At 36.3% G+C, this 72,089-nt stretch overlaps 3 protein-coding genes and 1 pseudogene across 3 annotated transcripts; 3 read left to right on the top strand and 1 right to left on the bottom strand.

Annotated features, from left to right (window-relative positions):
• Positions 1-4,494: 4,494 nt before the first annotated feature.
• On the bottom strand, positions 4,495-33,152 carry LOC113272302 (dnaJ protein homolog 1-like; the record flags this gene model as incomplete). Its single annotated transcript, XM_026522156.1, has 7 exons — positions 4,495-4,635; positions 27,877-27,924; positions 28,044-28,110; positions 32,181-32,213; positions 32,317-32,458; positions 32,558-32,726; positions 33,087-33,152. Coding segments are annotated over 7 exons (666 nt in total), but the record flags the coding sequence as incomplete, so codon positions are not given.
• A 1,938-nt stretch (positions 33,153-35,090) lies between these two features.
• Positions 35,091-35,777, top strand: LOC113272303. The gene has a single exon (XM_026522157.1). The coding sequence runs from the start codon at positions 35,091-35,093 to the stop codon at positions 35,775-35,777; it is 687 nt and encodes a 228-aa protein (XP_026377942.1).
• A 14,199-nt stretch (positions 35,778-49,976) lies between these two features.
• Positions 49,977-51,332, top strand: LOC113275097 (wall-associated receptor kinase 1-like). The gene is made up of 2 exons (XM_026524533.1): positions 49,977-51,043; positions 51,232-51,332. Exons 1-2 carry the CDS (start codon positions 50,112-50,114, stop codon positions 51,239-51,241), a joined length of 942 nt encoding a protein of 313 aa, XP_026380318.1. The 5' UTR covers positions 49,977-50,111; the 3' UTR covers positions 51,242-51,332.
• Positions 51,333-51,406: 74 nt separating this feature from the next.
• LOC113272304 lies at positions 51,407-52,832 on the top strand (annotated as a pseudogene).
• Positions 52,833-72,089: the final 19,257 nt, after the last annotated feature.

Here is a 72,089-nt window from a genome sequence, read left to right on the forward strand (position 1 = left end):
AGAAATTAGTATTGAAGTACAAAGACTCACCTTGTGGCGCGAGGTTTATCACAAAGCCCTGGAATTGTTCTCTTATAATGAACGTTATAGAGTTCCGCTATTTAGTTAGCTTGGTAATTTCAAAAGGACTTGAAATGCAGCATATGTATGTGGTTGTTACGTATATATAAAAGAATCAAGAGATAGAAGATATTTACAAAAGTACTTGATAGACTTTTGTTGCCCAAATAAAATGACTCTAAACCACAGAGTGCGTCTACAGTTAGACAGAACGCTCACTTATAGATTCAAGCAATCAGGCGGATGTGGTATACCCGTCTAAGTGGTTATTTGATTTGGAGGGCATAGACAAGTATAAGTTATTTTTTTTTCTTCTTGTGTATTCACAAGAAAGTTCCTGATTTGGAATTATAGCCATTTATGTCGATGGCACAGACATGATGGGTACTCTTGATGTAATAAGAAACCTTAAATGCTATTTGAAATCCGAATTTGAGATGAAAATCTGGGTAAAGCTCGACCAAATACTGAGCTTGTGGTATATTATTCCACCAGTTTGGATATGTCTAAAGTTGTCAGGAAATTTAACAAAGACATGCATGCTGATAGTACTCCCATGATTAGTCGAGGTTCAAATGTAAGTAAGTGACCATTTCGTCTAAAGGAAGATGACGAAGTTGTGTTGGGAGATGAAATTCCCATATCTAAGTACAATAGACGCATTGTTTTACTTAGTATAATAATGTACTCGATTAAATTTTACATCCTCAGATAACTTGTTAGCTAGATATAGCTCAGCGCCAACGCAACGTCATTGGAATGGTAAAGTGAAAGTAATCATGTACTTAAAAGTAACCTTTGACATGAGTTTGTTTTATCCCTACAAAGACATAAAAAGGAATGCTAAAGGAACTGCAATCCAAAAGTTGTTGATTATGAAGGAACAATAATCTCTTCTTCAACGAAAGTAATCAGGGGAGATATGGTAGACTATTTTCTAGGTCATTGCCGATATTCAGTTTTGAAAAGTACATGACTAAAGGAACTGTCTAGAACAACTCTGAAAGTAATCAGGGGGAGATGCCGACATCAGGGGGAGGATCTAAGGATATGATGTCGACATATTTTACTTCGAAATTGAAGCTGTGTTGTACTCTTTTTCCCTTCGATCGAGAATAGTTTTTCCCAAAGGGTTTTGTTACTTGACAAGGTTTTTAGCGGGACAACACTAAAAACATCAAGCATGTTGAACATTGAAGACATAAATATCGCCGTAGATATTACTGAAAATATACGAATCAAAGAAATGAAATATGATAGTCTGTTAAGAAATTTACTTCCAGAATCAACAACATGGTCTTATAAACATTCAAGTCACCAAAGCAAAGTGTGATAAACTCCTTTTGACTGCATTAGACTAATGAAAATTGTCTGACATCAGGGGGAGCATCTAATGGTTTGTTGAGCTATTTTCCTTCATCGAAGTTGCTTTTTCCCACAGGGTTTTGTTAATCGGCAAGGTTTTTATGGGACAACAACAAACACCGGGAAGAAATTTCCTAGCTAAGGCTATTGTCTTTTCCACGAGAATTTTCTGCCTTAGGAGTTGTGAAGAAACTAGTCAACTTCAACGGATCAAAGTGATCATCTGGAACGAATCACCTTTACTTGCATCTGTCACGTTGTACTCTTTTCCCTTCGTCAAGGCTTTGTCCCACTGGGTTTTCCTTGTCAAGCTTTTAATGAGGCAACATATTCGAGTCTAACTATGTTCTAAGTTTACTTAATATTGTACTCTTTTTCTTTAGTTCAGGTTTTGTCCCTCTGGGTTTTCCTGATGAAGTTTTAACGAGGCAATTAACTTAGACTCGTCGATCTTTGAAAATGGTATTACATGTGATGAACTACATGTAAAATACGAGACAACATGTGAAGTACTACATGTGAAGAGTTTTACCAAGGTTTTGTCCCACTGGGTTTTTCCTTGTTAAAGTTTTAATGGAGCAATTATTTTAGATACAATAGTCATCAAGAAGAGAACTACATTTGAAGACCTACATCTGAAGCACTATGTGTGAAGTACTGCATATGAAGTTCTATTGGACCGCATAAGGGGGAGTGTTGTAGGGCTTTAGCCCATGGATGTGCGTCCCAATAGTAGCTAGGGCCTTATTCCTATTGTATATAAAGGATGTAACACATACTAACTCTAATGAATGGAATCTTCTTCTCTTTGTGTCTCTTTATCTTTCCCATCCACTACAAAAATAAGTGTTTTATCTGTATCAAAAATAGTTCAACAAACTGAACATAATTCACATTCTACATAAATTGCAGTTTCGGCAGTGTCACTTTGTCGTAAATTCGAGTATAAAAACTCTATTAACATCCGCACACGCTACGGGCATGCTCACACAAAAAGAAATATAGTTTTTCAGGAAAAATCCAAGTGTTTCTCAACCTAAACACAACGACAACTAGATTCACACTCCACATGGTGTTACTTCTACTTCAAATTCAAATGAATTGGGATCGCACCCTAATATTTTAAGAAAAAGAACGCGGGTATTGCACCACCAGTTATTACCCACACCAATCCACAACCTATTACAGCCAACTTGACCCTATCTCGGTCAAATATCACAGCAACCACCACCACAAACTAATACACCCCCACATCCTTAACCCAAACCAACCAACCATCATCACCTAAACTAAACCAATCACCACCCAGAAAACATCTCTCCGGACAAAAGATAGGAAACAACCAAGACTTTGAAACAATGAAGAAGACAAATAAGAACCAACCAAAAGAAAAACTCAGTAGAAAGCACTATCTTAGTAGGAAACAAAAGATCTCCAGAACCCATGGAATGTGATCCCCCATCAAAACAACATTACTCTACTAATGAAGAGGATGTGGCGTCTGGCCTTAAAAAGTCGCAGGATAAATGTTGATACAATCCTAGAATTGTCTTGGAATGGGGAATGAGGCGACAGTTCTAATTGATGCGTGTCATAACCACAACAAATTAATCAAGATATTTCCCACTAATTAACTGGTAATATAGCGGTAGTAAGAGATCGTTCCCACATAGAGCTGTGTAATTGATAGGTTATTTATATTAGCAAAATCAAAACATAGAGGGATTGTTTAAAAGTGAAATAAAAAGAAACAAATAATAAAAAGATGATCAAGGAATCCTTCGCCATTACCAAGCGATAACTGGATTAGTATACTTATTTATCTTCGTTAGAACCATTCATCACCAACCGTAGGAAAGCAGCTGGCGCAGTGTTATTCCCAAAGTCCCTTATGTAACTGATACCGAAGCGCTCGCATATCAAATTCTATCCAACTGAACCAGCAACTAGTAGCGTACTCAAGGTTTAACCCAACCGAAAGCTTTAAGTATGTGAACTTAGGTTGATCCTAGCAGTTAGACTCTTAGCGCAAGGTCCACTTACTGGTGTTGTCTTCACACACGATTGCTCCACAGAATCCCTCTGCGAGGTCTCATGTTCTCTACCTTTGTAAGGATTATTCAACAATTACACGGATATCCTAACCCTTTACTAGCAATAGAATGATCAAAAGATTAATCCAATTGTACACTTGAACAATCTATAAATCAATCATAAACCCTAATTATAGTGAAAACAAACGATAAGATGATAAAACTCTGAATAGATTTGTATAATAATGTAGATTCACGCTAGAACATTGAATTCATCCTCAATCAACAAAAGTTTAGCTTCTCATGATTACATAATTACCCGATTTCCCCCTAAAGGGGTAAACCCTAAAATATTTTATGAAGAACAATAGTATAATATGAGATGTAGAGATATATTAGATTTAGATCAAGAAGTGTCTCTTATATAGATGTCCAAGTTGTAGAAGTCCCGTGCATCGAATCCCGGTCCAAGAAGTTTCCAAACTCGCCGCAATTCCAAATATAACTCACTGCCAAAGTCAGGTCCGTGCAAAGAGGTAGCTTAGGCAGAAAAATGGGCCTCGCCCATTAACAGTAAAGTCTAGCCCAAATATATTTTTGGCTTGTCAGTTTCATGGAACTGACAACCTATTTTCTTCTTCTTTTATCACGGCTGGGTTTTCTATACGGAACTTCTCCTGGATCTTTTTTCCTTGGTTTCTCTTCTTTCAATTACGTCTAGGACTTTCAGCCGAAACTCCTCCTGAATGTTTACTTCTTTTCCCAACTTCTCTGCCAAACTCAACTCCATATCGAGTCTTGTCCACAACCTGAGCAGCAACACCATCTTATTCAGCTGCTCGAATGTCTCTAAACTGTCCAGTCCAAACCAACTTAAGTTCAACACTCAGTCTTCTCAGCTTTTCATGTACAGACTCTTGTCTCGTACTCTTCTTTATATCCATGTCCAACACGAGCTCTGCCATTCCATCTCGAGTTCTTATATCAGCCACCTTCTCCTCATCTGTTAATTCGAGCTCTTCACAGCAACGAACCATCAATCAACCACATGTGACACCACCATGAACTGAGCATCTCTGCCATACTCTTTTCCATTTCTTTTTACAGCATCATCATCTTCCGGTAATGGCAGCAGTGGCAGCAACACCACTGTCGAGTTCTCTATCTCCACCATGACCTACAACACCAATACACCATCATCTCATCTGTTTAAGATTCATCCCATCACTGCCAAGATCAATCGCTACTGCCAACCATTCATGTCTTCACCATCAACCACAACACAAAACCCTTTTCACTGCCAGCATTAAGAAAGAGCAATCTCGAGCTCATTTAAATCATGGCAAAACCATCAAACCAATTCTCTGATCTTCTCAGGCTCGAGTCTCAACCTTACCAGCATTAATCTTCCATCGTTGTTGCCGTTAGATATCAACTCCATTCTCGGCCTCGTATCAATCACCATCAACATCTCAATTCACCTTCTTCCATCACCGAGAATCACCACAGGCTCCTGTTAGAGCATAGCTCGGTCAAACTCGCATGTATTGCTATCTCAAGCATGTTTGTCAATGTTAGTAATCAAAACTATAAGTCTTGATATCTAGCCTACATAGCTAAGTCTCGAACTAGGATAGAAAAGTGTAGTTGAGCTCAAGGACTTCATGGCCATTCATCATACAACAACGAAGATCTATACAAGGAACCGTGAAACTTCATCAACAAAAAGGTATGTGGAGACTTGAACTAATCTATCACTCAAAAGTCTATCTCTTCTATCTCCTACTTCTTATGAGACAAAAGTCGTATGCTATATAGACTAGATCATACACATTTGACATTTCGATCTGAGCATTCATTGCTTATCTTTTATCTCGAAATCGTGTGTTGGTAAAGCGTTTCGCTTTGATCAAATTTATCTACCAAGTGACGAAAGTCATGAAAAGTTTCAATCACTTTAAGAATTGCTCTGACGTGAATCAGTCTGTGAATAACGGCTACATAGCGTCCTCTGAGAATGTCTCAATGATTGAAATAAGAGTTTATATTACATAACCAAGTATTCCTTGAACCGAAGTTTTCAAACTTTGTTGACCAAGAGAAATCTGGAGGATTGTATAATTGGCTTGCCGAGTCCGCGAACTGTCGGAAGTTCTCAATCGAGAACTTCTGCTGAGATTTTCCAAAAACTCGTTCGGGAACTCAGTCCACAAACCCAGTCCTCGAACTGGAGGAAGTTTTCATCCTGAGAATTTCTGCTGAGTTTGGAAAACTCAACCGATTAACTTAAGTCCGCGAACTTGTTTGTGAACTTAAGAAGGTTATGATCTAAAGATGTTCTCTGAACATGAAACATTAAATTACTAAGGAATACTTTATGCAAACCGGGGCTATAATGTTCATGAGCCGATTCAATCGAATCAAATTATCTTTGTTTCAATTGTGTCTTGTATAGTTACATAAGATCTCATAGCAATTGAACAACTCTTTAACTAGTTCATTTGAGTCAATTGAACTAGTTATGGTGATGAAGAACAAGGTTAATATGAAATGCTCATATGGTTAACCTTTTGGGTTACTATGTTGAACCAACATACACGTACACGTTTGGCCATGGTTTTCACGAACCCAGTAAACGTCTACCCAAGTGTGTGCGACAAGCTAAGTTTTCTATCTAACGGTTGTGAAATATTAGCTTGAATCTAAATCAGGTTTTCATCTAACGATGAATATGGATTGCTTTGTAACTAAGGCAAAACCCTGATTTGAAGGCTATATAAAGGAGACATCTAGCATTGTGCAAAACTAATCCCCACACGTCTGTGTGCTACTAGTGCGCCCGCTAGAGTCGATCTCCATTAACCTTTGATTTTCTTCTCTAAAATCAGGTTAACGACTTAAAGACTTCATTGGGATTGTGAAGCCAGAACGATACTACTTTATCGTAGTTGTGTGCTCTGATCTTGCATCTTCTATCGTACGAGTATAATCTATTGATTGACTTGATATCGTGAGAGTTCTCCGATAGGCAAGATAAAGAAGTCACAAACATCTTCGTCTCACTGTTTGTGATTCCTCGACAATCCGCTTGTGTAGTCAGGAAGGATTGTAGAGAGGTGATTGATTAATCTAGTCTGTTCTTCGGGAATATAAGACCAGATTATCAATTGGTTCCTGTTACCTTGATTTTATATCTAAAGACGGAACAAAACCTAGGTTTTATCTGTGGGAGACAGATTTATCCTCTTATAGACTTTTCTGTGTGAGACAGATCTGTTTATTATCAAGTATGTGATTTTGGGTTACAACAACTCTTGGTTGTGGGTGAGATCAGCTAAGGGAATCAAGTGCGCAGTATGCTACTGGGATCAGAGGCGTAGGAGTACAACTGTACCTTGGATCGGTGAGAGACTGATTGGGGTTCAACTATAGTCCAATCCGAAGTCAGTTTTCGGTAAGCTAGTGTCTGTAGCGGCTTAATACAGTGTGTATTCAATCTGGACTAGGTCCCGGGGTTTTTCTGCATTTGCGGTTTCCTCGTTAACAAAATTTCTGGTATCTGTGTTATTTCTTTTCCGCATTATATTTTATATAATTGAAATAATACAGGTTGTGCGTTCGTGATCATCAATTGGAAATCCAACATTTGGTTATTGATTGATACTGATTGATCCTTGGACATTGGTCTTTGGTACCGTCCAAGTATTCCTTGTAATCGATAAAGACTCGCTATTGTTTTTAGATTGAGTAAAAATCAAATCAAGAGAGAGATATTAACTCCTTGAGATAATTTTATCTAGATTGAGTCTGACTGCCTAGTTGATTCTCTAGCAAAGTATTTCGGAGTTAGTCCATACAGATTGCTAATCGAAATATTGGGTGGTGTTGTTAGACCCCCGCTTTTTCAATTGGTGTCAGAGCAGGCAAACACGTTTAAGACCTCATCAGTCTGTGTTTGTAGCGATCTAACTCTATGGATAAGAGTACTATTGTAGGATCAGAATCTCGCAAAAATTATGTCTCAGCGAAATTATCAATGGTATTGCACAATAGCGTCGCAGAACAATTTCAGAAATGACGTCAGCAAGGATCATGAGAAAAATGTGATAGTCTTGCGAAAATTAGAGAGCTTGCGAAATTAACATTTGTAAGGTCGCGAGAATGTCGCAAACCACATCCGAAAATAAAGGACAGATTAGCTGTCATCCACTATGTATTTCCTTATAAATAGTCATTCGAGTTGTAAAGAGGGACAGAGATCTTTTTGAGTAAGAATCAAGTAAATAGGAGAGAGAAAGTCCAAAGCAGAGATTATTCTTGACTTCTTTATCTTTCTTGTAAGAACATTAAAAAATTAATCAATAAAATTAAGAGTGTAAACCTAAAAATGAGTTGATCAACAATGAAATCATATGAGGGGTGTAGTGTAGGATTTCCTGCAACTACATAATGGGGCTAGAAACATGGACGAGTTGAAGATTATTCTAGAAAAAGCTAAAGATTGATATTGAGATTTATGAAAATTTAAAGTAATTGATTAAGAATTTTTCATAATTTCTTGAAATACTGTTAGCATTGAAGAAATGGCTAGAAGAAGAAATACATCCGAACAACCGACTACTATTAGAAGAAGCAAAAGAATTGCTGGAAGAGAAAGAAGTGAAATGGGAGAATCTACTAGAATGAGAAATAATAGAGAAAATCTAATTCAATCGCCAATTCAACAAACACTAGTTCAAGAGATGAATACAGATTATGACAGAGTGAACGTACACACTTGGCGATCAAATTCAGCAGAAGAAATAGAAGAAGAGCAACAAAATAGAAATTACAGACAGGATGAGAGAAATCAAGAAGCAGATGAAGGAATAATTCATGGAGGTGAGGAAATTGGAGCGTTAAAAACATTGAGACGAAAAATACATGAAGAAAGAAGCGCTGAGGCAGAAGAACGTGCGAATTTAACAAGACAAAATCACAAATTAAGGATGGAGAATATAAGATTGCAGAATAGAAGATCGAGAATTGTTACAAAATCATATTCCAGATCGACTAGAAGAGAAATGAGGCAAAATTCACCCGCGATCAATGCTGGAAACAATATTCAAGAAGAAATGTCAAATCCTAATGAAGAATATCGCGAAAATAGAGAAAGAATTGATGATCGTTACATTTCACAAAATGAAACTTTTGATGATGGGAAAATTGGAGGAAATCAAGAGAACGGGAAAAATCAGAGACAAAAGAACCAAGATGGTGAAGGAAATCAAGAGGAAGGAAGAAGAATTTTACATGTGAGAGAAACTCAAAGAAATCAACAGACGATTGAAGAAGAAATTGAAAGACATAATGCTGAACAAGCACGTTTAATCTGCGAACGTGAAAGATTGAGAGCGGAAATGGAAGAACAAGAGTTTCAGGAGACAATTCGCCAAAACAATCATGACAATCGGGAAAGAAGGCGTATACAAAACCGTATTAACGATACTCTCAATGAAGAGTATGGTAGAATAAAGAGAATGGATGAAAGACAGCGAATTGAATTGATAAGAAATGAACAAAATTATGAAGGGGAAAATGAACGACGTCATTTGCGAATTCAAGATAGGGATGAGGAAGAGAACCGCAGAAGAAGGAGAGATGAGGATAATGAAGAAGAGATACAAAATTTCGCAAGAAAAGATAGACCTGAACGCAGAAGAAGAGAAGCAAAATTAAAGAGACCAATGGGTCAAGATTCAGGAGTAAATAAAAAAATCTTGAAAGAATTAGAAGAAATGAGGGGAGTGCTAAATAACAGAGGAGAAGTAGGTAGAAGACAATTGGATGAAGCAATAGAAGAAGCTGCAAAAACTCCATTTACAAGGGAAGTACAATTAGGAGGAATACCACCGAAATGCAATTTTCCTGCATTAACCAGCATTTTCGATGTAACAACTTGTGCAATTCAACACATTAAAGCTTATATGAGGTGCATGTTACAACGGGAAAATCATGATGCGGTATTGTGCAAATATTTCGCATCCAGCTTAATAGGAGAAGCGTTAAAATGGTTTGAAGGTTTTCCAAAGAATACAATAACTTCATTTAATCATTTGAAGACTACATTTTTGGGGGAATATATAAGTAACAATTCCTCACGACCTGGTATAGAAGATGTGTTTGGATTAAAGCAAAGGGTTGGCGAAAGTTTGAAACATTTGACTAAAAGATGGAGAACTATGTATAGCGAAATGGCTGGCCGTGTAGATGAGAGATATCTCATATTATCATTTATCAATGTTATGTTTGCAACAAACCTGTTGTATGTCCAAATTTTCAGAGTCAAGAATACGATTACAATGACTGAATTGCGAGAACTTCAAGAAGAATACATTGCTTTAGAGGAAAGACAAAATGAAATGGAATCATATCCAGTTGCGAACACTAGCTCACAAACAGAGAATGCAAGCTTATTACCCAAGCTGATAAACACAGTGGCGAATACTTCACAAGTACAACAAGAAAAGGTGACAGGTAATAATCAGCAGAAGTTGGTAGCTATGGGGAGTCGAGATCAAGAGGAGTATGAAAGAGAAATAAATTTCTATAGTCTTTGAGGAAATAACAAGATTCAAAGACTCGATCAACCGCAAGAAACTTATGGAGGTCAAAGACCAAACTTTAATAGAGGACAAGGAGGTCACAAGGTAGCATGGGAAGAAATCAAGATGCCACCTCTAAATGCAAGTGTGCAGAAGATATGGGAAGCTATAATCTTGATGGAGAATATACCAACACCATGGAATATGGGAACAGAACCACCTCCAAATCACAGAAGTCATGAATTTTGTTCATATCATCATTTTCATGGACATACCACAAATGATTGCAGAAATGTAAAGAGAATTATTTTGAGAATGATAGATCAAGGAAAACTAAACGACTTTCTAGTAGGGCATCCGCAACCTCCACCATTACCACCACCTCCAGAACATCACAAACTGAATACGATGAAAAAGAAAGAAACATTCTTCATAGAAGTTGGTGCAAAAGCAAAAAATCTATTCTGTCACTCTATCGTACATTCATATAAGACAATTGAAGATTTTCATGATAATATTTTGAGTAGAGTGTTCGCAAGAGATAGTAATGGAAGAGAAATTATGAATATTGCGAAAATCTCGCGATTAGAGGAATGGCAGAAACAGATCATTTCTTTTACCGCAGAAGAAATTCCCGAAGGAGAAGAGGTGCATGACAATCCATTGGTAATAAAATTAGAAATTAATCCAAAACCGAAAGAAGATGAGGATGATGAAGCTGAAGATTCATGGGCAATCAATAGAATTCTAGTCGATACTGGAAGCTCTGTGAACATCTTATTTTATCATACTTATAAAACCATGGGTGGAAGAGATGATGATCTTATACCATCAACATATAAGATATATGGTTTTAATGGTACTGCTAACAAGCCTAAAGGGGAGGTTACTATGCAAATTCCATTGAAGGGAATATCTTCTGAAATCTCATTCTGTGTGTTGATGTAGAATCACCCTACAATGTTAATTGGTCGACCTTGGCTACATGGGATTCTAGGTGTAGCTTCAACTTTCCATCAATGCATCAAATTCCCTCACCCCAATGGTGTAGGAATCATAAAGGGAGATTGGGTTGAAGGAAAGAAATGTTACGAAACTGAGATAGAATCTTGCGAAGGAAGAGCAAACAAGAAGGAAAACTGGCGACACAAAATCAAGGATGTACAAAGAAGTGAGAAGTTGATGGTGGATACAATCGAAAAGAAAGGAGAAGAGATGTTACAAAATCAATGCTAGCTCAGGATAAAAAGGATGAACATACCATTACCAAGGAAGCAGTAGCAGAAAATCATAAAGAAGCAGAGGAGGGCAAAAGTAATAAAAGCAAGAAATGTATGAATGATTAAGTTGTTGACGATAATTCGCAATAAGTAAAATTCTCAAAAATACATTTGATTGAACAACAAAATTGAGATTGCGAAATTCAGATACAATATATGAATTGCGAGACTCTCGCAGAGATAATGAATTTTACAAAAATAATCAAAAGAATGACAAAAGAGAAAGAGGCGAACCTTTATGGCGTACACCCTAGTTCGCGAATAAATTTCGCAAGAGGCAAATGTAAGACCTAAAGTACGTCATATAAGGGGGTACCTGTTACATGGCTCAGGGAAAGGCTACACCGCCACCGGAACCTGAGTCATGGAGATTTGGGGTCAATAAAGCCCATCCGGGAGAGGCACCTTGGATTCTCAACTTAAGCATATGACTTAGGTTGGGCGACTAAGGTAATAAGGACTCTCCAAGGAGTGCAGAATCTGATCAAGGCGCCGAGGTACACGGTTGAGTCAAGAGTGCCAGGGGCGTGAAGCGTACCTTGCCATTTTGACAATTCTTGGCTTATACTGCACGGCCCGAAGAAGGAAAACCCCACTTAGGGTGCAGTCTCGTAACCATAAAACCCTATAGGTAAAAGGGATAAGAGGCTGCGAAAACAACTGGTTGTTGTTAAGACTGGATGGGAGGAGCTAACCTTGTATGGTAGAAGTACGCCTCCTTGAAGGGGCAACCAGGGGGAGATAAGGGCGGCACCCTCCATTAGGGAGCTGATAAGTGTCTTAAGACGCAAATGTCATGAGGCTTTTATTCGCAAGGATATTAAGGCTTGTCATATTTGTGCAACAATCCTGAAGAGGCAATAATACAAAAGAAAAAGATAAGACGAGATCAATGGGTTTTCGCATGAAAGTGCGAAGACGTCCTGCGATTTCGCAAGACGGCAATGTCATGGGTTTATTTTCGCAAGAATATTTAGGCCTGTCATATTGTCGCAACATTCCTGAAGAGGCCATAATACAAAAGAAAAAGTTAAGGCAAGATCAATGGGTTTTGCATGAAAATGCAAGGACGTCCTGCGATTTTGTCGCAATGACAAGAGGTGGCATAATAAGACCTTTAATTAGGAAGGAAAATAAGACCACACAGGAATGAGATTTTGAAAAGAACAAAATTCACTTCGCAAAAGGTTGCGAAATTATACAATAAGAAAAGTTTATGAAATCTCTCATTTGGATTCAAATAACAGAGGCAAGTATGGGAATGTATGAAATTAGAAAATGTTATTTCCATATGAGAGATTTACTCAAAAATTCAAGAATTAATATTATATTGATTAATGTATTGCAAAGAAGAATTGTTTTCATTCGCAGGTCAAAATGAAAGAAACACAAATATACAGAAAGAAGAAATAAATGTACAAGTATTACAAAGAATCAAAGAAGAAGTAAAGATATTTCTTGGTTAATCCTCATTATCTTCACAGACTTGTTTCCTTCTTCATCTGCGTCAGAATCTTATCACCATCAGAACTTCCATCACTATCAGATTCTTCATCGTCAGCTTCATATCAGAGATAATCAAACTGGGAGTATTCTGTGGGATTTCTTCTAAAAGACAAGGATAATCAGAATGTGGGATATTATGATCATCACAAACCATCTGGATGGTTTGATTGCGAAAATGCATAGCGTCATTCTTAAAACTCAGTGATTTGATTTGATTCTTCAATCTAGAATACTTGTCGTTGCGAGAAGAAAGATTCTTTGCGAGTTCCTCCTTTTCAGCTTCAAGTTCTTCAATCTTTTCACGATATTTATTTTCAGAATCTGCGAACAAAAGACAACCAATTATTAACTTGATGAAAATTCATAAGAAGCAAAAGATTAGTAAAGAAGAGCAATTAGCAACCTTCTCTGTCAGAAATCATGTCTCTAATCAAGGCTGTATGTTCAACTTGGAGACTAACATTTACGCCTAAATCTTTTCTAGCATCATCTAAAATTTTCGCAGCCCAGACAAATTCATCCTCACTACTTATGAGAAGACGAGAACGAATTTGATTTTCCCTTTCGCAGAGTTCAATATTCTTGCGGTTAGCTTCATCTCGCTCAAGTTGAACTTCAAGGAGAGCCTCTTGGAATTTCGCTAAAGCCTTGGCACCTTGATCAGAGATACGATCTTATCATCTATGAGACCGCTAATTTGGTTCTTAATCATTGGTTTTCTTTGGAATCAATAAGGAGACGCTTAAATCTGTTGGCTAAGCCTAAACTGGATCTATGATCAATTTCTAAGAGGCGAAATTTCGATCTAAGTTCATTTAGAGAAAGAGATGAAATTCTATCATTTGAGAAAGCTATTTAAGGAATTGTTAAGACGTTCAAGAAGGGTATCATTATCCAAGGCATTAGGAAATGAGCGAAGAAGGGTAGCTTCATCAGAAAGACCATAAATGTCTGCAAAAAGGATTTAAATAAGATAAAACAACAGATGAATGAATAAAGAGAAAAGAGAAAAGTAACATACCGTAAAGCTGATTATTAGCTTGTTGAAGACTAGAAATTTTATCTTATAGAGGAAGAATCAATTTCTAATTGTCTATTTTTCTCGCGAAGACTTTAACTTCAGCTTCCAATTCTTCATTCTTTTGCGAAATTGAAGATTCTTCTTTTCAAGATTTTCGCGTCTTCTCTCTAGATCTGAGGCAACACAAAAGAAGCTTTTCCAGCCTGCGAAAAGAAATAAAAAATATTAATATAGAAAAGATTTTGAGTTATAATAAGAAAAAGTAAAAGATAAAAGTATACCAGACTATTGAGAGAATGCAAGAAGTCGGGAGTCACTGATCTAGAAACTCCGCGAAGAGAGTATCACCATCCAGTAAAGGGACATCACAAAGGGTAGCGAGAGCTTTGCAGGTATTTGCGAATTGGCTATCTCCCATCCTTGTAGAGAATCAGAAAAGAGGCCAGAAAGCTTAGCCATAGAAGATTCAGGTGGAGAATCTTCAGTTGCAGCAAGATCATCGTTCTCATCACCCTTATCATTTCAGAATTTCGTTAGGAAGAACATTTGAAGGAGAAGGAACGAACTTTTCTTTCTTTGGAGGAGGACCAGTTGATTTTTCCCTGCGAAGAGTACCTTTACCTTTATCACCAATCTTCGCAGCATCAACAGATTCTTCTACTTCAGCAATAACTTCACACACAGATAGAAATAAGAAATGGAAGCATGGAAGTAACAGTACTATTTAAAGTCATAAAGAAAATTTCTTACCTCATCTGTGTATGAGCGAAGAGCTAACAGAGTACTAGATTTCCCAGTCCTGTTATAACTATCCTTTAGTTTTTGGATCTGCGGAATGTCGCAAGAGTTAGCGAACAGAATAGTAAAAATCAATAAAGAATATAAAATGAGTTAAAGGGAGAAATACCTCTTTCTCCTTCTCGGGCCAGGAGAAAACCCAAGGTTGATATGCAGCGAGATTCGCAGGAAGAACGTTTGATCCAGCAATGTAGGACCCTTTAGCATTAACACACCATTTGTCATCTTTGGATTGGCGAGGAGTTGTGTTTTTACCAGAATGCCAGTCAATATCTTGCATAAGAATTTTGGCTTCATCAATGTTATCTTTCTTCTTAATCGAATACCCCAGCGAGTATTCTCTTTCTTCATGGAGATAAGTTCGTAGTTTTCAAAGAAATTCGCCACTGTATATTTCAGCAACTATCTCTAGGTGCGAATTTTGGATCCCTAAGTTCTTGGAGTAAAGAGATCCTCTACCAGCACCACGATTAGCGAACTCTAGCATCAGACGGATGCAGTCCCCACTTAGTTGGAAAATGGCTCGCGAAAATCCCGGATGAGCGAGAATTTCATAAAATAAAGGAATGTCTGGGTTATAAAGAGGAATAGGGAGACCTGCGAGAATTTGACCTAGCGAAATTATGATTGATTGATCATCACACTTTTGATTGGAGAAAAGCTTGACAGAAAGAATTGATTTGGCATTCACACCACGAATGGGGGAGAGTGTAAGACCTTTATTAGCAAGATCTTTTTGGACATCTTGTAGATTCTTCTCATATCTATGACCACTTGGAGCCATGATTGAATATAGAGTATGGAATGTATAGAAAGCAAAAGAATTGAAGGAAGAAAAAATTACAGCAGCAGAATTTGCAGAAGAATGATAGAGTTGCAGAGATGAGAGAATAAAAATAGAAGAGAAAGTAAAAAGAAAAGTGGAAAGAGGGAGGGAGAAGAGTATATAAAGAAAATTTACTTCTCGAAGAAATAAACACCATTAAGACGAAGAGACGTGAGAGGTTGAAAGGTGGCAGTTACAGAAGACGTGTCAAGAAATAAATGGAAGAGAGAGTACGTGTGATAAATGTGGAATATGAAAAGATAAGCAGTTGCGGCATTTCTCACATCATTCTATACTTTGCAGAGAAGATATGAGAAGAGGCAAGATGTAGGATCAGAATCTCGCAACAATTATGTCTCAGCGAAATTATCAATGGTATTGCACAATAGCGTCGCAGAACAATTTCAGAAATGACGTCAGCAAGGATCATGAGAAAAATGTGATAGTCTTGCGAAAATTAGAGAGTTTGCGAAATTAAAATTTGTAAGGTTGCGAGAATGTCGCAAACCACATCCGAAAATAAAGGACAGATTAGCTGTCATCCACTATGTATTTCCTTATAAATAGTCATTCGAGTTGTAAAGAGGGAGTGAGATCTTTTTGAGTAAGAATCAAGTAAATAGGAGAGAGAAAGTCCAAAGCAGAGATTATTCTTGACTTCTTTATCTTTCTTGTAAGAACATTCAAAAATTAATCAATAAAATTAAGAGTGTAAACCTAAAAATGAGTTGATCAACAATGAAATCATATGAGGGGTGTAGTGTAAGATTTCCTGCAACTACAACTATCTCTGATAAACGCGTCACCAGTAATAAAGATTCTCTCTCGTCTATTCTATTAAAGAGAAAAGCTGTTCTATCTTGAATATAGAAAAACCTTGTGGTTCGACGAGACAGACAAACAATGGCAGGTGTGTTCTTGATCTCCATTCGAAAGAGACCTTCTCTTCTAATGAGTGGGATACAACTGAAGAGAGTAATTTGATTCTAAATCTTGTTAGAATTCAAGCTGTCATATTGGATCAGCTAAAACACCATGTCAATGTTCTTCTTGGTATTGTAAGAAATTGCAAAGTCCATGGCAATGCTGAAGATCATCCTTCGTGCTTAACTCTTGAGGCCAGCCTCGAAAAGGATGCTTTGGATATTGAACGTCGTTTGAATAAACTCTCCGTTCAAGTTTGTTCAAAGCAATCTAATATACCAAGAACTTCTGATGCTTTACATTCAGAAGTAAAAACAGGTGTTCCTAATATTTCCACCAAACTTAGGACACTCTGTAAAAAGCACAAATCTTATGATGATGATATTAAGACGACTTCCTCCAATCATTCTTATGATAAAAAGGTATAGCTACGGATCTTCAACAACGATGGTGCTAAACTTACAACCTTCGGGATCATTGGAGTACTTGGAAGGACGAAAATTTCAAGGAACGTTGAAGATTAGACTATAGAATAGGAGCCACTAAAGTTTATGTTTTTTGTATTCCATATGTATTAATAGTTTTGTCACTAAAATTGACAAATGAGGAGATTGTTAGAGCATAGCTCGGTCAACCTCGCATGCATTGCTATCTCAAGCATGTTTGTCAATGTTAGTGATCAAAACTATAAGTCTTGATTTCTAGCCTACATAGCTAAGTCTCAGACTAGGATAGAAAAGTGTAATTGAGCTCAAGGACTTCATGGCGATTCATCATACAACGACGAATATCTATACAAGGAACTGTGGAACTTCATCAACAAAAAGGTATGTGGATACTTGAACTTATCTATCACTCAAAAGTCTATCTCTTCTATCTCCTACTTCTTATGAGACAAAAGTCGTATGCTATATAGACTAGATCATACATATTTGACATTTCGAGCTGAGCATTCATTGCTTATCTTTTATCTCGAAATCCTGTGTTGGTAAAGCGTTTCGCTTTGATCAAGTTTATCTTCACCTAGTGACGAAAGTCATGAAAAGTTTCAATCACTTTGAGAATTGCTCTGACGTGAATCGGTCTGTGAATAACGGCTACACATCGTCCTCTGAGAATGTCTCAATGATTGAAATAAGAGTTTAGATTACATAACCATGTATTCCTTGAACCGAAGTTTTCAAACTTTGTTGATCAAGAGAAATCGGGAGGATTGTGGAATTGGCTTGCCAAGTACGCGAACCTAGTTCGCAAACTCAGTCCGCGAACTGTCGGAAGTTCTCGACCGAGAATTTCTGCTGGGATTTTCCAAAAACTCGTTTGTGTACTAAGTCCGCGAACTGGCGGAAGTTCTTATCCCTAGAATTTCTGCTGAGTTTGGAAAACTCAACCGATTAACTTAAGTCTGCGAACTTGTTTGTGAACTTAAGAAGGTTATGATCTAAATATGTGCTCTGAACATGAAACATTAAATTACTAAGGAATGCTTTATGCAAACCGTGGCTATAATGTTCATGAGCCGATTCAATCGAATCGAATCATCTTTGTTTCAGTTGTGTCTTGTGTAGTTACATAAGATCTCATAGCAATTGAACAACTCTTTAACTAGTTCATTTGAGTCAATTGAACTAGTTATGGTGAATAAGAACAAGGTTAATATTAAATTCTCATATAGCTAACCTTTTGGGTTACTATGTTGAACCAACATACACGTACACGTTTGGGCATGGTTTTCACGAACCCAGTAAATGTCGACCAAAGTGTGTGTGACAAGCTAAGTTTTCAATCTAACGGTTGAGAAATATTAGCTTGAATCTAAATCAGGTTTTCATCTAACAGTGAATATGGATTTCTTTGTAACTAAGACAAAACCCTGATTTGAAGGCTATATGAAGGAGACATCTAGCATTGTGCAAAACTAATCCCCACACGTCTGTGTGCTACTAGTGCTCCCGCTAGAATCGATCTCCATTAACCTTTGATTTTCTTCTCTAAAATCAGGTTAACGACTTAAAGACTTCATTGGGATTGTGAAGCCAGACCGATACTATTTATCATAGTTGTGTGATCTGATCTTGCATCTTCTGTGTACGAGTACAATCGATTGATTGACTTGAGATCGTGAGAGTTCTCCGATAGGAAACATAAAGAAGCCGCAAACATCTTCGTCTCACTGTTTTTAATTCCTCGACAATCCGCTTGTGTAGTCAGGAAGGATTGTAGAGAGGTGATTGATTAATCTAGGCTGTTCTTTGGTAATACAAGACCGGATTATCAATTGGTTCCCGTTACCTTGATTTTATATCTAAAGACGAAACAAAACCTAGGGTTTATCTGTGGGGAGACAAATTTATCCTCTTATAGAGTTTTCTGTGTGAGACGGATCTGTTTATTATCAAGTCTGTGATTTTGGGTTACAACAACTCTTGGTTGTGGGTGAGATCAGCTAAGGGAATCAAGTGCGCAGTATGCTACTGGGATCAGAGGCGTAGGAGTACAACTGTACCTTGGATCGGTGGGAGACTGATTGGGGTTCAACTATAGTCCAGTCCGAAGTTAGTTTGCAATAAGCTAGTGTCTGTAGCGTCTTAGTACAGTGTGTATTCAATCTGGACTAGGTCCCGGGGTTTTTCTGCATTTGTGGTTTCCTCGTTAACAAAATTTCTCGTGTCTGTGTTATTTCTTTTCCGCATTATATTTTATATAATTGAAATAATACAGGTTGTGCGTTCGTGATTATCAATTGGAAATCCAAACTTTGGTTGTTGATTGATATTGGTTGATCCTTGGACATTGGTCTTTTGTACCGTCCAAGTATTCCTTGTATTTGATAAAGACTCGCTATTATTGTTAGCTTGAGTAAAAATCAAATCAAGAGAGAGATCTTAACTCCTTGAGATACTTTTATCTAGATTGAGTCTGACTGTCTAGTTGATTCTCTAGCAAAGTATTTCGGAGTTAGTCCATACAGATTGCTAATCGAAATATTAGGTGGTGTTGTTAGACCCCCGCTTTTTCAGCTCCTCTATCATTCGCTGGGAATGGCAGCATCCAAAATCCACTTCCAAAGTACCTTCCATCATTCCATCAGCCGCAACAGTCACCGACCGATATTCCTTCCCTGTTAAAGTCGATGGGAAGATGATGGTGCCCCGATCTGATGGAGAGGTGCCTTTAACAAATTCCTTTAAACTGTCAGTCTTGCAAGACTGACAGTTCAGTTTTCTGCTTCTCTCCAATTGTATTGTCAGTTCTGAGGAACTGACAGGCTTAACTTCTCGTTTCCCCCATAACTTCTTCATACCTCATCAGATTGACCCCATTCTTTCGCCGTTGACTTCGTATTCGCGTATTCTTCAAGATGATGGGGAAAAACCTGACTTTGAGCGAGTTCCACTTGGTGTTTGGACCTTCTCCACTTGTAGACTTCACTTTTATAGCTCTTTTCACTTTTTTTTTCAGATGATTCACCTAGCAAAACATAAATAAAATAAAACAAGAGTAATATACAATAATTCGCAAGAATATATAGAAATTACTAGCATGGATTCGACACTAAATATATACAAAATATGAACTTAACACTAACATTACACTCATTCATGTGCAGCTGTAAACCTTCGATTCTTTTTATCTTTGAGACAAAACTGAATGAATAGCAGAAGGGTTTGCAACTCTCTCAATTTTAGGCACTTTGACTTTGTTGCGGCAAATGGCTGAAGTGGAGGCCTTTCCATATTCTGGCAAGATAATGTGGAACTAGAAGTGATACCAAAAAACCAAAATCTAATTCAATGCAAGATTGGCCAAAGGCTGAGCATTCCACAATGGAGACTATTTTGTTTGTATGGACCTCCAGCACACCCCCTAAAAGATGATTTTTGGAAAAACTAGTTTTTCACCCGTGCTACGCACAGATTTGTTTCTTGCTTAAAAAATTTTAATTTGGTTATAAACAATTTAAATTTCCGAAAATAGTAATAGAAACTAATAATAGTTGAATAAAAACATTACTTCCTCTTGAAAAAGCGGGGGTCTAATGACACCACCCAATATTTCGCTTAGCAATCTGTATGGACAAACTCCAATATACTTTTTATGAGAATCAACTAGACAGTTAGACTCAATCAATAAAAAAGATATATCAAAGAGTTTATATCTCAATCTCTCGATTTGGTCTTTACTCAAGCAAATGGAAATCTTTGAGTCTTTATCTAAGAGAGATAACTTGGACGGTACCAAAGACCAATGTCCAAGGATCAATCAATATCAATCAACAACCAAAGGTTGGATTTCCAATTGATGATCTTTAACGCACAACCTGCATTATTTCAATTATATAAAAAATATAATGCGGAAAAAAAAATAACACAGACACCAGAAGTTTTGTTAACGAGGAAACCGCAAATGCAGAAAAACCTCGGGACCTAGTCCAGATTGAATACACACTGTATTAAGCCGCTATAGACACTAGCCTACTCCAAGCTAACTTCAGACTGGACTATAGTTGAACCCTAATCAGTCTCCCACTAATTCAAGGTACAGTTGTACTCCTACGCCTCTGATCCCAGTAGGATATTGCGCACTTGATTCCCTTAGCTGATCTCACCCACAACCAAGAATTGCTGCAACCCAAAATCGCAGACTTGATAATAAACAAATCTATCTCACACAAAAAAGTCTATCAAAGGATAAATCTGTCTCCCACAGAAAAACCTTAGGTTTTTGTTCCGTCTTAAGATATGAAATCAAGGTGAACATGAACCAATTGATAATCTGGTCTTATATTCCCGAAGAACATCCTCGATTAATCAATCACCTCTCAACAGTCTTACTTGAATACACAAGAGGACGTCGAGGAATCACAAACAGTGAGACGAAGATGTTTGTGACTTCTTTATCTTGCCTATCGGAGAACTCTCACGATCTCAAGCCTATCAAAGATTGTACTCGTACGATAGAAGATGCAAGATCAGATCACAAAACTACGATAAAAGTAGTATCGGTCTGGCTTCACAATCCCAATGAAGTCTTTAAGTCGTTAACCTGGTTTTAGAGAAGAAAACCAAAGGTTAGAGGAGATTCGACTCTAGCGAGCGCACTAGTATCACACAGACGTGTGGGGATTAGTTTTTCCCAATGCTAGATGTCTCCTATATATAGTCTTCAAATCAGGGTTTTGCCTTAGTTACTAAGCAATCAATATTCACCGTTAGATGAAAACCTGATTTTGATTCAAGTTAATATTTCTCAACCGTTAGATCGAAAACTTAGCTTGTCACACACACACTTGAGATATACGTTTACTGGGTTTGTGAAAACCGTGCCCAAACGTGTACGTGTATGTTGGTTCAACATAGTAACCCAAAAGGTCAACCATATGAGCATTTCATATTAACCTTGTTCTTCTTCACCATAACTAGTTCAATTGACTCAAATGAATTAGTTAGAGAGTTTTTCAATTGCTATGAGATCTTATGTAACTACACAAGACACAATTGAAACAAAGATGATTCGATTCGATTAAATCGGCTCATGAACTTTATAGCCACGGTTTGCATATTGCATTCCTTAGTAATTTAAGTTTCATGTTCAGAACACATCTTTAGATCATAACCTACTCAAGTACGCAAACAAGTTCGCGGACTTAAGACAACCGGCAGAGTTTTCCAAACTCCGCAGAAAATCTCGGCAAGGAGACTTCCGCCAGTTCACGGACTAAACACGCAAACGAGTTTTTGGAAAATCCCAGCAGAAATTCTCGGCAAGAGAACTTCCGTCAGTTCGCGGACTTGGCAAAGCCAATTCCTCCGATTTCTCTCAATCAACAAAGTTCGCAAACTTTGGATTAAGAAATAGGACTTATGCACATATGTGTTTCCACACAATGCTTATATCCATCATTGGTTATATAGACCTAAACTCTCATTCCAACCATTGAAACATTCTTAGAGGACGTTATATAGTTGTTACACTATTTCTCGTCAAAGCGATTTTCAAAGTGATTGAAACGTTATGAATTTCGTCATTAGGTGAAGATAAACGCGATCAAAGCGAAACGTTTTACCAACACATGATTTCGAGATATAGATAGGCGAGATATACTCGGCTCGAAAAATCAAATGTGTATGATCCAGTCTATATAACATACGACTTTTGTCTCATGAGAAGTAGGAGATAGAAGAGATAGACTTTTGAGTGATAGATAAGTTCAAGTCTCCACATACCTTTTTGTTGATGAAGTTACACGGTTCCTTGAGTAGATCTTCGTCGTTGTATGATGAATCGCCATGAAGTCCTTGAGCTCAACTACACTTTTCTATCCTAGTCCGAGACTTAGGTATGTAGACTAGAAATCAAGACTCATAGTTTTGATCACTAACATTGACAAACATGCTTGATATAGCAACGCATGCGAGGTCGGCCGAGCTATGCTCTAACACCTCCGTTCCTAATTAATAGGCTTGTTTTGTTTTTCGAGAAAATTAAGGAAATTAAGAGAACTAATCATTGAAAGTGGTCCTCATGACACTTGTCAATAAAAGAAGTGAAGTGAAATGGTCCCCATGACACTTGTCAGCAAAAGAAGTATAGTGAAATGGTCCACATGACACTTGTCATCAAAAGAAGTTAAGAGAAAAGTGGTCCCAGAAAACTAAAGTAACATTTGACTTTCCCAATTAGGAAACCAACCTATTTTTTTGAAACATCTATTTATAGAAACCAGCCTATCATTTAGGAACGGAGGGAGTAGTATTCAATATATTTATAAACAACATCGGGAAAAAAAAACTAAAAGGAAGGGGCAGGCAATGAAATATCTTGAAAGTCTACCAAAGCTTAGACTTTCAAAACATCTTGAAAAATTAAAGCATATATCATGTACAAACCAAAGCATTCCAAAGCTTATATACAAAAACAAAGTATCACAAAAATAATAACCATTATCTCTAGCCTTTTAACATAATTTTCTCCCACTCTCAAATTACCATTCCACCACATCTATGTCTGAGTTAACAGTGTTTCACATGTATATACCGTTTGAATATCAGTCAATCGCATTTAAAAGAAAGATAGGGAGAAAATATATATACGTATAAAGAAACTTTGATGCCTCCTCGATGTAATCGATTATGATTGGATACTCCTTAAGAACATTAGATATTTTAGTTACACATAAATCTTTAACCTCGGCTCTTCACTGCAAGGAGCTATTGTCAATAGTAAACAAATACCAACAATGCCACACAGACAAAAGTAGTAGAAGAAGAAGATTTCAGAATTATATACCTTGCATGAGCCTGCTATAGAATAACCTATATTAAATCCCCTCAAATCGTTCAGCTCACACCATTGCAACCATTGGTGACACTTTGGAGCTCATGCAACAGAGAAAAACGAATAGATTAGAAAACAAAACCCTAAATCGAATTCTATATATAGAAAAAAACCAACCAAACCCTAGCAAAATAAAAGAAGACGCAAACATTAAGATTTGGGGATGGATCGGGTGCTTTATATAGGGACGACCAAGCAAGAAATTGCACAAAAAAGAAAGACATATTTGATGAAATAAATATCTCAAAAGTTACACAATATTTATACTTCAGTATAATTCAGGGCAATCAATAGTACTCTTTCCTGCAGTTACGTGGAAATATCAGTATCTTCAAACATCTACATATTTCATAGTCGTCTAAGAATATTTTTATTTTATTTTTCCTACTTTGCTATCTAGAAAGCAACTTGTACAACTACACTTGTTATCTCTTAAATATAGCCCACACATTTATTAACCATAACCATTTAAAATAAGTGCTTAAGCTAATCAAACTCACCTTTATAATCATTTAACATAGCCCACAAGGTTATGTATAATTATTATATATAGCCCAAAAATAAGACAATCATCAAATTCTTAAATCAACATCAACAAAAAAAGAAGAAGCTAATTATCTAATTAAATTTATGTATGATATTTGACATGATTAATGTTTTTGAAGAATAATCAATACCCTCAATCAATCTTAATGTAATCATGATAGAGAAGAAGAAAAAAACATCATCTTAGAGATTTTTTTTTTTTGTTTTATGGATTATGTTTATGGAGTTTTAGGAGGATGGTAATGTAATCATGATTACGAAAAAAATTATTTTAGAAAAAAATTAAGAACTAGAGTTTATTCAGTTTTGGGGAAAAATAAGAATTAGGGTTTATAATAATTGTTCAATTTATGAGATTATTACTAAAAAACACAATAAGTAATTTCAAATATGGTTAACAAAAAAGTTATGGTTTATTTTGATTTTGTGTAAAAAGGTGATTTAAGTTCAATTGTTAGTAGAAAATTATAACTTGTTTGGTTTTTCATTTTTATTTTTGACTTTTCAATTTAACTTAAACCTTTTGGGTTATGGTTAATAAATGTGTCGGCTATATTTAAGAGAAGCCAAAATCATTCCATTACATCATCCAATCCCACCTGTCCGTACACTTTCAGTAAACCAGTAATAGATTATTTGGTACAACTCAAACTCTTAGTAATTGGAGAAAAATCCGAATTATGAAAAGGGTTGGAAAAGCATATGCTCCCTTGTGTTTTACCCATCAACAATACCTTAGTGATCAGCACATTATAATGACCTTGCAACTTGTTTATTCCCAATTAAGGTGCAGAAATTCAATTAAAGGAGAACTTAACCGAAAAAAGAAAAAAAAAAGACTTATTCTAAAAGTTTCTCAGCAAAATGGCTTAACTGAAGAGAGAAAAAAAAACGAAGAAAAAGACTTATTCTAAGATGTCTTTCCTTTGGTGGACATTCAACGTGATCTAAGTATTGAGATATGATTGAGAATAAGAAATGAAAACTCAAAATATAGAAGAATGAGTCCGGAACTAACCTTGATTTCACGATTAATATTGGCTAAACCAACGTTCGTAGAGAGTACCAAAAGGTTTTATCAATAGTAATGCTCTCTCTTACATCAACCCTGCATCCCATCGTTCTATGTCGGTAAAAAAGGAGGAAAGGAAAAGAATATTTTATAGAGACGGACATTTATCAATATCTTCCCCGGTAAAAGATGGGGTGTAGAAGCAAATATAACTTGCCGAAATATAACTCCAAATTTTTTTCACGTGAAGTCTTAATTATGTGGTGGTGGATTGTATTGGTTCTGGTGGTGCAAAATTTGTGGCGACAACACTCCAACATGCTCCACCAGTCAAAACCGCAATACCGCCAACAAAACCACCAACTTCAACAATGCCACCAGCCCGACATCACCACCACAACCACTACCCAAATATAGCTTTTTATATTTTTTTGCATTTACTGTTACTCGCCTACTGAATCCTTGGAGGCAAAGTATCCTACCATTTAAAATGTCATCTCATATTGAAGGGTAGAGGTGTAAATTGGGCTGTGCCAGCACAAGCACAGTCCAGCCCAGCCCAGCACGCTAAAATTTGAGCACAACCCAGTACAGCACGACACATCATGTTAGTTAAATATGACGTGCTAGGTTTGACTAATTGGCACAATAGCCCAACACAACACGCGACACGTATTAGCACGTGGCACGAAACAACACAACACGTTAAGAAAGCACGTCATAATATGTATAAAATACTATCAAACATGGCACAATACATCATATTTTGTGTATATTTCAATTATAAACCTTTATTCTAGCCAATTATTGAGATTTTATCATCATTTTGTTGACTTATTTTCATAATAATACATATAAAACCTAAATATTTCGAAAACATTTATATTGGAAAATATAAAATAAATATACCCGGCACAACCCAGCCCATCACGCCTTCTAGCACAACACGACACCTTATAATTTCCGGCACAGCACACACGACACATAGCACGCTAAGCACGTGATTTCGTGGGTTGTGCTGTGCTGGGCCATCAATTTTACACCTCTATCGAGGGGAATAGATTTTGTATATCTATCTTTCCTTTTATTAAACACTATCGGGGATCTCACTTCCATTCTATCTACGGGAAGGGAATAGCCGCGCATTGATCCTTTGTAAATCCGGAGGTTTCCTGTCAGGTTACTAACTTACGTTGCATGAGAGATATGAGGATGCCAAGGAGTAATAACATGGATATGGTTTAGTGATGAACTACTGTGGCTTAAAGTTCAAGGATTTCATTGAGATGTACGTGGTTTTATGTTCGAATGTGAAGTTAGCACATCGATTGCAAAAAAAAAATATCTCAAAATACAAATTTGTGCACACACCAAAAATTATTAGTATTAGTCTGAAATTAGTTCACATACTACATAAATGCTTCGTGATATCAAAGGAATGGGCTTAAACATGTAATATTCTACATAGCAAAACAGAAAAGAAAAGGAAAAAGAAAAAAAAAACAAAAAGGATCAAAATCATATATGCATCATTCTCTAAGATCTTGATATCTTGATATTTTTTTATCATGGCAAGTTGACAACTCCATCGCAACCTCATCGCAACTATGGACATAATATTTCAAATTGGGTTATGCCTTTTAACGTAATCAAATGTGCAGGAATCGGTGATTTTAAATTTTCGACCACGGAAGCTAGGCCTAGCGTGCACCACCTATTGTTGTACAAACGACCTCACAGAGTTCATTCTATATATATGGCCAGGTCCTTTATTCTCTTTGCTCAACTTATTTCGAACCTTTCTTATTATTTCAGGGTAATGATAGATTGATACATAATGAATTTTTTTTTCTTAATATTATTTCAGGGTAATGATAGATTGATACATAATCAAATCTTTTAATACAAAAGCATAAAAAAAGATAAAAATTGAATAATTTTACCTTCTGCTTGAATTTGTTTGAAGTGATGCGATAAAATCGATAGATTGTGTTTCTTGGGTCCTTTACAGGCCAAGAAAGCTGTAGAGCCCAACATCCATGGCCAAAAATCATTCTTGAGTCGTGCTTGTTGTTCCATGGATTTGAATACGAACTCTAACTCGTTATTCCTCCGATTCTGAGATGTACCTTATCTTTGGTTTCTTAGAACGTGCAACCTATAGGGTAATCACTAAACAATGAAATAACTGGAAAAAAAAATGTCGAGAAAGTGAACTATCTTAAATCATTATAAACGAATCTTGTTCACCGTTAGATTTTTCCTTCTTTTTAATAGAAACCTTCTCATCAACCTTTTACTTCTTCCAGATTAAAATCTTCTTGATTTCATACTCAAGATCTCATTCTGATTAGTCAACCAACACAAACTGAAAACATCAAAAGAGAAAGTAAACAAAAACAATCATGGTCGGTAATAAAATGGAACGTACCTTTATTTCCAGATTTAGCAACACGTGAAGCAGCGACCACCCAAATAAACAATAATAATAGTTGCAAAAATTGTTTTATGCATAAGACTTGCAAAACAAAAGCAATTCTGGTGTTTGATATCCCAACAATATTTGCATAAATCCGTTTATACCTTTGATATTGTTTTGTGGGTGAATGATCGGGGATACCTGCAATGTACCTGCAAAACAAAAAACGAAAGTAGATCAGAAAAAGGAAAACCTAAATCGCAAATGAAAAACCCTAGAATCGAGTAACAACGTGGAAACAATAGGTTTGGCTTTGGCACCGATGGTTTACCAATTTCTTCGGTACGAAAATCCGTTTGAAATAAAATTTATAATGCCGATCAACATTCTGACAATACCTGCAAAGCAACAACAAATCGGGGATCAGACAAAAAAAAAAACGAAAACGTAGAGGAGACGACGGGATTGGCTTATGGCCGGTGGTTTTTATATAAAGAGATACATAACCCATAAATAAAAAGATTTTGTTTAAATAAAGATATTTTAAATAAAGAGATATATCTAAAAATATAGCATAAGAATTTTATTTTTTGGCTAGCTGCATTAACCTATTCCTTTATATTTTTTTGGAAAATTTAAATCGTAAAAATCACAAGTTTACCTATTTTGTTATTTTTTACCAAAGATGTTTTACCTAAAATATCATGCACATAATATTATTGCCATTTTTACATAAAAATGAACAAAATAAAACAATATATTATATTTTTGGATACCTAATATATTTCAAATATGTAAAGATTTTGTTTACATTTTCTGTGTTTTTTGAATTAATTATTAGTTATTAACCATGAAATAATATTTTTTTAATAAGGAAAATAATATGTAAGGATTTTGTTTACATTTTCAATGTTTTTTTAATTATAGAAAAAAACAAATTAAGAAAAATAATTTTTGGAAATCATAGTTTCTTGAGTGCTTGTTTGTTTTGTATTAGCTCCGTTTTTTGTTTTGTATTAAATTTACGGTCCGCGAGTTATAACTCCAAAGGTGTCACTATCCATATACAAAAACTCCAACAAAACAAATTGTTAACAAAAACCCCATTTAATATAAACTGTCTATATTACCCTTCTAGTTTAAATCACCCCAACAAAAACAAAAATCAACCCCATTTTAATTCTTATTATATTGTCACCCCCAACAAGAAATAAACAACCGCCAATAAGCACCGCCGCCACCGATAACCACCGCCACCACTTCCGACCACCTCCGACCACCGCCACCGCCACCACTTCCGACCACCTCCGACCACCGCCAACGCCACCTTCCGCCACCGCCGCCACTGACCACCTTCGCCGCCGCCACTGACAACTACCCGCCGCACCGCCACTGACCACCACCGCTGCCGCCGCCCCACCGACCACCACCGTCGCCCGCCGCCGCCACCACTGACCACGCGCCACCACCGACCACCACCGCCACCACCGACCACCACCGACCACCACCGCTCCGCCGCCGCCGCTGCCACCGATACTGCGCAATTGCACCACCACTGCCAGCCACCCTACCATCCAGCACCACCATTGTCGACCACCACCGCCACCACCTCCGACCACCACCACCACCACCACCACCGATACTACGTAATTGCACCACCAATACCAGCCACCCTACCATCCAGCACCACCACTGTCGACCACCGCCGACCAAAACCAGCACCACGACCGCCCACCACCACCACCTCCCAAAAATACGATGAAACCGATTTTGGTTTCATCATAATTACGATGAAACCGATTTTGGTTTCATCATAAATACGATGAAAACCGATTTTGGTTTCATCTTGGTTTCGTGAGAAATCACCTGCAAGAAATTTTTTAAGAGGTATTATACATCTTCATGGATAGAAATACATTGTTGAAATACGATGAAACCGATTTTGGTTTCATCATAAATAAGATGAAACCATAATTGGTTTCTGCGCTTCAACAACAATACCACCGCCGCCGCCCACCGCCACCGCCGCCGACCACCACCGCGCTACTATCGTTAATGCTAACCACCACCGCCACCGACGACCACCATCGTCGCCGAGCAACACCACCAACCAGCCGCCGCCACAAAAAATGAATTTCATTGATCAATATTCAAGAAAATAAGAAAAAAAATGATGAAACCAAACAGAAAAATGATGAAACCAAAATTGGTTTCACCAAAAATAGATGAAACCATAATTGGTTTCGTGCAAATGTCTATTCAACTGCAAGAAAATTACAAGAAGTATTATACATTGCTGATGTGCCAAAAACGTAGATGCTGCCTACGTATTTTGCTAAATGCTAGTACAAGAAACATTAGAATAGAAGAACAACAAAACACATGGAAATTTAAAAAGTCTATGCAAGATCACAACATTTTATGTTAAACTGCAGTGCGGTAGAACTGCATCATCGTTTAGTAAACTCAGTTTAATATTGTGATACAACTCACAGAATTTTGGTAAGATAAAAAAATATATTCAAAGATGATAAAGACATGCACAAGAATGAAAATAAAAAAAATGAAGAAGCTATAAGGAACAAGGATGAGGTTACAAATTACCTGTATCTGAAGCTAGGTAAAGAGAAGCCATAACAATATCCTACTTATCTCCTGATATAAACTGATGCATAGGGGCTCCAGATTGGATGCTTTCATTTCACGGGGATCAAGCTTAATCAATCCAGGAGTATCATTAGTGGGTCCTGGTGCAATCCCATTGACTCTTATATCATAATCAGTGCCCTACTCCAAGGCCAATGAACTTGTCATTGGCATCAATAGCTTCCTATTCAGAGAAAAAAAATGAAATTTCATCACCTGAATCATTTCTATGAAGGTGAAAAGGTAGCTTTTGGTAATGAGAGTTGATGTTAGGCAAAAACATTAGATGCAATTGAAGTTTACTAAAAGGAACTACTACATTGTTGCCAACCTTAGCTGCAGAAACATGAATTTGATACCAAGTTCCCGAAGTTAATTGAATGAACTCAGTGGATGGCTTCTCGTTTGCAGGAAATGAATTGACAAACAAATAAAATTTTATGCCTCTAAGGGAAACAAGAGGCAATTAAACAAGCAAACGTGAGGAATTAACATTCACAAAAACTGATAAAAGTTAAAACAACTCGAATCAGTAAAATAATTTTATAAGTTAACAATCACGTACCTCTGCTATTTGGATTAGCTCTATAATCTAGTAAAAGAACAACACAAATTTTGCTTCCTTTAGCAGCCGCCATATGATGGTGATAAACAAAAAATACATAAAGTTAACAAGTCAATATCTTTTATAAGAAACACAACAAAAAGTACTAATTAAAAGAGAAGCAATGTACAACTGAAATATATACTTCCTCACCCTGTTCATTCTTAGATCCTTTAAATAATTTTTCCTCCTCATTGATCAAATCTTGCAGCAAACAAACATACTCATAAATTCCTCATTGATCAAATCCTACAGCAAACAAAAATACTCATAAATAACTCCAAAGTTAATATTATAGTGTTCAAAGAATAACCAACAAGATTGGTTTCATTGACCAATACTCAACCGAATAAGAAAATACAAAGTCGTCGTCGCTGAGATAATGATACCTATTGCATTCTCATGGATACACACTAAGTAAGAGAAAACTTTTTTGTAAAAGCAACAGAAGGAAAGATGGTACAAAATACTTACTTTGCTGCCCATAAAACAAAAATACTACAGCAAACAAAAATACTCATAAATAACTCCAAAGTTAATATTATAGTGTTCAAAGAATAACCAACAAGATTGGTTTCATTGACCAATACTCAACCGAATAAGAAAATACAAAGTCGTCGTCGCTGAGATAATGATACCTATTGCATTCTCATGGATACACACTAAGTAAGAGAAAACTTTTTTGTAGAAGCAACAGAAGGAAAGATGGTACAAAATACTTGCTTTGCTGCCCATAAAGTGGCAAGTATACTTGAGCCAAACATCATTTCTGCTATGTTTATTGGTTCGAAAAATTCTTTGATAGGAAGTGATTTTACTGATTAAACATATACATATGAAATTAGTGGGACCTCACCAAACAAAATCAACAGGAGCCATATATAAATATGATAACATGGGAACTACTAAAGATACAAACTAATAGAGTTCAAAGATAGCATGCATCTCTAACAATTTCTGGTGTCCTGTTCCAACAATCATACTAGTGATTTAGGAAAAATAAGGAATTATAGAGCATTCCTCATCGGTGCCCAACAAGTACAAAACAGAATACGACATTTTCTTTACATTTTAAGCTTAACAAGTGGTTGTACAAGCATCCCCTAATCAACACTTTAAAACCAGAATCCAGTTCTACGGTGGAGCAGTAACATAAAAATTACTATATAATTCAAATCTCTCTAAAAAATAAGTGTTAACTAACATAATAAAACTTACCACAACCCCACTTTAATTCTTAGTGACATCTTTCTGGAATACAAAAGAGTAAAGAATAAGATTACAGCAGACAGAAGCCAACTAAGCAAAGTATCCTTAAACTAGCAATGGAAAGCACCTGTCTAATAAAACTTACCCAGTGCACTTGGAGCAGATGGCATTGCGAGAGAGGGACAATTTCTTTGATGTTCCACTGTAAAGATCCTCCAGCGACACCTTAAGAGAATGCATAACATCTTCTCCCCTCCTCTGCCTCCTTCCTCTGCTGCTGCCACCACCTAACGGTAAACAAATTCCAAACATCATGAATACCTTTCACTTTCATAAATAAATTTAGTAAAAACATTAACCCATTAGAAAATGATATCTCCACCTACCTCCAAATGGGCTTCCTCCTCCAAAGAAAGATGATAAGATGTCAAAGGGGTCGTGGCCACCACCACCTCCTCCCATTCCTTCCTTGAGCGCATCCTCACCGTACTGATCATAAATTTCACGTTTCTCTGGATCACTCAAAACCTCATAAGCCTGGGCCAACTCCTTGAACTGCATTGAGAGAAATATTACAATGCTCAATAAACACCCCTTTTTGACTGCCCCAGAGAGCAAATTAAAACATAAACAAATCAACAAACCAACCAGGAAAAACCCGGCATCCTAAATCATTCAAGCATCTACTAGCTATCTCAAAATTCAGTTGCCCAGCCCAAATAATAGTATGAAATGAAGGGCATAGACACGACCAACAGAATCGAGTAAACAAAACATACACAGGGTCTGACCTTTGCAACCTCTATACGTTCGAAATGGAAAACCAAGAGAAATTCTTAATTATATCTACAGTAATTAACAAAGTTACTGATTCCCTACTAGATCAGGAATAATCTAATAGAAAAAACACAATACCTTTTCTGGATCTCCACCCTTATCAGGATGATTCTTAATGGCAGCCTTTTTGTAAGCCTTCTTCAAATCTTCCAAACATCTTTAATCTAAATAATCAGCATCAACAACAAAAAGAAGAACCCATCAACAAAAATGAAAAAAAAATTTAAAAAAATTACAGAATTCAACAGATCTTGAAATTTTTCCCAAAATCAACAGATCCTTGAAAATTAAAAACATACCAAGAATTTCAAACACGCTGAATGTTCAGAATAATCGATCGATTTTATGATTGTGGGTGAAACCCTAATTCTTCTTCAGAAAGGAATCCCTAGAATTTCACACGAAGGAAGGTGTTTCTTTCAATCTATTCTATTAAATAGATTTTTCATCAGACCCAGAAGAAGAAGAAGCTCTGGTGATGATTCGATGACGTCGTATGTTGTAATTTTGCCGGTTTAATTTCTGTAAATAAAAAACAGAGAAATTTCAAATAGAGGAACTGTAAGAAGAAGAAATTGAAATAAGTAACAAATTTTTTTTCCAGAAAGTGAATTAAGAGAGACGAAGGATTAACGAACCAGGGATTTGTGTTTAGTTGTAGTTGGAGATTCCGGGAGTCGGAGCTTCGGAATTGGAGATGAAGAGATGATTTTGCAGGATTCCATGGGGTTTTGAAAAGCTGGGAGAAAATTTCTAAAGAGTAAAATGAAACCCGATTGGAGATATTTGTGGGGATACAAAACAATACACCTCAGCAGGCTCGTTGTTCGTCTTTTCTGGGCGTAAGAAAGAAGACGGTGGTGGTGGGAGAAGGAGACGGAAGAAAAAAGAAAAAAGAAATCAGATAAGAAGAAGAAGAAGAAAAGGTCAAGGGTATGTTTGTCTTTTTTTAAAGTAACAAAAATTAAATTTACACATTATTATTTGGTTTGGGGTTTTTGTCCCAGTTTTATTTGAAACGGTTTTTATTTGGTAGAAAGAATATGACCGGTTTTTTCTTATCACTAGTTTGTTCACCTAGGGGTTTTGTCACTAGTTTTATTAAATTTATTCAAATCATAATTTTTGTTCCGAATCATTCATACAGATTACTAACAAAAATCCAACTGATGTGCAGGACCACCAACAAAGATTTGCGGAAAACAGATTCATGACCAGACTAATCAAGTTTTGCAGAATAGAGATTTATGACCGGGCTAATCAGTTTTTTTTTGAAATTATATTTTTTCGTTTTTTTTTTTTTTTGAAATTTTATTTTTTGGAGATCTAATTGATAGTTTGGGGATGTAATTAGGAAAATAACATTTTTTGTGTATGTAAACGGACGCTGGACACTTGATGATCATTCGATTTATTTTTTCATCACGTGATGATCATTCGATTTATTTTCTCATCACGTGACGATCATTAGATTTATTTTGTTGATTATCATGAAGGAATCGTGATTTGATATATTATTGGCATGTTAGGAGATTTTTATGATTTTGTTATGCGAGGCAAGAAGAAGATTTTTCAAGATTTAATTATCTTATTTTTAGAAAAATAATATTTCTTTAGTTAAAACTCAATATTTTATTACTAAAAAAAAGTAAATGATGGGCCAGAATCAACCAGAAGATAGAATTCAGGATTAACGTGGAGCTCCGGTGAATGAGGAAGCTCTAAAAAACTCTGTTATTATATAGAGAATATGAACAATATCATAGCTTCAACTGAAGATCCTTGGTGTATGAATGGGGATCTCAATGTGTTAATGCATCAATACGAGAAACATGGGGGATCACCAAATACAGATATCGACTGCAATGAAATCAGGAATTTGATAAGAGAAAGAGACGTTCTAGACCTGGGATATGCAGGACCTGCATTCACATGGTCAAACAATGCTGTTCAAAATCAACCTATCTTTGAGAGACTTGATAGAGCTCTCTGCAACACTAGTGGAGATTGATGTTTGGTAATGCAGCAGTTTTGCATCTACCAAGGATAGAAAGTGATCACTCTCCAATCTTTCTCAACACCATGAGGAAGCCACCAAAAAGAAGACCAAATTACAAATTTGAATACTACTGGACTGATCATCCTCATTTCAAAGATAATATTCAATCAAAATGGGAAACAACATCTGGAGATACAATGGAAAGACTAAACAGCTTGGGGGAAGGTCTCACTAAATGGAGCATGCAAACTTTTGGGGACACAAAGAGAGAGATTGAAAGTGAGAAGCAGAAGCTTGTTGATTTGCAGGCCACAACACATTCAGTGGACATAAGGGAAGAAGAGAAAGAAATCTTTCAGAAAATCATTACTCTTGAGAAAAGAGATAAGATGTTTTGGCAACAGAGAAACAAATCCAAATGGATCCCTTCCACAGATAAAAACACCCAGGTATTTCATGTATCTGTTATCCACAGAAGAAGTAAAAACAAAATCATTGCCCTCAAACAAGATGATGGAGAATGGATATCAGATAATGAACAAATAAAAAATCATCTCTTAACTCATTTTCAGAATGTGTTTACAAAGGACTCTAATGTATCTCCTAATCTTTTTTCTTTTGAAAACTCTAATATGCTTAGTGAAGAAGATTGCAGGTCATTAAGCACAATTCCTAATGCTGAAGAGATTTTTAATGTGGTGAAGAACATGGGATCTCTAAAGTTCCCAGGTCCAGATGGCTATCCGGCTGTTTTCTACAAGAAATGCTGAAATATAGTTGGCAGTGAAGTGATACAACTCATCCAAGATTGTTTTAGATACTCATGCATCCCTCCAGGTCTGAACCATACTTATCTTGCTCTAATTCCTAAAAAGAAGAATGCTTCTGCTGCATCAGATTACATACCAATAGCTCTTTGCAACGTGCTCTACAAAATTATCACCAAGATTATAACAAATAGACTGATCCCCTCTCTTGACAGTCCAATCAGTTTGCTTTTGTCCCAGGAAGACAAATTCTTGAAAATATTGTGATAGCAAAGGAGTTGTTCCATTCCATGCATACATCTGACACTTCACAGGGTTCTTTTGATCTCAAACTTGATATGAGCAAGGCATATGACAGAATTGATTGGGAGTGTTTAAGCAAATCTCTTGCTAATGTTGGTATTACTGGAAGAATACACACCCTCATCATGAGTTGTGTTGAAACTGCTTCTTTCTCCATTCTTATTAATGGCCAGCCAGAGGGGTTCTTCAAAGGTGAGAGGGGAATAAGACAAGACTGCCCCTTGTCTCCCTATTTATTCATCATATGTTCTCGTTACTTGTCAAAGATAATAAACAAGATGGAGGAAGATGGTCATTACAGTGGATACAAGATAAACAGATGGGTTCCAAGTGTCTCACACATTATGTTTGCAGATGATGTAATGCTTTTTGGTAACACAGATACAAGCGCAATAAACTTAATAACAACAATTCTGCAGCAATATTACAGTGTTTCAGGTCAGCTTGTCAACTATTCTAAATTATCTACCCATTTCAGTAAAAACATTCCAGAATCATATGCAGAAGAGATCATTCAAATTTTGGGAGTCACAAGAATGCATAAAGAAGAAAAATACTTAAGGGTGAAAATCCTTCAACAAGGAAGAAGAGTATCCAATTTTAATTTTCTCATTGATAAGTTCATTGAAAAATTATCAGGCTGGAAAAGAAGTAATCTTTCTCATGCTGGCAGAACAACCTTAATCCAAGCTGTTTTGGCTCTGATTCCTGTTTATTACATGGCGACTGCAAGCATTCCTAAGACTGTTCTCAATAAACGGACTCAAATCATAAGAGATTTCTAGTGGGGGCATGACAAAGAAAACAGGAAAATGCACTTTCTTAAATGGGAGTGGTTTAATATCCCAAAAGAAAAAGAAGGCATGGGAATCAGATCATTAACAAAACTCAACCAAGCACTGTTGGCTAAATTAGCATGGAGATTTTTGCATGATAAGGAATCATTATGGGTGAGAATTCTGGAGGCTAAATACCTGAGAAACAAGATGTTTTGGGATGTCAAAAAGCAAACAAAATGCTCTACAACCTGGTCAGCAATTCTGGACAGCAGAAATATTCTCAAGCAAGGATGCAGGTGGCTAGTTGGGAATGGAAAAGATATAAATTTTTTCTTAGATCCATGGATTCATTCTATTCAAGATGGAGTTCCACACAAAAAAGAAGATGCTGACACCAACATTTCTGAAGTTCATCAGCTTATAAATCAGTCAACTGGTGACTGGGACCTGAACTCAATCTTGAAGGTTGTGGATGAATACACTGCTTCACTCATCAGACAAGTCCCAATAAACTCTCATGCTAGAGATACTCTCATCTGGAAGTTCACAACTAATGGCGATTTCACTGCACAATCTTTCCAGAAACTACTTCAAACAAACCAAGGCGAGTCATCTAGCTCAGGTGATAATACTTTTCCTTGGAAAAGGTTCTGGTCAATAAAAAAAACTGCTCCAAAGATTAAATCATTTGTGTGGAGGGCCAGTAAAAATGGACTAGCTGTAGCCACAAAAATTAGCAGGTTTGTCGATACAGTGCCTCCAGAATGCGCTTTATGCAATGCTGCAGCTGAAACAGTGGACCACCTCTTGATTCATTTCCCCCAGACCCAAGCAATATGGTTTGCCTCACCAATGGGACTCAGGTTACAGGAAACTCTAGATCTGACTCTCTCTCAGTTGGTACAAGGCTAGCTAATCAGTGGTGATAACGAGTACACTATATCTCTAGGTATGTCAATTCTTTGGGCAATATGGAAGACGAGAAATACTAAAGTTTTTGAAAGAAGAACCACTAATGTTCAAGGTACTCTCAAAGTGGTAGGTTATTGGTTTAATTTTTATTATAATTCCTATATGGATGATAACCTCAAAAAAAAGAAAAAAGAAGAAGATAACCTCAGTGTTGAAGCTGATACATCCACTGTGAATGAAAGCTCGATTACGGTAACATGGTCTCCTCCACAATATCCTTTCATAAAGATTAATGTAGATGCAACCTGGAAGGATGAAGCGTCATGTGCAGCAGTTGCCAGAGACAGTAATCGGAATTGCGTGGGTGCAGCTAAAAGACTTGGTACTTCTGACAGTGTCGTTTATGCTGAATCAGATGGTTTCTTACTAGCAGCTGAGTTAGCATCTACCATGAACATAAGCTCTGTCATCATTGAAGGAGATAATGAAGTAGTGGTTAATTGCCTAAATGGGAAGACAAATAATCCCCCTTGGAGAATCTAGAAGATCAGAGCTGACATAAAAAGCTTACGGAACAACTTCAACAACAACACTTGTGAGCATGTACCAAAATTGGCTAATGTGGCAGCACATTCTCTTGCTGGTTTTGCACTCTCCCACAAAGTCCAAGATAGATGGATGAACTCAGATATTCCAGCTAACATAGCTACTCTTTGGACTGTAGCCCCTTGTTAGCTCTTTCTGTTCCTTTTGTATACCAAAAAAAAAGAAAGATATTCTCAGCATAATAAACCCACCCAACTCCAAAATTATTGAAAAAGTAACTCGACAATTTTAAAGATTCAGTATAACGGAGGAATAGATGAGTGGAAACTTCAAATTATGAAATAATTGATGCGTGGAAAATTCAAACTACCTAAGACTTGGAATCATTATTTTGATTTTGAAAATACATGCATCTAACATGCAACGACTATAATGGTTTGTATTTGCATGTAGAAAAATTAGTTTTATGAGATTCTCATTCTATTGTTTGTTCGTTTGTTTCAAGTCTTTTTGTTTTTTCAAATCTTGTTTGATTTGTGACGTCTGTGTTCGACTGGAATGGTTTGTATTTGCATCTAGAAAAATTGTGTACTTGTAGTTCTCAATCCTGTAGAGCTCTTCTACTAATCAGTTCTACTGTATGGATATGAACATTTGGAGATTTAACTCTTTTGGATAACCACTTTGCAGTAAAAATATTGTCCAAGGTTGCCAAACGTTATCATCAGCAACCTGTTTTGGATTATGAGGAGACTCTACAATAGCTAGGTCCAACACAGAAGCAGAATACATGACTCTAGCTCATAGTGCTGCAGAAATGGTTTGAATTTGCTACATACTACAGGATCTTCACTTCATTATTCCACAGATACCTAGGTTGGGCTGTGATAATATCAGTTCTCTATCTCTTGCAGCTAATCCTGTGATGCACTCAAGGATGAAGCATGTTCACTTGGACTATCACTTCATTAGAGAAGTAGTTCAGTCCAAATCTCTTGATGTGTTCTATGTTCATACCTTGGATCAGACTGCAGATATCTTTACCAAAGGCTTACATTGTCCCAGGTTTCTTGCTTTGAGAACCAAACTCAGGGTCACTTCACCCATGAGTTTGAGGGGGGATAAAGACAGTGCACTAAATCAGTGTGATGCAAAGGCGCATGATAATGGGTTATGAAGTGGTGCAGGTTAAGGAGATTATGCAGTGTAGGATAATGACTTTTACTATTAAGTGTCACACATGTTATTCATACGTGTGTCTATTTATTAGCTGTCGGTTACTGTTTTTAACGGTCTGTATAAAAGCCTGTCATAACAACCTTTGTCTGTAAGATGTTTTCTCTGAGAATAATCAATCTGTTTGATTGATTTCAATCACCATACCATTTTATTACATGCATCTAACATGCAACGACGGTAATGGTTTGTCTTTGTATGTAGAAGAATTAGCTTTATAAGATTCTCATTCGTATGCTTTAAATCTTTTTGTTTTCTCAAATCTTGTTTGATCTGTGACATCTGTGTTCGACTGCAATGGTTTGTATGTGAATGTAGAAAAATTGTGGACTTGTAGTTCTCTATCCTGTAGAGCTCTTCTACTAATCAATTCTACTGGATATGAACATTTGGAGACTGAACTCTTTTGGATAACCACTTTGCAGTAGAAATATTGTCCAAGGTTTATCGGTGTTAGAAGTTTAAAATGCCCATGAAATCGATAAGTATAGGGCTATGTCCAACCAACATGTCCTCTTCTCTTTGTGAGCACATCACATTAAAAATTATCTTCTTTACTAGGAAAAAATAATTGTGCATAGCATGACGCTCCTCTGACGGTCACACCCATCTGACGTCCTCTTCCATCTCATTCAAGAGTTGGTATATAATTCATATAGCCTGAAAGTCTTACTAAATGTTTATGTGGCAATCAACTTATCAAGGTGCTAATGCTTTTGGCTAACTAGCCGGAAAGCTATTCTTTGAGAGAAACATACATATCCCAGCCTGAAAGTTTTCCTACCTATGAAAGTTTCCGAGGACACAAATACTCAATATGCAAACAACTATGAGTGGAAAGATAAGGAAGATGCAAAGAAGTGGGCTCGATCACAAGGGTTGAAAAAGATGTGCATCATAGTCCAGAATAAACAAGTTACAACCACCACATTTCAAATGATTTGCGAGTGTAGTGGAAAGTATGAGAGCCATTGGAAAAAGGGTAGTGAGTATAAACCAAAAACCACAAGGAAGAAGGGACGTTATAATACGAAGAAATGCAAATGCCCATTTAAGCTTCAATTTAAATATAACGATGATAAGAAAGTGTGGTTTATGGTGAAAGTCGTCTCGGGTTATCATAATCATCCTATTTCGGAGAGTTTGATCAACCATCCTTATTCGTCAAGGCTCAACTCCTTAGAAAAGGAGTTAGTACACCTGTTTAGTAAAAAACGCACAAGACCTATTGATATTCTTAGTGGCGTGAAGGTGTTAAACCCCCAAAACTCATCCAAATTGGCAACTATCTATAACGAAAGAGAAAAATTTAGAAATGAGACACGACAAGGGAGAGTGCTTATGTAACAATTATTGTTTTTGTTTGAGGAGGCAAAGTACTCTACCGCCTATAACACGAATGAAAAAAAGGAAGTGGAATATCTTTTCATCGCGAATTCGGAATATGTACAATTGACAAGATGATTTCATAAAATTCTCTTTATGGATTGCACGTATAAAACTAACAAGTACAACATGCGGATATTGAACTTTGTTGGGAAAACATCTACCAAATCGATATTTACCGTTGCGTTTTGTTTCTTGAAAGACGAGACGAAAGAAAGTTATATGTCGCATTGCAAAAGGTGAAGTTATTGTATCAAGAAGGTTATACTCCAAAGGTGCTGATTACGGATAAGGAGCAACTATTGATGTGGGCCATACCACGTATTTTCCCCTACACGCGTCATTATCTTTGCACGTTTCATCTATGGAACAATGTGCAAACTAAATGTAAGAGGGTTATATGGCCAGCAAAGAAGACCGAGATGGAGAGGATTAAAAAACTACCGTTGGAGAAACAACAAGAAGGGAAAGATAAGTTTGAGATCAATGACAAAATAGCCGAGGTGCTTTGGGCGGATTTTCAAGATGACTGGGAACAAAAAATATGGTCGCTCACGGAAGAAGTTTATTTCCTAAGGGAGCGTTTTGTAATGAAAAAATGGTCAACCTACACGGATGTCATAACATATTGTGAAAGCTTATTGATTTGATTTTATTGTGGACCAACAAAAGCAAATTTTATTAATGCAAAGTGCTATACGAGGCCTATGAATGCGACAAAAATTTATTTAGTGGTTTTTAGGAAGTATTTTCCGCATCGGTAGAATATTATTCGGTTGTGAATGGTAAAAAGGTAAAAATCCATTTGTAAATCTTCCGTTCCGTTCTCATAATCATACAACTAAGAGGTCAGTCATCCATATATTAGGAGATATACTCACGTTATAATGATGAAAGGCATCTTATATATAATGATGAAAAAAAACTTGCACCATTTGTATTATGATTATTTTTCTAAGTTTTCAGTGAACGGAGTGCTAATGTTTCTCGTCGTATTAGCGATTGCAAAATTATGTTTCTTTTGCAGTGCTAAGATGCCGGAGGAAACTGAAACTGAAACAGAATAAGTAGGGATTGGAAAATTTACCCTCTTGAGATTCTCAACACACAAACTTAACACTTAGAGATTGGGAGTGGAGTTCTCTGTGATACGTCAATCTGTGGTCTTGATTTAAAGGTGAAAATTTAGAGAATGTCATTCATTTTAGCAAGATCACACTAGATGCTCCTTCTCCACTCCTAATATATCAATCGTCTCCCCAAACTAATTTTGTAACTCTAATACCTTAAGTTTATCATAGAGTTGGTATATTTTTGAAGAGCTTGTATGTTGGAACTGGAATCTTAACATGTGAATCAGTGAGAATAAAATGCACAGAACGCCCATTCACATAATGGAGGAGCTAGCCGATTGTAATTTCTTTTTTAAACTCCTAATTTGCTGGTTTGGACTTGAACATATCGTAAAAATTGGAATTTGTTTAAGAACCCCTAATCGGAAAGGTTGTAATAAATAATAAACCGGTGGTCCTACCTCACCGAATCTGACCCGTTCTTCAATTTTGTAAAACAAAATTTGTGAAAGCATTTGACAGACACAATGAGCTGAGCTAAATTCCTACTCTTGTCACGATATGTTTTTTTTTCTTTTTTTTTACTAAGAAGTCACTATCCAGTCCGCCATTGGCTCATTGCATGTTTTCCGGATGGTCCACCAAATTGCAAACGGACCCATATTTGTTTAGTCCTTTTCTTGCTCTTCTTATTAGGCCACTCCTGAAGACTGGCTTTGATATTCTCAGCATAATAAAACCCACTTAACTCCAAAATTATTGAGAAAGTAACTCCACAATTTTAAAGATTCAGTACAACGAAGGAATTGATGCGTGGAAAATTCAAACTACCTAAGACTTGGAATCATTATTTTGATTTCGAAAATACATGCTAAAGACAGTTCAATAAATCAGCGTGATGTAGAGGCGCATGATAATGAGTTATGAAGTGGTGCAGGTTAAGGAGATTATGCAGTGTAGGATAAGGACTTTTACTGTTAAGTGTCACACATGTTATTCATACGTGTGTCTCTTTATTAGCTGTCAGTTAATGTCTTTAACGGTCTGTATAAAAGCCTGTCATAACAGTCTTTGTCTGTAAGATGTTTTCTCTTAGAATACTCAATATGTTTGATTGATTTCAATCACCATTTCTACCATGTTATTATGTTATCAGATAGGTTAGGGTTACAAACCGCCATTGATCCTGCAACCTGAAGCTTCATCACACATCTCCGCTGCCTTTCTCCGGATCTTCAAGCTTCTCATTTGCTTTACTGGTGATCTTCGTTAATCAGAGACTTCATCTCTTCTTGTTTTCTGTTTCGAACATTAGCTATTTGGATCATAAGTTTTTTGATTCAATTCTCTACTTCAATCATTCTCCGTATATTTTTTTCAATTCACTTTCTTGAATTTGTTACTTCAATATCACAATTTTTTGTGATTTTTCTTTCAAATCTTGATCTTAATTCTCAGATCTACTTTTTCATTTCAAGCTTTTCTTGTTTTTCTAATGGAGAATCCCACTGCGACATCGTTTTCTCGAGTACAGCTAAGGGCGCACACGGTACGGTTCGGCTCGGTTCTTGCCGAGGCCGAGTACCTGTACCTCCCTAGGGTCGGTTCCAAGATTTTGGACCGGTACCGGTACCGTGTACCTCGGTTCCGGTACCATTCGGTACACGTTCGATTCCGGTACGGCTCCGGTACCGGTCGGTTCCTATGAATATGAAAACTCTGTAAAACAGAATATGAAAAGTGTCTAATCTCGGGTACTAAATTTGGAAAATTTTCATAGATCGACAAAACATAACAGAAAGCCAATAATTCAATTAAGCCCGCAGTCAAGAATTATTTCAACGGCACTTTGTCACTGTAAATTTGAGGAAAACCAAAGCTCTCATGACAATATTAGTCATAGAACAGTAAGGTTACAGAAGAATGCCTCTGTTTGAGAATATTTACTCAATATACAGGTACACATGTAGATTTACAAGCAGTCTGTCTCAAATTGAGACTTTCATGCGGATCTAGAAAGTCGACAAGATGCAAATGCAAATACAAAGCTTCTCACATTCGTAAATTGATTCTGAAACATTTTCTTGCAAATAAGAGCACATCACAGCTTCAACATCTTGTAAGTGGAAAGAGGAGGATGCATCTTGCTTTCATGGATGTAATGTCATTTATTTTGTCTGCAGGACTTGTTCTGTAAATGAAGGATACAAATACTAAATAATTATAAATATGAAACTTTACCAATTGAAGAAAATGATTTCGGTACCTATTTGAATTATCTAAGCAAGCGGTTTGTTCTCAAATTCAGGTTCAATGGGATGAGACAACTCCCATTCAAAGACCAGATAGAGTTTCACCATTGGAGATCGATCCCTTTGTTCCAACTGCACCTCCTCCGAACTTAATTCAGCCTGCAACAATAAAGAGCAAAAGATCCCGAACATCTGTTGATCTCCCAGTACTCGGTAGAACTCAAAATACTGATCTCAATCTCTGGTGTATCTAACATGCAGCAATGGCTAGAAACCCATCTATTGATCTCCCGAACATCTGTTGATCTCCTAGCATTAGGGTTCTATATATACCCCCTAATCTAACGGCTATTATTAGTTTACTACCCCTAAATCTAATGGCTAGAAATCGTCGGTACTTTCGGTCCGGACGGTACGGGACTTAGACAGGACCGTGTACCTGTACCTCCTCAGCCTCGGTTCTTATTTTTTGGACCAGTACCTGTACCTTGTACCTCGGTTCGGTCCAAAACCAAGTACGGTTCCACCGGTTCCGGTTCGGTCCGTCGGTCCGGCTCGGTTCTTGTGCACCCTTAAGTACAGCTTAATCAGATTATTAATAGTGTTACTCTGAAGTTAAAAGAGAAAAACTATTATATATGGAGGAATTTAATGAATCCTGTGATCCAAAGGTATAAGCTACAGAAATTTTTGAATGGTACATATCCATGTCCACCTCAATATACATCACCAAGAAATGAAGCTAATGGAGTTGAGAATCAGGCTTACTCATATTTAATTGAAGAATATTCCACCATCATTATGTGGATAAATTCTACAATATCTGAATCAATAATTCCTTACTTCTCTAGATGCACTACTTCTCATCAACTTTGGCTAAGTATTGAAGAAAGGTTCTCTCGAGCATCGTCAACACATTCAATTCAACTCAGAACAAAACTGTTGTCTATTACTCAAGGTGATAAATCAATTCCTGCACTTATCAATAAAATCAAAATTTTGTCTGATCAATTAGCTGCAGCTGGAGAAATAATTTCTGATAGGGAATTAGTGGTCATCATACTCAAAGCACTAAATTCTGAGTATATCCCATTTGCAACCTCTATGAGACACATAAATCCTCATATCACTAGTATAGAATTTCATAACAATCTTCTTAGTGAAGAGACTATGGTTAGTGAAAGACTCATGACTGCTAAACATGATCTAGATGCCAAAGCTTTTATGGAAAATAACTACAAAAGTTTTAGAGGATCTTCAAGCAGAGGAGGTTACAGGGGAAGACACTCACATGGTGGAAGGTACCCTAATCCAGCTATTTTCTCAAGAAACAGTTATGGAAGAGGTGGTGCATCTACTGAAACACAACCTTGTCAGATATGTCTCTCTAACAGTCATCAAGCACCTAACTGCATTCATAGATTTAACTTTTCTTACAAAGGAAGACCACCACCATCAAACCTCAGTGCAATGTTGGCAGCAACTGACATATTTGATAAAAAAGAATGGATTGTTGACAATGGAGCAAATAATCATATCACGTCTGATACTTCTGCTTTACATGAAGCATCTCCTTATGATGGCACTGAACTAATTCACACAGCAGATGGTAGAGGTATGTCCATTACTCATACTGGGTACACTAGTAGAACTGGTAATGATCATTCTTTCATGCTTAATGATATCCTTCTAGTCCCTCAAGCTTCACAAAATCTATTATCTGCTCATAAATTCACTTCTGATAATAATTGTTCTCTAACTCTTGATTCTCATGGCTTCTCTGTGAAGGATCAGACCTCTGGGAAGATACTTTTCCAAGGACCAAATAGAAATGGTTTATCCTATCAAATTCAATACAACTCATCATGCCTATACATCCACAATAAGTGACATAACTCTTCTTCACAAAAGATTTGGTCATCCTTCATTCCAGACAGTTCAGAAAATTTGTAAAATTTTACAACTTCCTAATGTCTCTAATAAACCATACTTCTGTAATGAATGCAAATTGTGCAGATCACAGAAATTGCCTTTTCAATTGTCCACTTCTGTATCTCAGAAACCATTAGAGTTGTTACATATTGATCTTTGGGGTCCTTGTTTTGTAGCTTCTGTGTCTGGCAGTCTGTACTATGCAAACATTATACATGAGCGCACTAAATATTGTTGGGTTATTCCTTTATGTTCCAAGTCTGAATTTAAACATGGTTTTATCTCTTTTGTTACTAGAATTGAGAAACTTCTTACTCATTCTGTAGTAACAATCAGAACTGACAATGGGGGTGAGTTTTTAAACTCATTTCTTGCTCAATATTGTCCATCTAGAGGCATAACAACTGAACTAAGTTGTTTCACACTCCTGAGCAGAATGGAGTTGCAGAGGTTAAGCACAAACATTTGCTAGGAATAACCAGAACACTTCTACTTCAAGCTGGTTTACCAAATTCATATTGGGTAGAAGCTCTTCACACAACCAACTATCTTGTAAATAGATTACCTACAAGAACTCTTGAGTTTCTATCTCCATTTGAAGTTCTTTTTCATAAACAGCCAGATTACAACTTTCTCAAAGTCTTTGGTTGTGCCTGCTTTCCATGGTTAAAACCATACACTTCAAATAAACTTGAACCTAGAAGTAAATTGTGTATTTTTCTAGGCTACAACTTGCAACATAAAGGATACAGATGCTTAGAGCCAATAACTGGTACTATTTACATTTCCAGACATGTTTCTTTTAATTAGACTTCTTTTCCTTATCAGCATATTGTCTCCTCTGCCTCACAACCCACTCCTACTCCTCCATCTATATCATTTACAGACTCCAGTCTTGCTCCTCAATTGTCCTCTTCTACTGCAGATCCATCACCCTCAAATAATTCTCTGCCCATAGTCAAGAATGATCATAACATGACTACTAGAGGTAAACATGGCATATATACTCCAAAGTCTTATTTTGCAACTAAGCATCCTCTGTAAACTTCTTTCATATGTCACATTCCTAGGAATTTTGTAGCTGCTAACAAAGTCAAAGAATGGAGAATCTCTTATGTAGAAGAGTATAATGCACTCATGGAAGCATGTACTTGGTCACTAGTACCACCAGATGCTGCAAAGAATGTAGTAGGGTGTAAGTGGGTTTTCAAACTTAAACACAATCCAGATGGGAGTATCAAAAACTTCAAGGCTAGATTGGTTGCCAAACGTTATCATCAGCAACCTGTTTTGGATTATGAGGAGACTCTACAATAGCTAGGTCCAACACAGAAGCAGAATACATGACTCTAGCTCATAGTGCTGCAGAAATGGTTTGAATTTGCTACATACTACAGGATCTTCACTTCATTATTCCACAGATACCTAGGTTGGGCTGTGATAATATCAGTTCTCTATCTCTTGCAGCTAATCCTGTGATGCACTCAAGGATGAAGCATGTTCACTTGGACTATCACTTCATTAGAGAATTAGTTCAGTCCAAATCTCTTGATGTGTTCTATGTTCATACCTTGGATCAGACTGCAGATATCTTTACCAAAGGCTTACATTGTCCCAGGTTTCTTGCTTTGAGAACCAAACTCAGGGTCACTTCACCCATGAGTTTGAGGGGGGATAAAGACAGTTCACTAAATCAGTGTGATGCAAAGGCGCATGATAATGGGTTATGAAGTGGTGCAGGTTAAGGAGATTATGCAGTGTAGGATAATGACTTTTACTATTAAGTGTCACACATGTTATTCATACGTGTGTCTATTTATTAGCTGTCGGTTACTGTTTTTAACGGTCTGTATAAAAGCCTGTCATAACAACCTTTGTCTGTAAGATGTTTTCTCTGAGAATAATCAATCTGTTTGATTGATTTCAATCACCATACCATTTTATTACATGCATCTAACATGCAACGACGGTAATGGTTTGTCTTTGTATGTAGAAGAATTAGCTTTATAAGATTCTCATTCGTATGCTTTAAATCTTTTTGTTTTCTCAAATCTTGTTTGATCTGTGACATCTGTGTTCGACTGCAATGGTTTGTATGTGAATGTAGAAAAATTTTGGACTTGTAGTTCTCTATCCTGTAGAGCTCTTCTACTAATCAATTCTACTGGATATGAACATTTGGAGACTGAACTCTTTTGGATAACCACTTTGCAGTAGAAATATTGTCCAAGGTTTATCGGTGTTAGAAGTTTAAAATGCCCATGAAATCGATAAGTATAGGGCTATGTCCAACCAACATGTCCTCTTCTCTTTGTGAGCACATCACATTAAAAATTCTCTTCTTTACCGGGAAAAAAAATTGTGCATAGCATGACGCTCCTCTGAGGGTCACACCCCTCTGACGCTCCTTTTCCATCTCATTTAAGAGTTGGTATATAATTCATATAGCCTGAAAGTCCTACTAAATGTTTATTTGGCAATGAACTTATGAAGGTGCTAATGCTGGCTAGCTAGCCGGAAAGCTATTCTTTGAGAGAAACATACATATCCCAGCCTGAAAGTTTTCCTTTGGGCTAAATTCTGGTTTTTCAGTAATAACCTTCCATATCTTACAAAAGAGTTGGAATTCATGTCTGTGGACATGGGATCCACATTGGTCACCAGGGCAGATGAATGGATTCCTCTGTACTATTGAAGTCGTGGTCTTCAACTTATGCTGTTAATAACGGCGAATAAACTTTTAAGAAGAGATAAGAATGTCTCTAGTGTATGTCGATTTTGTGAGGAAGACGATGAATCAAGTATGCATTTATTTTGTGGTTGTTGGAGAATTCGGAGTATATGGGACTATTTTATTGAAGGGTGCCAATTTGGATGGTCATACGACCCTAATGTCATTACAACTATGAAGACTTGGAAGTTTAATTTGGGAGACGAAAGACTTAGTCGAATATGGAATAACATCCAGGTTGTTATATGATGGTGTATATGGAAAGAGCGAAATGCAAGAACCTTCGATAACAAAAAGAAAATTTTGGTAAGCCTCATTAGAGATATCAAATTACAAGTGTTTTTTTGGGCCGAATCAAATGCAAAGATGTTGGGGCTTACGACAAATATGGTGATTTCTCTATGAGATTTATTATACCGGTCTCCGTCATAAATTATTATTATTTTTTATTTTTATTTGGGTAGCCGAATCCCCTTTCGGTTCCCCTTCTTTTGTTCGGTTGTAATCATTTGGTTAAGGTATCCCCTTAAGTGCCTTTCTTCAATAAATTTTTTATTTGACGGATCAAAAAAAAACTAGTGCCGGTAATAATATGACACCATTCCTTATGTAGGGATTGGTATTTCCATGTATAAGATATCAATCTATCCCCTTCGGTTTTTCTTTTTGGTTCTTATTATTATTATTATTAGTTTTCTTAAAAGTCTTGATTTGACCAAGAAAGACAAGACTGCTAATGGGGTGCCAATTTATTTGGGTGTGTACCAACCTAAAGGCAATTACTATTTTGTCTTATATATATTGTGGTACACCCCCAGCAATTCCGTACCCCTATTAGTAATTTTGAAGAAAGATACCATTGCTTGATTTTTGAACTTTAAGAACAGGCCTTTTTTTCTCAAGGTCTTGCTTACCTAACATCTTATGAAGTTTTACTATTCTCTCTGGCTAGTTTTTAGCCATTCAAATTGTGTGGAGGAAAATTGAGCTGTCATGAATTATTGTAGTAGTACAATAATGAATGATTGAGCTGGAATTAGTGAGTAGCAGCAGTAGATATGAATCCCCAATAGGTTGGATATATAAACTGGAGACTGGGTTCCAGACAGTAGAGAAATCAAAACCTTATGATCCATATCTACCTTAGCCAGCAAAATAAAATGTAAATCCATATCCTAGCTAAAATCATGTTTCAACAACAACTGCTGTTAATCCAACTCTCCTGCTGGTTAACATTATTAGTATCATTCGTTGCTGCATTTGGCGACACAAAGCGAGGAGATTGCCAAGCTAAGTGCGGTGATGTTAGTATTCCTTACCCGTTCGGTATAACTGTTGGAGGTGATGATGATTCTCGAGGAGCAGGAGGTTGCTCCATTCATGGAGTTGGGTATGGCTATAGCGTCAACTGTAATACTTCTTATCACCCTCCAAGGCCCTTTATTGGCATAAGTAATAATCTTGAAATATTGGGTATATCAGAAACCGAAATTCACTTAAAAACCCTTCCAGATATCTTATGTTACAATAGGTCTGGTGATCTGGTGTTGAATGTATCGAGTGACTACATGGATTTGTTTGAGATCTCGTTTACGTTCTCAGCCACAAAGAACAGATTATTCTCTCTTGGGTGTGGAAGTTTAGGGTTTACCAACGGTTACAAGCGGTTTGATCAGATTAAGTCCACTTCCTCCTCGTGTATTTCATGGTGTGACAGTATGGAAGACGTGAATGAAGAAGCTTGTGACGGTGGTGGGTGCTGCCAGGTTAGCCACGCGAAGGGGCTAAAACAAATTGAGGCTGAATTGATATGGGATCCTAATACTACTGCCACAAACTTGTTATCCTTCAACCCTTGCACTTACACATTTGTAGCTGATCATGAACAGTTCACGTTCTCTGCATCGAGTCTTATGTCTGCACCGGACAGAGATATTCCTATCGCTGTTGATTGGGCAATAGGGAATATGACATGTGAAGAATCACAAAAAGATCCGACCACTTTCGCATGCCAAAAAACCACTTACTGTAACAATTCAGACAACAATCCCGGGTATCGCTGCACTTGCCTTGAAGGTTACAGGGGGAACCCTTATCTTAGTCCTGGATGCACGGGTATGTGAGTATCTCTCTAGATGAATAACTAATGGATCACATAATACAAAAAATCTTTATTTTCTACATGCCTTCCTAATAGTTGGAGTTCCATCATCGTAGTTGTGCCATTAATTCATTCAAATCTATATTGTTTGCAATTCTATAAAAGAGCTAACGTATGGACGACTGTGCATGGGTGCTACGTTGCAGAGGTGAATGAATGTGAGGATCAAAACAACAATCCCTGTGCAGGGATATGCATCAATACGAACGGAAGCTTCAGTTGTGCATGTCCAAAGGGCAGTCATGGAGATGGGACGAAAAATGGGACACGCTGCACTAGAGATACTGAACAATTTCCACTGATAACGGTTACTCTTGGTACATGATCTCCTCTATTTGGTGCATCGTTCCGTCTTATATCTGAAACACGAATTAATTCATATCGTAAATGCTTGCAGGTATCGGTTTGGGGTTCTTATTTATAATAATAGCAAGTTCTTGGATACACTCTATAAGAAAAGAAAATCATTCAAACAGAGAGAACAATACTTTCGGCAAAATGGTGGTTCGCTACTAAAACGGCAATTGATTTTAAATGAAGGTGGCGTAGAAACTTCAAAAATCTTTACAGCGAAAGAGCTAAAATCAGCAACCAGCAATTATGATGAGAGTCTAGTTCTTGGTAGAGGAGGCTTTGGAACTGTTTACAAGGGAACCTTATCTGATGGTCGTGTAATCGCCATTAAGAAGTCAAAAGTAGTTGACCATACTCAAAATGAAGAATTTATAAATGAGGTTGTTATTTTAACTCAGGTAAACCATCCGAACGTGGTAAAGCTCTTGGGGTGTTGTCTGGAAGTCCAAGCTCCTTTGTTAGTTTATGAATACGTTTCTAATGGCACCCTCTTCCAACACCTCCATTCCGGACCTGACGTGCCTTCCATTTCATGGGAAAGCCGTTTGAAAATAGCAGTAGAAACTTCTAGTGCTCTTTCTTATTTACACTCAGAAGCTTCCATACCAATAATTCATAGAGATGTTAAATCCGCCAACATATTATTAGATGAAAATTACATCGCAAAAGTTGCTGACTAGCATCAAGATTGATTCCTTTGGACCAAACAGAATTAGCCACAGTAGTGCAGGGGACCAGAGGATACATGGATCCAGAGTACTTCAATACAAGTCAGCTGACAGAAAAGAGCGACGTCTATAGCTTTGGCGTGGTTCTTCTTGAACTCTTGACAGGAAAACAACCCATTTTTGAAGAGAGGCCTGGAGAACTAAGAAATCTTGCTGCATACTTTCTTTCTTCAATGAGAGAGGACAGACAGTTCCAGTTTCTTGAGGCTCGAGTTGTAAAAGAGGCGACAAAGGAACAAATTGTTGCAGTTGCCGATCTTACCAAGAGATGCCTTAACTGGATGGGTGATAAAAGGCCAACAATGAAACAAGTAACAGCTGAGCTAGAGAGTTTGAGAGGGGCTGAGAATGGTGCATGGGCTTGTCAACCAAATCATGAAACAAAACTAGTCTCACCGACTGAACCAAAAGACCTCTATACGGCTGATCCACTTCTCTACTCCACATTTAGTGTTGATTCTGGGCAATATAGTTTGGGTGCAGGTATACCGGCCTCGATGAATATCCCTAGATGATTGTGTAATGTTGGTTATCGCGTATTGTGCTGTTCTTAAGAGTTGTACTCTATTTGGTATTTGTTGTTTTTGGCTTTGGTTGTAATCTCTTGGCTTACTTGTGGCAAGTATTCTAATATATTACGAGCATTACTTTTGTCGATCAAAAAACTGTTTGATGTTGCTTAGTCCGAGAGAGTGAGATCTTGTGATACATGACAAATTCATGTTTATTAGTGCCGATAGCAGAACCATATTCAAAATACTCTGGCTTCTTCCTAAACAGTGAACTCCTCGTCCAAACACCAGTGACTGGAAGTAAAAACTAAGAACGAAAATGTCACTTACTATATCTAAGAAAACGAATTGCGTTTAATTGCTTAAAAATAAAACATACGGAAAAGAAAAAAAAATGACTTTCAGTCTATTGGGATTGAATCAAGATACCAACAATTTAACTTGATTTTTTTTTGACAACAATTTAACTTGATTTAGTCCGAAGGAACTCCATGAGTTCTGTTGCTGTTGGAACAATTGCTGAATTATGCCTGCAAAATAATCACACAAAAAAACAAACAAAATATTGTTATGGCTGAGTCGCGGACTAGGTCGCTTTCTTTAAGACGTTTCGCGGCTCTGTCCAAGATTTTGCAATCAGTTTTTCCATATCGCGTCGTCCTCAGGATAAAACAGCCGAGTTTAATATTTCTTTCACAATCACTCTTGCACCGTGAGGAATGTGATACTACTACACTTCATTATTGCTCAGAATCTCTTATAGAAAACAAATAATGTTCACAAATTGTTTTCTTTCACAAAAATATTTCCTTTGAAAACAAAAAACATAAAGAAGAACTCAACTCTCTCAATTTATTTTTTCCAACCAAAATCTCTCTTTATAATAAAAGGTTTTAACATAATTTAATCAAATATAATTATGGTGTAGTTAACACCATTAACTCCACAATATGAAACCATGAAAGTTATAATGGTGTGTTGTTAATATCATTAAAAGCAGAAATATGAAACCATCAAATTAATTATAGCAAAAATTAATTACTTTTAATAAAGACTAAATTTACAAATAAAAAACATATTTATTGGGATAAAATATTTTAAAAATATATTCCCAACAATCCCCCACTTATATTTTTAAAACATTAAGCAAGAACGTACAGAGTTGTGCATAAGCAAAGGTGTCTCGCGACTTGAACATTTACGTAGTGTTAATAGGCTCTCTTAAAATCTGACCATAAAGTGAACATAAGTCTTGAACTCTAGGAGATAAAAAGATGACTCAACACACACGACTATACTAGTGTAAAGTCTAAAGCCAGCACATTACGGCCCTGCGCTTGTATCCCAGTTTAATGAATGATCTAGAGAACTGCCCATATTCTCATAGAAAGCGGCCACACTTTCACATTCATATAGGTGAGTCTATCAAGAGTACTCCTGAATGTACCCCACTCTAAATAGAGATATAAACATCACTAAGAGTTTAAAATTTTAAAATTAAAAATTAAACTCAACCTTTACTCTTTTCAGGATGTCATGCCGTGGGATGAATTCAAAAGCATGATTCTCGCATTTCCATATCACCTATGACTTCGTCTAGTCCTTTGAACCTATTTCTAGGTTGGGTATCCATCATAGATGACTCAATCTCAATAGGCATCAACCTCATCCCTAAGATGTATTCACATCTTTTTATCAATCCTTTCGTCAAAGGACCAATGGAAACTCGTTTCAGACACTATATAATCCATATTCTCATAAAATCAACTCTTGTAGTTGTCGTTACGTTCTCAATTCATGCAATAGCCGCGATACTATCACATTTGATTAATATGTCTGTTCCTCTATCTATTATAGGATCAAATCGCTCCATCCCTTAAAGGATTCAACTGAAAAGATGTTCAATCAGCTTCGCAACATTCTTAAAGGATTGCGGTAACCATTTAGATAATGTATTTCTAGGCGTATGATGTGTTTGAAACACCTCATAACTTTCTCAATATTTAACCAATTTTCCATATTAGGATTGGTAAATCTGAATATAAAACCCCCACTATGGAAGCAATATATTACACCCCCACTACAAAAAATACTTATATATATATAGTCAATCACGTAGCAAAGAAGCATACTGAGCTACCATACTCATGTCTAGTGCAATCACACACAATCTCAAAAGCATTAGCACTAAACCAAATGAGTGAAAACTTGTTTACAGTTAGACTATATATATTTCTGTTTCTTTTAAAAATTCTGTTTTCAACAATTGTTCCAACAATTTTAAGACGTTTCGCGGCTCTGCCCAAGATCGTGGAAGCAGTTCTTCCATGTTGCGTCGTCCCCAGGATAAAACAGCCGAGTTCAATATCTCTTTCACAATCACTCTTGCACCGTGAGGAATGTGATACTACACTTCATTCTTTCTCAGAATCTCTTATAGAAAACAAATGATGTTCAGAGATTGTTTTCTTTCACAAAAATATTTCCTTTGAAAACAAAAAACATAAAGAACAACTCAACTCTCTCAATTTATTTTTTCCAACCAAAATCTCTCTTTATATTAAAAGGTTTTAACATAATTTAATCAAATATAATTATGGTGTAGTTAACACCATTAACTCCACAATATGAAACCCTGAAAGTTATAATGGTGTGTTGTTAACTCCATTAAAAGCAGAAATATGAAACGGTCAAATTAATTATAGCAAAAATTAATTACTTTTAATAAAGACTAAATTTATAAATAAAAAACATCTTTATTGGGATAAAATATTTTAAAAATATATTCCCAACAGTTGCTTAGTCCGAACGTGCATATAATGGTCAAACTCTGACCACTCTAGTTCGTAAAGTCGAACCTAGTCAACTCGACTAGTCAAGTAAAAGAATTAATAAGAAATGTCCATGTCATGTTTAACTGAATTATTTGCCAGGGAAATATGTGACATTTGGCAATGCCCGGAGGCTCAGCGCTTGACAAACAGGCATTCCGCGTTCGTGTTTGATATCACTATGTTGATGCTCTACTTTTCTAGTAGATTCGATTTTCTCTTTCTCTTTTCTTTACCAGTTTAGCTATTGCATAAATGGTAATATCATTTCTGATCTGCAGCTGGTAAGAGAATTTTTCTTCCGGGTATTGGTTTGTTTAGACTGTTTAATTTACTCTTTTTCATTTTGTTAGTAACTTAGTAAGTATTTTTATTTTATTTTTTGGCACAATTTTCCTACCAAATAAATAATCGCATATTTCACTTGCTTTAGTGGTTACGATCATACCCTAATATATATGGTTAGTAAATTGATATAGTGGTATCACTACGGTGATGGTCGAGTGTCACTGACTAATACTGGAACAGGTGGAGTAATGGGTGGTGCTAGTCATGTAGTTTATAAGAGCACCTGTAATGGTGTGATCATACTCTAACTAAATTAAAGATTAAAAATTAAAAAAATTTGGTTATACTCGGGATTGCACTCTACGGTTATGGAGTAAAATTTAGTCAAACGTAAATTCAAGTTACGCTCCAATTCAAACGTAAAATAAAATTACGTTCCAATTCAAACGTAACTTAAAACTACGCCCCAACCTCAATCCAGACGCAACTTAAACCTACGCCACAATTCAAACGTATTTTCAAGTTGTGCCCCAACTCAAACGTGATTTAAAGTTGCGCGCCGCCATAATTCAAATGTAATTTCAAGTCACGCCCAATTCAAACGTAATTTCAAGTTGCATCCCAGCTCAAACGTAATTTTAATTTCCGCCCGGTACAAGACGTACTTTAAAGTTGCGCTCGACTATAACCAAACTAAAGACCAAATATGGTTTGGTTTTTGGTTTTAATCTAGTTTTAGATCTTTACTCCATTCGACTGTGGTTGATTTCTGGACCAAATATTTGATTTTGGTCGTCGACTGTGGTTGCTCTAAGGGACCAAGTATAGTAAAAGAAGTGATCTACGGAATTACTCTTGGGATAATTGCTGGCGGTTTGTGGAAGATGCATCACTGGAACAATCAGAAGAGAACCAGAGAGTTTTATGATCTGCTCGAAAAAGGCGAAATTAGTGTCGTTCATGATGAAGATGAAGAAGAATAATCAGCGTATGTGTAAGATAAACCAGGTGACCTTGTACTTCTTCAAGTTATGAAGCCAACAACTAGATCCAAACAACTAGTTTTAAGGTTTTATCTACGAAGGAGTAATGTTTAGTAAGTTGCTGGTAATTTAGTTTTCAAGAATAAATTTATAGTTAAGGTGAAATTGATAAAATTAAGATCCAAAAGAGTCTTAAAGAAAGTGTAAGTTTTGGGATTTTTTACTTAAAATGAGTGATTCTGGTGTCAGTTTTGAAGAAGGTAAACTTTCGTCTCGATGGTAAATATATAGAAACAAGTGATTATTAAGGTGGTAAATACTCTGAGATACTATCAATTTTCTAATTTGGTAAATATATCTTTGCCCAAACTCAATTGCAAGCTCAAAATGAAATTTTTTTATGAGCCAAATGAATACGCCAACGAAGAAAATGAAGATTAGAAAGATGAAAATACTTGTGGTATAATTGTTAATGAGTTTTTATTGCTTGAATTCAAGAAAATATAGTGAAAATCCTATATTTAAAAGCTAGATTGGGTAGGTCGATAGAAGTTCGGGTAGGTAAACTGCAGCTAGCCGAACTAAACCGAAGAATACCGTGCCGCTAGGTTGAAAATCTATTTTCTGACCGATTTTTTTAGTAGCCGAACTAAACTGAAGAATACCGCGCCGATTTTTCATTTCTTTCGGCTAGGTTGAAAAATTTATTTTCTGACCGATTTTAATAGTGAAATATTTATGGATTTTCTGACCGTTGTTTTTTTTTTTTTTTTTTTTTTTTTTTTGGTACCCAAAAAGTGAAAGGAAAACTAGCTATTGTTTACATCCAAGAGGCTAACAATGCTGGGGGAATATTGGAACTAGTACACATATTTTGGACGTTGTGAAAAAATGCGTACACTGCCAAATTGTGAGCGGCAGAGTTTGCCACTTTTGGAGTGTAGTTGTAAGCTCCAGAACTATCGTGCTCGTTCTTCCATTTGGTGATTTCATCCTTTAGTCTCCAGATTCTCCAAGGGACCGTCCTCAACTCTCCTTGTAAACTCTTCACCACCAACTGGCTGTCCCCTTCTATGATAATGTGGTTTAAATTTAACCAACTAGCCAAATCAGTAGCTAGTTTAAACCCATCTGCCTCAACGTAAACCACAGTGTCCGTTCTTCACAGTCTTGTTCCAGCGCCCCAGCATAGACCATTACTATCTCTAGCCACACCAGCACAGGCGTACATTCCATCTTTCCAGGCGGCATCAACATTAATCTTGATGAATGGGTTATTGGGTGCACTCCATATTATGTCTGTAACTGCCTTGATTATTCTGCAACAGCTGACTCTCCTCATCACCAAAGTAGTTGTAAAATAGGTTGTACCAAAATAAAGCAGTTTCCATAGTTCCCTGGACATTGGCAGTTTGATGTTCAAAAACCTTTTCATTATGAGTCTTCCATATCGCCCAACAAATAGCCATTCCCATCGCGATAGTCGACTCATCTTCGTTAAACATCAACTCCATTAGATTAGTGAAAGACATCTGATTATTTCCATGAGTTCTGAGCCCAATTGGTGAAGAAAACCATACAGCTTGGGCTAATTCACAGTGGATCAGAAGATGATCTACATATTCCTCAGACATATTACAAATATTGTAGTTTGTTGAGACACCTTCAATGAACTTTCCAATTCTTTTTGAGACAACAAGACCATTGTGTAGAGCTCTCTACACAAAGGTTTTTATTTTTGGAGCCACTTTCTTTACTTCCCAAAGCTTTTTCCAAGGAAAAGTGTTTTCACTTATTGTTGAAGATTCTTCTTGTTTATTTTGAATCATCTTCTGGAAAGATTGGGATGTAGAGTTGCCATGAGTTGTGAATCTCCATATAAGTTTATCTTCAACCTCTAAGTTTGGAGAAATTAGATTGATTTGACTGGAGATGTAGGGATCTTCTAGTTGTTGTAGGGCATTTGCATTCCAGCTGCTTGTTGTGTTGTCTAGTAGATCACTTACTTTTGGGAATTGATTTGAGTTTCCTTCAGTTCTTGCTGGAGTAGCTCCTGGAATTGTAGGAATCCAAAGGTCTGTAAAAGTGTTGATGGAAACACCATTGCCAACCAACAATAAACAACCTTCCTTAAGTTTTTTTCTGCAGTAAAGCATTGCAGATCAAGTAGTCGAACAATTGATTTTAATAGTCAAATATTCAGTGCCTAAACCTGTATTATAGGATTGCATTCGACTAAGTTGAAAATCTAAATACCTAACTGATTTTAATAGTTAAATATTTAGCGCTTAGAAAATATTCTTAGGCCTCGTTTGGTAAAATTTATGATTATCTATTTTATGATTCTCTATAATCATAAATAGATAAATGATTTTAATATGATCATTTTTATAGTAAATTTTCACAAACACCTTTCTCAAATAATTGATTAACGTTGAAAAATGCTCTCAAAAAGGAAAAGAAAAAACATTTTTATATGATTTTTTTCTAAGTCCCCTATTATCTTTTTAACTCTCTCTTAATAGTTAAGCGAAAATAAGAAAAAAGAAAAAAGAAACTCAACCCAATTTTATTAAAAAAACATAATTGATTATAATATTTTTTTTAAAATTATTTTTTTATGTTCATGAAAATAATGGATTTTTTCAATTATGATTAAAATAATTGATTATTATAATGGTTACCAAACACATACATAATCCATTATGTAATAGAATCAGCTAAGAATCAATTTTCCTTCTATAAAAATATAAGAATGTTCGGCTAGGTATATTTAAAATTCCCAAGCCGATTTTTTAAGTTGCAATTTTGGAGGCAAAAACCATGATGTAGTTTCGTTAGGAAGTGTTATATATTTGTTCATAAACAAACCGATTTTAGAACTTAACCCACTCAGGTATGCAAATGGGTACGCATACCTAGAGTTCCCGGACCTGGTCGGTTCGCTAGTATGCAAATGGGTACGCATACTGTCGTTCACGACCAACATCAGTTGAAATCAGTACGCATACGGGTATGCATACTATGGTTCTCGGACTTCAACTGTTGAATCAGTACGCATACGGGTTTGCGTACTAAGTTCCCGGAATTGGAATATATCTACAACAATTAGCATACAAGTACGCATACTGTGTTACATCCAATCAATGGTTAATTTTTCTAAACTCCCATTTTAATCATTGAAACATTCTTAGAAGATGGGAATAACTGTCTCACACAAAATATTAGCTTCAAAGCAATTTTCAAGTGATCAAATGATCAATACGAAACATTCCGAGTCTACATCAAATGACTTTCTCAACAAATCATGTAAGATGTTACCATGCGATTTTCACATGATCATCTTTTGACTTTCGTCAAGAATAAAAGATGAACTTGGTTAAAGTGAAAGATTACCAACACATATTTCGAGAAATATGTAAGCGAGTTAAACTCAGCTCGAAATATCAAATGTGTATAAAGTAAAGTCTATATAGCTATACGACTTTTGTCTCAATAGGTGATAAAATAGAAATAGACTTCCAAGTGATAGATGAGTTCAAGTATCCACATACCTTTTGTTGATGAAGTTACACAGGCTCCCCTTAGTAGTTTTTCGTCTTCAATCGATGAACACCGTGAAGTCTAAAGCTCAACTACACATGTTATCCTAATCTGAGACATAGCTATAAGTAGACTAGAAATCAAGACTTATAGTTTTGACAAATAAACTTGAGATAGCAACGCTTGTGAGTTCGACCGAGCAGTGCTCTAACAGAATTCACTGGATGTCGAGATAGTTTCAAAACTACTTCGGTCTACATCTTTATAATTGCTGGAGGTGCTATATCTTGGAGAAGTGCTAAGTCTAGTCTTTACAAACATGCTCCACTATGGAAGCAGTACACGTAGCTTTTTCCGAGGCTATCCAACATGCTATTTGGTTAAAGAATTTTATCACCGAAATATCTATTATGGATTCTATAAACCATCCAATCAAAATATTTTGCGACAATCAAGCTGTCGTAAACTATGTGAAGAACGATAATATGTCTAGGGGCAACAAGTACATCATGGTCTAAGTTTTTATACGTTAGAGAAAAGTTCAAGATGGGACTAATTGTAGTATCCCATCTTTCGACTCATTACATGATTGTTGATCCCTTAAGCAAAGGACTTCCACCCCGTATTTTTAAGGAGCATGTATCCCATATGAGAATACAAGAATCTTTTGATGTTGTTCATTAGCGAGAGTTCGACTCCCAGTTCCCTGTTTGATTTTCAGTAAACTATTTGATGACTTTTGTCCATTTTATTACTAAAGCTCATATAAAGTTGTTTAAAGTGGGAGTTAGATTTCATTCCTTTGTTTCCAGTACTTTAAACTTAAGAAGTAGCCTTGATTTTGGTTTCGGTAACCTTCTATGGTAGTTTTCTATGGAAACTAATAAAGTGTTTTTTTTTTTGGTTCAGTAAATTATTTTGAAGTTCATATACATTATATGACATGTTGCAGTTTAATCAAGTAAGATGAATCTTGTTTTATCAAGATACTTGTCTTGATACATCATATGCATATATTATGAGTATGAACATATTGTACAGTATCCTAAGAAAGCTTCACATACGCTTTAACTACTTGAGATTAACATGGGTAGGCACCATCGTTGGTAACGTTTTGTTACGTGCGGAAGCAGTAAACTATTAGGATGACATGAACATTTTGTTGCATGAAGCATGAACTAATGTGAATGATGCATAAAGGATTGCAGTTACTATTGTGTCAGATATTCACAACACCTCAATTAACACTTTGAGTATAAAGATGGCCTGAATTTTCGGTAATGCTAAACCTGAGACCATGTACTGACATTGCATCTTATACAATGCATTATGTCTTCATGATCCAGCTTAGTTGTGCTACTATATTTAGGTGAAGGTTATTATAGTGTTATATGTATATGTTACCTATGCGACGCGATTTTCAAACAAAGGGGGGACACCCATTTAAAAAAAAAGCAAAAAAAGCAAAAAAAAACTTGATCCAGTGATGTCTTCTTAAACATTAAGTGTTTTGTACTGATAAAGTGGGAGAATTAATGTAAGGTTTAGTTTTGTTACTATGCCAACAAAAATCCCATATGCCGTCAATACTAAACACAATCTTTATAAAAACTCGGGATTTTTCGCGTAGGATACTCGTGTCATAAAGAATAAAGATAACTACTTGAAACGAACATTTAGTTTCGAGCTTGTCGATGAATCCAAAGTGATTGTTGTCTATCTTTGTTTTCTCGTAATGGGTAAGTATTAGAGATTAATATTAAAAAGGTGAGTCCTTCCTCTCATCTAGATTGCTACGAAATATTTTATATATGACAAATTTGAGAGAGAAGAGAAGACTCCATTCTCAATTGCAACCATTGGTTCTTATTCTCCCGCTGCAAGTTATATTGAGCACTGTTTAAGTATGTAACAAACTCGATCTTTGGTTTAAATTATGATTCTAATCTTTGGAAAGGCCTGTTTGTTTCTATTTACTTGAAGCATGCGTATTGAACTGAATTTTCCTACACGTTATTCACACATAACAAAAATTAATTTCCGAAAATGCAACAATTTGATAATTTTTGAACTAAAAAACAGAAAATTGGTGAATATTTAAATTCGCGTTCTGCCATTTCTTCGAAAAATGGTGCTTCAATAGGTTTTAGAATTTCGAGGATGACTAGACCACCCACCAATTCAGCCCCGTCTCTAAGTTCTCGGTTACTTATGTTGTTTCCCATCAGTAGCTTGTTGCAGCTGTTAAATGGTCCACATCGCCTAGGGAAACCTAGTTTGTGTGCTTATTATTAAGCCTCGGCTAATCCTATCCTTGTAAGCCGATTTTCAAGGTTAACTAGGCCTGTGGATTCCTAACTGCAGCGAGGCGAGGCTTCACTAAGAAGAATTTTGCTCTTACTCTACCTGATCATATATGCTTTCGAAAAAGAAAAAGAAACACACCTATCCACAATTGATTCGTTGCGCTTTGCTCTTACTCTACCTGATCATATGTATGTGCCGTCAAAAACGAAACACGCTTATGATCATATGTATGTGCCGTTAAAAACCTAACACACTTATCATATGTGCCGTCAAAAAAGAAACACACCTATCCACAATTAGTTCGTTGCGCTTTGCTCTTACTCTACCTGATCATATGTATGTGCCGTCAAAAACGAAACACACATATGATCATATGTATGTGGCGTCAAAAACCGAACACACTTATCCAAAAATTGATTTTTTGCGCTAGATGTATACTGGGCCTGGGTTTGTAGTTACTCTAAAGTCCGCTTAAACTTGTCGATGTTTATTGGGCCTGAATTTGTAGTCACTCTAAAGTTCGCTCAAACTTTTCAAACAGCGCTTGGGTACCGGTACATATGGGATCGGTCTCCCCAGATTTATCACCCGAAACTGTCAAGTTTGAAAACCAGTTTCAAGGTCCCCACAACATTTCCCCCCTGTTTTGATCGGCAAAAGTAATGGTATTCGAAAATATGACCATTCAAAATGATTCTTATAAACCGAGGAAAGAAAAAAAGAAAGAGAAATTGGGTCAATTGGCCAAATATTTTTTAAACATGGTTCTAATGGATGAGTAAAAAATAGTATGGGAGAAATGAACATAAAAAAATAGCGAAAATGAAGCTGAATTCATCCTGGCTTGAACTTAAAAAATAGCGAGGCTGATGTAAATTAAAAATAAAAAAATATATTTGAAAATGGGTAGGATGAAACTGTTTACATCCTGCCTATTTTTACATTCTCGTCCATTTAAACAACATCAAAATTTACATGTCTTTTTCACCTAGGAATTGTCATTATTGAGTTAATTGACCAATTTTGTGAAAAAAATAGGAATAATTGGAGTTTAGTACTCAGGTTTAGACCAACACTAAGTTTTGGTCTAACATTTGTCCAACGTTAGGGCTTGGTACCTGGACCAGACGTTGACCCACGTTGACTGTTAATGACCACATTTTAATTTAATTTATGAAATAAAACTATTTTATAATACCGAGTTTATAAGTATACCCTTGAAGTATCCAAGGGTTATAAAGAAAACTAATAATCTTACGGTCCTGATGTCTCCATTCTTTTCTCTCTTATCTCCGACACCGACAGTAGGCTATTCACAAATATGGAATTCTTCTCCTCTATCTAGCTCCCTGCTACTGCCATCACGATTCTTTAGAATCTCCACTATATTTTTTTCTTTTTAATTAAATCCATCCCTTGAACATATCATGGTTCAGTTTACTCGGATCAAATGGTGAAGAAAACTATTGGCGTTACCACATTTCGCCTTATATATCCATCTTCAATTCCTAATACCGGCAATGTCATAACCATTTCTTTCAGGTAATCCACAATACTCAACACAATACACCACAATCACTTAAAGTATCTATACTTGTTCTTTGTAACATTCACTCCAATAGTTTCACCACTCCTCCACTTGCAGTTCCAGTTTTCAATAACTTCCAACAACAATTCAATGCTGCCAGTTCCATTCATCAACCCATACCTTTCACCTTGAGTACACATCCATTATATACATTCTAAACTCCACTGTTATCTTCATCAATTACATTTCAACCTGTAGTTTCACAGTTAACACCACCATGCCATCTGCAACAACCTAACATACATCTACAGCTTCAATTCACTCTAAACTTATCAATTACATCATTCTTCGTGATTCAGTTGTACAAACTATTCACCTAATTTTCATTTTAGGCAACACTGCACATCACAACTCTACTAACACCTTCTATAATTCCCCACCAATTCAACCCTTCACTGTAAACTCAGTAACACCACCATTTGTAGCTAACCACTAACACCTCCAACTTCACAATCACAACAACCACAACTACATTCTACACTCATCTCAATCCCAGTTATATTCACTGTCAGAGAGACTAAACAGTTCAATCAATTCAAAATACTGACAGTTAGGGACTTGCCCAATCTTCAATCTCTTCTTATCCATTATTAAATCGATTTCCTAAAGAAAACCCTAACTTCAATTTCTCTAATTAACATGTTCTTCTGGTTCTCAATCTATAAACCCTAATTTCATCGATTTGAATACTTCGCCATCGTCTCATAACTAGATTAGAACCCAAAATTGATGCAAAACCTATTTTCATTCTCATGTTAAAGCTTATTATCACCATAAATTTCCTCCAATCCCTCAAATAACCAGCAACAATCGATGTTCTTCCCTGTAAATCTGATAACAATTTCACCTCTTCTTCAATTAGTTCTACTCTCTTCAAAAATACCGTTTTCTTGTTCTTGAAAAGCATTAAAACCCATCATTCCTTGTTCTTCATCTGCAATTTCAGAATCATTACCAATTTTCTCTTTTCTGAATTTCAGGTGGAATTTGGAAAGGTTAATGGAGGAGACTAGCTAGGATTATAGTTTATGGATGGATTATGATGATGGGAAGGTGACAGTGGTGGGGGATATGATGATGTTATGCAAGAAGAAGATGATGGAGGTGGAGATTGGAATGGATTTGTATACATACTCTGTTGCTCAAATCCTAACTGTGGAGAGGCGGGCGTGAGAAAAGGAGTGAAGAAGAAAGAGTTAGGTTTAGGGTAATGGAAAGTGAAGGGGTAAGATAGCAAATTCAACTAACAATTTTATTTTATTTTATTTTTAATAAGTTTATAACCAGAAGTTAAAATCTTAACTAAGTCAATTTAAATCAATGTCCAGTCCAGATACCAAGCACAAGCGTTAGACAAATATTAGACCAAAACCTAGTGTTGTCTGAGTATTAAATTCCAATTATCCGAAAAAAATACACCCTCAAAATCCCAATATCCATCGGCCTTCTAATATTTTATATAATCGAGAATAATGAAACATAGCCGAAGAACACGTTACATGCAGCTTTGGTCGATGTATCTCGATCAATGGCGCCGACATATAACTGCCGTCCCACTACGACAATATTGTGACGGCCCAGGGAAGGTAAATTTTATGTGTGGCCCAGGAAAGCATAAAAGTAAATTGTGGAAATTTACGAGGAATTCAGGTTTGGTTTCTTTATCTTTGAGAAACCCATCATTAAGATTACATATATGTGGCCCAAGATATTAGATCTACGGTTAAGATTATAAGTATTAGATTGGATTTAGATTTTCACATTTTTATTAGGACTAAATTAACCTTTATAAATTATGCATTTTTAACGAAAATAATAATACCAATAATTCCATTTGTAATTGGTCAACACGTTAGTAGTGGGCGTTTTTTTAGGGAGGTTTTTTACCTTAAATATTATTAGCAGAACATAAGCGTTCAATCAACTATGGGCGTCTTTTGTGGTCAGAAATATTTACCATTATTCCAGCAGGTATGGTTATTCTCTTCGATAAAAGGTGTCATTATTATTTCCTCTCAATTGACATGACATGTTATCTTCTTCTTCCTCCTCTTTTCAATTCTTTCTTCTCCAGTACCTTCCTTTTGTGAGTGTTATTAGGATTAATCTTCACCGAATATTTTTTAATGGAATATAAATATAACTACATCACCATCGTATACCGCCATCCCATACTAAGTTCGATCCTTAATGGATTCATATAGCTGGTAGTCGACGTGTGGGATCATCTTCCTACTGATAGTTGGTTCATTGTTTTTTTGAGCTTAAAGGTATATTAGTGGGATTGTTGTACTTATATCAATAATCCTATAAATCGGTGATGAACTGTCTATTTTCTAGTTTGTTTCGGAAGTTCTAATTCTATTTTCTACTTTGCTCGACGATCTAAAGTGAATATGGCGTTAGTGTTTTTGTTTATACTAAGAGAACTAAAATTCTCACGATAAAATGGCATGTAAAATAAAGACTCGACCATATTTCTTATGAAAAAATATATATTTTCACTTTATTTTGAGCCGATTTATTTTTATGACTTAGTGTTTCAGTTGAAAATCAAGATTATCACTAGATGGAAATTTGTAATTATCACAAAAAATTTCAGTTAATCTGGATTTTCACATAACAATGGTTCCAACAAGTTAAAATATCTGTATATTGTGAAAACTAGGATTTTTGCATTCACCCATCAATTGTCATTAAATTGTGCAAAGCAGATTTTTTACATTTAAATTGTGGTGGTAAACACAAAAGAAGTAAAAAAATATTTTTAAGGAGAATTTAGAGGAGCTAATTTAAGCCCTAATTATCGTTCAACTTAATGTGAACTCTAATTACACTTTTTATATTAATATTAGTTGGCGAAGATAATTTTAAGGAATTAGTTAATGAGATTTTTTAGAATAAGTCAAACCGTTAAATGACAGGGCGTAATGAAAGTTAGAGTTAATTTAGGAACAATTTAAGATTCCAATTTTTGTTATTTTTACAACGATTTTTTTGTTTGTTAGAAACAAAAAAACAAAACAGATAATAAATTAGTTAATATGATAGAAGGTTAATTTAGTAAACTAGTATTTATTTGGGCTTCACATATTATGAATCTTAATGATGGGCTATTCATAAACAAAAACAAAAAGAAAAAGGGATAGAAATAAATTTCCCAAAACATATTTATTAATGTAAAGTACATACGAGGTCAATGAAGGCGACCAAATTTTATTTATGCAAAATAGTGCGTCACATCATTTGGAGCTAGCTTTGGGGTAAAAATGTTAGTTTTTAGGAAGCATTTTTCCGCATCGGTAGAATATTAATCGGCTATGAATGGAAACAAAAAGTAAAAATCCAATTGTTTATACCGATGGAAAATCTTCCAATCATCCATATTAGGAGATATATTCACATTATAATGATGAAAGGCATCTCATATAAAGGTGTAGAAAAACTTTCACCATTTTTATTTTGATTATTATTCTAAGTTTTGAGCGAACCGAGTGCTAATTAATGTTTCTCGTCGTGTTAGCGATTATAAAATTGTATTTTTTTTTCCAGTGCTAAGATACCGGAGGAAACTGAAAGAGTGTAAGTAGGGACTGGAAGATTTACCCTCTTGGGCTTCCTCAATACACAAACTCAACACGTCCAGATTGGCGGTGAAGTTCTCTGCGCTATGTCATGTTCATCGGGGGTCTAAATCTAAAGGTGAAAATGTAGAGAATGTCACTCATCTCTCAAGATCTCTTCAGATTCTCCTTCCCCACTCTTAAGGATATCAATTGTCTCCTCCGAACTAATTATGTAACTCCAACACCAAAAACAACACCTAAAGTTTATCACGGAGTTGGTATATTTTTGAAGAGCTTGTATGTCAGAACTGAATCTCAACATGAGATCAGTGAGAATAAAATGCATAGAACGCCCAATTACATAATGAGGAGCTAGCCGATTGTAATTTTTTTTTTTGAAATTTCAAACTCCTAATCGTCTAGTTTGGACTTTGCAGATTGTAAAAATTGGAAAATCTACTAGATTGGGCCTCGCTGATTGTGATTGCAATATTTTTTTAAGAACCCTTTGTATGGCAAGGTTATAAGAAATGATAAACCCGCTAGGTCCTACCTTATCTATTCTAATCCATTATTCATTTTGGTAAAATAAAATTTGTGCTAGCATTTGACAGACACAATGAGCTGAGCTAGGTCATTTTGATAAACCCGCTAGGTCCTATCAAAAGTACTTATCATATTTGTGTCCGGCATCAAGCTCTGCTCCGTCACTGTGACGTCAGCCATAAAATTTCTACAGATACAGTTTAGTGTTCATCCTACCAAAACCAACAACTACAGTTACTTATTCTTGAAATTACTCATCCAATTTGCTACTTTGCTCATCGTCTGTGTAACTATCTGATACAGGGCATATACAATTTTCAGAAGGTACAACTCGTGCATAGTATCTTCACACTGTTTATTTTAGGATACAACTCGTGCATATTATCTTCACATTGTTTATTTTAGGATTCTTTAAGATTTCCTTTTTGTTTCACGTTTCCTAGTTTAGTTGTTTGGTTAAGCCTATTTAAAGACTAGTCTTGTTATTGTTTTGACACACAACTTATTAATCAATTATTATTATCAAACTAACTTCTTCTTCATCTACTTTTCTCTGTTTCTTCTTCTTCTTAACCAATTCTCCTCTTTCTTTGCCTCCAACAATCTCTGCATTGCTTTCTTTCTCTTTTACCACATCAATTGGTATCAGAGCTTAGTTTAGGTTTTTCAACTTTTACTAGATCATGTTTTAATCGCTTCCGCAACCCTATTATACAAAAAAAAAAATCTCTATGGATGGCACAGTTTCTCAAGAAGCTTTCGACGTTGCAATCACCAAACTTACAAATCTTATTACTACAAGTACTTCTGCTAGTAAAGATGCTACTGATAGTATAGCTAACATTAATACAAATATTGCTGCGATTTCAGATAACCTAACAAAATTAGAGAAAACTTGCTTTAATCAGTTTGCACAGTTTCTCAAGAAAGATCAACTGCAAACAATACCATAATCAATTTCATGTCATAATATCAATCTGATAGCTTGGAACCTTAGAGGATTTGGTAAAAGATCTGCAAATAAGGAACTTAGGCTACTTTGTAGGAATGTCAACCCTGACATCATTTTTCTCTCTGAAACAAAAACGAATAAATATATGGCTGCTAGAAAGTTAAAAAACATGGGATTCTCCTCTACCTTTAATGTCCCTAGTATTGGCAGAAGTGGTGGTCTTTCTCTTGCTTGGAAGAAGGAAGTTCATCTCAACATTGTTTCATCCAGTATGAGGGGTATCTATGTTACTTCTACTGGCATCATTCACTCTAAGACCTGTCATATTCATTTCATGTATGGTGAACCCAACCACAGTTTGTGACAAGCCTCCTGGCTGAGAATACTGTCTCTCAGAGTACATGAAGATATGTAGTCTCTCGGCTAGGCAATGACATATCTCATGAATACTTAACACTTCAGTAATTACTTCTATATAGAATCACGAGATTGGACGGCCCCTAGACAGCTTGCCTTCTAGTATAGAGCAATAACGTCTTCAGGATACAAACAACAGTTTTCCCTGACTATATAAAGGATATGACGCTTCAACTAGCTCATGTCGCTCAGAATAATTAATGCTCCTAGATGATCGTACTAGTATAGAGCAATCAATTAATTATCCCTAAATTATTGGATTCATCCACTGAATTTTTGAAAATATTCAAATATTTTCGTAATATTTCGTTACTTCAATCTATGGTTCTTCCCAGCAGAATTCCATGGGTTAGTAATAAATATTCAACATACGGGCATCTGAGTTACCTTCGAGTAAGCCCCGACTCAAAAGGTGCAAGTGTATTTGACAATGATGCACTAACAATCACCTGAACGCACGAACGAGTATTTCAAAATACGACGAAACGATGAGCCTATGCAAAATAGGAAAGAAAATAATAAGTAATAAAATATTGACCAAGGCGCTGGGGGACTGGGCCCACTAGCCGGCCGGCCGTGCCGTAGCCAGTCCCACGCCAGTTTTATATTTTATCATATTTTTTTTATTTTCCTTGATCTTATGAAAATCCTTTCATTTGAACAAATATCCTTCGTTTTGAGGAAACTCCTCAGTTTCATGGTGTTTCCTTCGCACCAAGGAAATAATATAAAACTGGGAAAAATGCCATGGGGCCGTGTTTATTTGCCAACCGGCCATGTCTTGATCCCGGCTGGCCCTACACCTCATGGTTCCTTATTATTTTATTAATATTTCCCTAATCTCATGAAAAATCCTTAATCTCATGGTATTTTCATAAAACCATGAAAAATATAATATAAAATCAGGGAAACTCGTGGGACCGGTCCCCAGCCGGCCGGCCATGCCCTAGACGGTCCCATACGTCCCTTTATTTTATTATTATTATTTTAAGTTTCCTTGATCCCATGAAATTCCTTGATTTCATGGTATTTCTCTCAAATTATGAAAATTCCTTCAAATCATGGAAATAATACACAAAAATTACATAAAATTAGGGAAACGCATGGGATCGGGCCTAGCCGGCCGATCACGCTCAAAGCCGGTCCCACACACCTTTATTTTATTATTTTAATATTATTTGTTTCCTTGATCCCATGGAAACTCCTTCACTTCAAGGAAACTCCTTAATTTTAACAACTCCTTGATTTCATGATATTTTCATAAAATCATGAAAAATAATATAAAATTAGGAAAGGCACCATGGGACCGTGGTCACTGACCGGCCGGACATGCCTTGGCCTCAGCAGTCCCACGCTTCATCATTCCTTCATTTTATAATTATTTTCCTTCATCTCATGAAGTTTCCTCAGTTTCAGCAAAACCCTGATTTTGTCATATTTTCTCAAATGGTTGCTCAAACGCACGCCAGAAAATACCAAAATTCTCAGGACTGAGATACGGACGTTTTGACGACGTGAGCATGTTACGTTGACCGACCAAGGTTGGCTCTTTGGCTCGCACGGAGCCGGTCCCACATATTTTCATGAATTGACCTAATTTGCGCAATTGCACGTATTAGGTCCAAAACTCTTCCAAATAATTTTGGAATTTTCATAGAGTGATCGTCATTCGATCTCGTGACCATCCAGGGATGGTTTCATGACCCCTTGGTCGGTCCCTCATCTCTGCATAATTAATTAGGTTTTATCACCTAAGGCTCAGACGAGCATTTTTCTAATAAATGATTAAACCAACATTTAATCATTCTTTCATCAACAAATCACCAAATCTTCAAGAGACCTTGGTATTTGCTCACTCGAGAATATGGTCGCTACATGGACGATACATGATACCATGTAGCCGGTCCCTCCTTCATTCGATGGTTAATTTTCAAATAAACCATCAATTGGTCATCAATTGATCGAATTAAGGTTTCTGAGTCCAAGGATCAAAATTTCAGATTCAAACACCAATAACTTTACGACGATCTCATGATCAGCAACTGACTATTTTAATCATGAGATGTCAATCGTGTCACATGGGGGGATATCAACTAGGGTTTTGGTCTGGCGGTCTACAACACGTGTGTTCATACACACGATGAGAATGTGAGCAAGTCGTGCAATAAGTTAAAGGAGTTAACAAAGTAGTGGATGGAAAATCGACCAAGTATCCGCACGATGAGCAACTGGTTTCAAACACGATTTCCATGTCCCCACTCTTTGATTCCATCAACTGTCACACTTCATGGGATCATGGTGTTTACAATTCCAATATAAATAAGTCTCTAAATTATGATTGAAAAAGGAATGGGAATCTCATGTCAAACAGACAACAAGAGATTAACAA

The sequence above is a fragment of the Papaver somniferum genome, chromosome 4, assembly GCF_003573695.1.
Source record: "Papaver somniferum cultivar HN1 chromosome 4, ASM357369v1, whole genome shotgun sequence".
NCBI classification, from domain to species: domain Eukaryota; kingdom Viridiplantae; phylum Streptophyta; class Magnoliopsida; order Ranunculales; family Papaveraceae; genus Papaver; species Papaver somniferum.

What these genes read in the sequence shown, in the direction of transcription:
- LOC113272303 (XM_026522157.1), top strand. Translation starts at nt 35,091, where the DNA reads ATGAGGAAGCCACCAAAAAGAAGACCAAATTACAAATTTGAATACTAC.
- LOC113275097 (XM_026524533.1), top strand. Translation starts at nt 50,112, where the DNA reads ATGTTTCAACAACAACTGCTGTTAATCCAACTCTCCTGCTGGTTAACA.